The sequence below is a fragment of the Glycine max genome, chromosome 16, assembly GCF_000004515.6.
Source record: "Glycine max cultivar Williams 82 chromosome 16, Glycine_max_v4.0, whole genome shotgun sequence".
In the NCBI taxonomy this organism is placed as follows: Eukaryota; Viridiplantae; Streptophyta; class Magnoliopsida; order Fabales; family Fabaceae; genus Glycine; species Glycine max.
This window is the reverse complement of record NC_038252.2, coordinates 6,171,763-6,239,004: the sequence shown is the minus strand read 5'-3', so window position 1 is coordinate 6,239,004 and position 67,242 is coordinate 6,171,763. Positions and strand designations below refer to the sequence as shown.

Genomic DNA, 67,242 nt, shown 5'->3' with positions numbered 1-67,242 from the left:
AAACTAAAGTAATATTAAGATAAATTCACATAAGTTAATTTTGATATTCAACATAAGATAATGCCTTTGAAACTCTGTGACCTGAAAATTTTCATTTGATCACTTCATTTCAACATGTTGCATACCTATTTTAATTGCAATAGCAAAATGAGAGAGAAAAGATACAGAATTTATAAAGGAATGTACCTGACCCTAAACCTTATGGGAAAATATAAAATATATAAGAGAGGATAAAGATATATCTACTTCATATTTTTCATTAAGGTAATAATAATAATGAGATAAGTTTATGTTTTATGCGTTATTGGTTGATTTAAATTTTAGTATTTGATTTAGTGCTGATAAAATTATGCATTTGACATTTATCTCTTTTATATATATTTTTTTCTTTTTATGCATTAAATATATTGTTTTAATATACCACCGCTATACATTCAATCAGTGATATTTATTAAATTTGACTAAATTATTTTAAAATTAATAATCAATTTTTTAGTTAAGAAATGGTTGGGGTTTTTTGTTTTAGTTTTTTTCATTATTGATTGATTTTAGTATTTTTTATACGTTATTGATTGATTTATTTAAATATTAAATAAATTATTATTGACCTTCTAAGTTAACGAAAATTAATTAATTAGTGAAATGAATTGATAAAATTTTCGTAATAATTTTGCTGTAATTCTCCTCTCACCAACTCTTTCTATTACGTATAAAAAGGATTGACCATTTCAAAAGAAATTCATTTATCAGATAATTAATTATAATTAAGAGGATTAGCAACCTACCATTTAAACATTTAAAAATATTGAATTATAGTTAAACTCATTTATTAGATAATTACTTATAATCAAAATGTATTTGTAACATTCCATTTTATACATTCAAATAGATAATTAAAATGTTTTTGTAGCAGATGTATGTGCATGTTGGTTGCGGCAATTACTGATTCTAATCATAACTACATAATTACATACAAAATTCTAAAAATAATAGTTACAATCAAAATTATAGTTTCTAATTATTTATAACTAGTTTTTCCCCGTGCGATGTGAGGTTAAAGATTATTTGTGTATGTATTTGGTAAAATTTTTATGTAAATGTTTTGATGTAAGAAAGAATCATACAAAAGAAAAAAATTGAGTAAAATATGTAATAAAACATGTATTAATGTTTGAAATAAGCCTTTCATCATTACTTAAACTTTTTTTTAAAATGAATTATAAATTGTTGAAACGTATACATAGTTTCTTTATTCTTTGTCACATGTCCAAAATATCTGATAAAAAATTTAAATAAAATTAATTTAATATAGTGAAATTAATAATAAATTATTAAACAATTAAGTTAAATAAATTTATTTTTTATGAAAATTTTACATGATTAATATTGACGATAATACATGATGAATTGTATTTTAAAGTTTACCAAAATGAAAATCTTTGTTGCAATATATTTTTTATATGAAAGATGTGAAAATTTCAATCTTATATTACACTTCTGTATCAATTTAAAATAACACATCAATATAGAAGAGTATGCAAATAAAAAAATAATATACTTCTAAATATTGAAAAAATATATAAGAAATATGTGATAGAAAATAATAAATAATAATAATACTTGATTTAAATTTTGAAAGATTTCTTGATAAATAATATTTGAAGTCATATTTGAATTATCTCTATAATTAAAAAAAAATTGCTAAAGGTTTTCATCAGAAAAGATATGAAATATTTTAATTATTAACAAAAAAAAGTATTTAAATTCCATTGATATATATTTATTAGCAAAAGAATTGTTTTTGTCCATCATAATTTTTATTAATATAATAATTTTATTTTATCAATATAATATAAAGATACAATAGAATTTATTTATTTAAACTATATCATACATTAATATCATGTCATTTATAATTACACTTATATATTTTATTATTTTTGCTAAAGGTTTTAATCAGAAAAGATATGAAATATTTTTATTATTAACAAAAAAATAGTTAAATTCCAATGATATATATTTATTACCAAAAGAATTGTTTTGTCAATCATAATTTTTATTAATATAATAATTTTATTTTATCAATATAATATAAAGATACAATAGAATTATTTATTTAAACTATATCATACATTAATATCATGTCATTTATAATTACATTTATATATGTTAATTCAAATTCATTAATGTTTTTAATTATGAAGGATTGAGTCTTTGCCTATTCAAACTTTTGACAAACCTCCAATATGAGAAATATTAAAAAAAAATGTTACAAACCCTTTATTTTAACACATAAATAAGTTGGAATTGTAACAATCAGTAAAAATTGGTATTGACATGTTCTTTGTTAAATTTTCACATAAAAATCGAAGAAATATTAAAAAATATGTTACATTTATGTCCATTAGTTAACACCAAATAAGGCTAAAATTTAGCAATCAATAAAAATTTAGAAACACTTTTAAATATAATTTTTTTAATTTTATTTTATTTATCATACTAATGTTTTAAATTTATACAATTTTTTATAATAACTTTAATTTTTGAATTATCTTATTCAAAATAAAAATCATCACCTTATCATAAATTTACCATTCTAAACTCTAAAAAAATATTTATTTACATTGAATGTGCAATTTTTATTTTTTAATATAATTAAAATCATATTAAGGAAACATAAATTTTTCGCTCTAAAATGAAAAAAAAAATATAATTAGAATTTACACTTCTTATACTTATACTTACTATTATAAATATTACCTTTTTTTACTATATATGATTTCCTAATAAAAATATTCTAATATAATATAAAAAAACTAATAGAGTGATTTATAAATTTTTATTTTAATTCAGAATTCAATTCAACAGTATGAATTATCTTAATAAAAAAAATAATGTAACATTAATAAGCATTAAATATCAATTAAATGATACAACTTAAATTATGATACAAATAACCATCGAACATTTTGTCAAAATAAATCCTATTAAAAATAAGAATTAAACTACTAAATATCGTGTATCTAATTTGATTTAAATGATGTATATATAAGTGACAATATTCATGTAAAACAAAATGTGCATAAACATTCACACAACATAGAATAATACAAAGATAATAAAAAGTTATTTATCCTCTAAATACTAAAATTGCCAAGCATATATCCATTAATCAAATTGTCAAAACAACAAATCAAACAACCCCAGCAGACAAAATCGTATAACAATGGAAAATGAACCTAAAGAGGCAAACAAAAAAGAATTAAATAAAATGCAATAAAATTAGTTGAAGCGTTTTGCACTTGAAATCAACCGAAGTATTGAAGCGTTTTGCACTTGAAATCAACCGAATTGTTGAAAAGACAAGATGAACCATGAAGAACTAACCTAAAAAGAAAGGGGAAATGAAATGAGAATCACAAATTTCACAGCTAAGAAGAGAAAAAAATGAATATCCAAGTAAAAGATTCATATTAGACCAAATAAAAATAATTTAAATTTAAAGAAAATCAAAGAGAGTCTAAAATATATAAAAAGAAAAAAAGCAGAGAGATGAATTTTATTGTTAGAAAGAGGAACAAATTTGAAATGGTCGAGAATAGTAATTATGTGGAAGAAATATTCAATAAGAAGAGGGTTTGACAGTATAAGCAAGATGGAAACCATTGGGTGAGTAATGGAAATTCAATTGGACCTAATTAGATAAATAAAAAATTTCATAAAGTTATTTTTTATTTAAAAAGTCTTACTGAAGATTTTTTTAAAGTATAGATAAATTAAAAATATTAAATATTAAATTTAGCATAGTAATAAAATTTATTAAGTTTAGCATAGTAATCAAATTTCATTGGCATTTCATGATATAGCACCATATCTATTATTGAATGATGAAAGATATTTCATGATACATGAAACTCAAAGAGTCTAATCTTTACCTATGCAATCCAAAAGCCACAAGCCATATGAAGCAGCGTTTAAATCATTGTAAGGTTTAAACTAAAAAAAATATTTAGATATCAAACTCAAATTAGCTTTAGATACTTTTCATGACTCACTATTTCCACGAATAAAAGCAAAACAAAAGAAAAAGAAACAGATCCTTTTATTTTTCATTGTAATTTTTACTGACAACATAAGTTTCTCTAAGGCATCAATACCTTCATCGCCCTGTGAAGAATCGTTACAAAACAAAAAGGCCAATCGAGCTAGAAAGAAGAATCTTTAAAGGAAAAAGAAAAACCTCTGTCACTTCAGGCAGGAAAGGAATTTTATTGAAATCATGCTTCTTTCTTTTCTTTATTTTTGTTATTCTTGTTTAGTTTTGACTACAACCATAGGGAGAGAAAAAAATCATAAAGAGAATGATGAAATCATATAATAATTGTTGAGATTAACGGTTGTTATCAACTTAAAATTTTGATCCGATGGCTTTAAAGTGGGATCAAATTATACCGGTATAATTTTGATAATTATTGCATCATTTTATAACTTTCAACTGAATAATGTTTTTTTAAAACTCACCGTTGGATTGAAAGTTATTTTCACATAAATTATATATGCAAAATTTTATATTAATCCAAAACTATTTTTTACCTCGTTCATATAGATTAAAATTGATGTAATATAATAATTTCAAAATATACTTAAATATAAATCATTTGATTATTTTCTTGTTGGTGTACAATTTTAACAAAATTTCACACAAGTGATCTTGATAATAATAGATATAATTCAATGGTTGGATTAATAAAAATCACATTTTATACCAAATTATAAAATGATGTAATAATTGTAAAAGTTATAGCGGTATAATTTAATCTTCCTTCTCTATATATCTAAGTAGATAGATAATGCACACCAACAAATAAATAAAAAGAGACAACTTTAAAAGTCAAATAAAAATATTTTGTAAAAGAGAATTAGTGAATGGTAGATACTGAAATAATTATTAATTACTAGTCATACATTTGATTGATTAACTATATATTCATTTGCTAAAAATTCTATATATTCATTTATTTTCATCTAAATTCAGGTTTGACTTTCTGCCTTGTTATTATATTCAAAACAATGTTTACTAATATTCTTCTTTAATTCCAATCTAATTAGTAATTAATTTATACAAAAGCAAATATTAAAAAAAGAATGTTGACCGGTGTTTTTAGGATATTGATTAAAAAATTAAAAGAAAAAAAATAAGATTTTATTGAAATACACAAAATTGTATTATTTATAATCTTTTTAGACTCTCTTATGATCTTCACAACAAATATTTTTTCTTTTTAGTTTTGTGATCAATTTCTAATTAGCAAGATCCAATATTAAAAGTCTTAAAGTGAATGGTAAATTAATTCATCATTAATAGTTTTTAGTTTTGTGATCGATTTCTAATTAGCAAGTGATAACTGCTAAACAATTGTATTTTGATAATAGAAAATAAGGCAAAATTGTCTTTAAAAATAATTATTTAGCAGTTATTTGCGCTTAAATATTAAATAATTGATGTTTTGTTGAATTTTGGCTGCAAATATAAAAATGGGAGGTGTAACAAGCAAAAAGGCTAGAAAAATTGAAGAAAAGAAGAAAATCTAAAGCAGGCTCAGCCCAATACACGCGCTCAGCGCGCGTCATGCGCTAAGCCCATGATCCAACAAAAGCGCGTGCTAAGCCCGCGATCTAAACAGAAGCGCGCACTAAGCCTGCAACATGCGCGCTAAGCCCGCGATCTAACAGAAGCACGCGCTAAGCCTGCAACATGCGCGCTAAGCGCGCGATCTACACGCGCTGAGCGAGGGGGTGTCGCACTGAGCGCGCCTACGAAGGCCCAAAGCCCACTTTAGCAGCTATAAATAGAGAGTCAGACCAAGGGACAGAACACACCATGACAGAACCCCCTCTCCTAGGGGTTTCATTTACTCTCTTTCTTTCACCCCTTCTCATTGTAAAGCCCTCAATGACCATGAGTGGTTAAACCCTTAATTAGGGTCTGGCAGGCCTAGAAGCCAATGTGATGTATGATGTACTCTTCACTATTTATCAATGCAATACCTTGCATACTCATCATTATACTCCGTTAGGGTTAGATGCTCGGGAGAGGATAATAGAACAAGAAGAAAAGATATCATAATAAAATCACTGCTCGGCATAGATAGAGTGATTGCATTATGCCCATGCGTCAAATCAAACATCTAGAATTAAAACTTCATGCATTTTATCTATTGAGTCTTTGCAAAGGCATTTGGGGGATAGATAGGTAAAATAGACTTGTCATCGTGAGACATCATGGGTGGGATAAAATCACCTGAATTGGTAAAGAAAAAATCATAAACTCATACATCCTAGGCAGGCTAGGCAAGTCAGTTCCCAACGTTATCTTATCTTGAATTTATCTTTTTTTATCTAAATCTTTTATCTTTCTTATCTTTCACTTTTCTTATCTTCTTCCTTTTTCTTTATCTTTTAATTTTATCTTTAATTCTTTAATCTTTTTCTTTATCTTCTAATTTTATCTTTTCTTATCTTCTATCTTTTTCTATTTTTTTTAATTTTAAATTCATTATCTCTTGCTTATAAATTGGGTTTGCATTAGTCTAAGTACAAACAAAGTTCCTGTGTATTTGACACTCAGACTTCCGAGAACTTTACTACTTGTGACGATTTGGTACACTTGGCAAAGAGTTAACAGCAAGATCCAATATTAAAAGTCTTAAAGTGAATGGTAAATTAATTCATCATTAATAGTCAATATAATGACTAGAAGTATTGTTAATCTTATGACTTTAAAGGTGTGTTTAATTTAGAGGAAAAAATAAAGTAGATGAAAAAAGATAATTTTAAAAAAAGAATTAAAGTAAAAATAAAATGATATGTTATATTGTTTGATTTAAGAGAAACAGAGTGAAAATAATATTATAAAATTGTTTAATATAAATAAAATAAAGAAAAAGATAGTTAATTAACTGTGCAAAATAGTATTATGTCCCGTAAGAATTGTGTTGGTGACCTTGAAAAGAGTAAAAGCAAGGTTAAAAAAATCTTTTTACCAAAAATTTCACTATTCTTGCTCAGTCTGCCACCTACTTTGACATAGAAACTAAAGTTGTGAGCCTCGCACATATGTAACGTATTTCTCTTTGAAATTGTGCCTTCCAAACTTGAACACCTCATTTCCGTCCTCCGCATATTATTTTCATCGCTGGAACCAAACAATGCCTAAGTGACTTAAAAAGTGATGAGATTATGAGATATAATCAAGGTTGATTATGTTGGAAATGATCTCAAAGATCACAGACAACATCTTCTTGAAGTATGTATGAGCATTGTTCTAAAGGACTAATCTATGGTATCACTTGTAAGACTCTCATGATATAATATAAATTTTTCGATCATGCCAAGGTTATAAAATTAGTAAAGACGAAAATTTAAACCTATGAAAAAAAGATATTAAAATAAAAGAAGTTAAGAGAGGTGAGATAATTCTCCGTGTGTAAAACTCTCATGATATAATATGAATTTCTCGGTCATTCCAAGGTTATAAAATTAACAAGGACGAAAATTCAAACCCATAAACAAAGAAGAGTAAAACAAAAGAAGATAAAAGAGGTGAGATAATTCTCCGCGTGTAAAACATGGTTTGAACGAATCATATACATAATACTGGTTGGACGCTTTATGACCATTTAAAATTAAATGACAATTAATTAAACCGTGATTAAGGTAATTGGTACAATAATCTATAACTATTAATAAAGACAATTATTTCTATATATTTTTTATTCCTGAATTAACCTTCAATATAGATAATTGTTTTTTTTTTCATAAACCTAACTATATTGTCGTGTATCATTTCCTTAAAAAGACTATTATCACTGTTTTTTCTTAACTATTTTTTCTTTTTTAAACAAGATAGAGGCATGAAGTGTCTTTTTTTCAACTAAGGAGACATAATGAAAAAAAATAAAAGCTGATAGTCAAAAAATTTTACATTGTTAATCCTCAAACATTAAACTTTTCAAAATAATTTCTCAAAGAAATTTTAATAAATAAAACGTAAAAAAAAAAAAAAGAATTGCACTTGACAAGCGCATTTGGCTCAAGCTTATGCTTGGAAGACTTTCATCTGTTGTTAATTACTTTGAAAGTTCATATTACAAGCCAAAACTATCCCAATCAATGAGACTTTTTCTTTTATAATATTCAAAACCATCATACAAGTCTCCCAAGTCTTGTGTTGATTTACGAGAGTACTTATTGATCTTGAAAACAGTCGAAGAAAATTGTTGATATCTCGAAAAAAACTACCTACAAAAAATTATAATCGGTAGAGGATTCTAACCAACAAAAATATTGAGTGAAGTCTTACTATGTGATGTACTATAGAGTACGAGTTATTGAAAAATTGACAATCAACCATGTTACAAAAATCATCTCGATGCACTTCCACTAAGTTGAATTTTTTTTCCAAAGGAAATTTTTTATCTATGACAGTAGTTCCCACAATTAAAACAAATTAAGTGTAAACCTTCCTATTGTAACCCATTGCAATAATTTTGGGATGAAGGCTTATCTAGGTCCAATTCTACACATATTCTTGCAAAACGCCCTCTCACTTGGATAGTTGTAACTTTCTCAATCTTCAACATCTCACATAAGGTGAAAGCCAATTGCCAAAGAAATTGATCATTAAAAAGTTCAATGGGAAATTCAGGAAGACAAGAATATAAGTCCACACTGTAACTCTATGACCAACATTCGTATATGCCAAAAAGAATGGCCTCCACCTTTGGATAATAATATAATGTTACGTTCAACCACCATCCATGCATGGTCCCTCCATCAATGCGTGATTATAGTCCTTCATTGAAATGCACAAAACCTGAAAATAATCCCTTGGCACGTCTATGATCTTGATTGAACCCTTTCTAGCCCAAACTTTATTCAATTTGGCTTCCCTAATGCCGTAATCATTAGCGATCTTTTCCGAGGCTTGAATCAATCATTAAACTCCTCATTAGAGATAGGAATTTCTTGATATCTCTCAGCATCCTCCTTTGGTATGGGTGGAGGAGGAATCTCCTTATCTGGATTTCTAAATCATCCACCCTCAAAATGAAAAAAAAGGAATATCCCCTCCATGGTTGGGAAGTTTTTCCTACCTTTCCCTTCGTTCTCATTCTTGTCATTATCAATCTCCAAGGCAATATTCTTGTTTGTCTCATTAGATTTACACTTGAACTTACATTTGCTTCTAAGAAGCCTCTGGTGAAACCCTAAAATTTGTGTTTGGTAATGTTTTAAAGACTTTTTGCCTTTTGTGTCTTCGTATGCATAGCCAATAAAATTAAATAATCTGATTGCCATTTCAAATGAAAAATACATTCCGTGAACCGTGGTAGATCCAATTGCTTGTATTTATACTCCCTTCAAATTCTTGAAATGGCCACCGAAAATAAAAATAAATTCTTGAAATCACTCATAACCATACATAAAAAAATAAAAATTAAAGAGTAACGCAAAAAAAAATGATTGAAATGGCCACCAAAAAAATAATAAATGCTTGAAAATGATACTCAGTTATTATTTTATTTTTTTTTAGTGGATGCGACTCAATTATTATCTATCCCACATGTTGAAAATACATTTATTTATTTTCAGCTTTTTGTCGTAAAACTTTGGCATCGGAAATTTCTTATTAATTTAAATTAATTTAAACTGTTTGTCATATACTTTGTCACTCACATATTTCAAAATCTCATTCGCATCGCATCTGAAAAGATCTAAATTATTTATTACTTGGACCCGCAGCCGCATCGCTATCACTTATCTTCGCTGACGAGGCATTATCTTTCTGTTATTAAAGTAATGAAATTAAAATATAGCATGGGAAAACGGATCATAAAAAGACTAGCATGGGGACATATTATTTTGAGTTTAAACTCTCTTTTTTGGTGTTTGGATGTTTATCCTCCGTTTCCATTAAAGGAAAGAAAAAAAATTAAATTTAAATTGAAAAAAAATTAAATTTAAAATTTTTATTTCTATACGTCAATCTTTTTATCTTCTTTTTTTCATTTTCTGTAACTAAACAATAAAAATATATCATTTTTTGTGTTTTCTTTCTTTTCTAATTTTTTTTTCTTTCATCCAAGGATACCATTAGGGACGATTACTTTAAAAAGTATTTTATGTTTATCATTTTTTATACTTGTAATTATAAAACTGTTATTTTTTATTTATTTTAATCTATTTTTGCAAATATTTGTACTAAAAATAGTGAAAATAATTATTTTATGTTTTCTCTATTTTCTATTCAAAATTTAAAAATAAGAAAAAAAAATTAAAAAATGATATGATTTTATAATTAAAAGTAAAAAAAAAACATATTCTCAAATAAATGGGTCCTTAGTCTTTTTTTTAAGTATAAGTGGTAGCTTAAGTTCAACTATAATATGGTAGAGTTAGTAAAAGCTAATTAATATATATATATATATATATATATATATATATATATAATATTTAATATAAAAAACTTACTTTCTCTGTACCTAAATATAAGAAATAAAAAATAGACTTAAATATAAATAAATTGTAACTAATTTTATACTATTTAATGATACTATCTAAAAAATATTCTTCAATTAAGTGATATTTTATTTTCATTGTTTTTATAATTTTTAATATCAAGTTTTAATGAAAATTATTTAAAAAAATTTATTTTTAAATATAAATAATAAAACTAAATGATATTAATTAATGTTTTAATTAATTAATTAATTATACTTGTATTTAAATTTTGAAGAAGTGCGTTACTATAAAATAGGAAATCAGTGTTGACGACAAAAAGTACGTTAATCTATCCAAGCCACTCTTTCGCCGTCCTGGATGAAATTTCTGGTTTTCTCAAAGGTGATGGATCGCGTCATTTTAATTATTGATTTAGAAAACGTATACCAATACTAATGCTAATAGTTATTAATTACAAGGCACTTTAACTAATCAACCAATCTTCTACCAGAAACTAATCAACCAATCTTCTAAATAACTTATACCTTGGAATACAAACTAATTAATATATTAAAGTTAAAATTAAATTGTTTAAATATTATTTAAATTTAATCTTTGGAAGAAATAATTTTTTGTCTTTATTTATTTTTCGATCAAATTCAAAATTAATTAAAATCTTTTTTCTTGATAAATCAAGGCAAAAAAAAAATACTAATAAAATTAACGCGGTTAAGTCAGAGGAGAGAAAATTTTCTGCTACCGAAATTTTTTCATCTAAAGTCTAAACAGAGAGTTAAATATTACCTGCAAGCCACGGCTTGAATCTTGATAACTTGGTTAGGACTTAGGACCAGCATTAAATTGGAACACTTTCCGCAACCCGCAAAAGAAGCAGAAATGGACAAGGTACTGGTATTTCTTTTTCAACTTTCTTCAATAGTAGTAGTATTTCTTTTTCAATTTTCTTCAATCGTGTAACTCTTAAGGGAATTGAGTTGATGCACGTTCGACAATTGCAAGATCCAAAGTATAACGTTCAAAACAAACAAAAATGACATTTATCGAATTATGTAATCAGCCAATTACAGCAATCTGTGACAACTAACTAGCAAGGCTGATCTACAAGCTACAAAGCAGACCAAAAGCATAGTCTCAGACTAAAACCAGCTTAATTTAAGACTCTCTATACTTAATTTTGATTAATTTGGTTCTTAAACTAAAAAAAAAAAGTAGTAGTTTTGGTCCTTCACAGAGACCATTTTCACCTTAAGGAAGGACAAAAACTATTTTTTTTTTTAATTTAAGAATCAAATTAATCAAAATTAAAGTTTAAAGACTAAAATCAAGTTTCAGCAGAGATACAGGAATTAAAATGAAAAAAGATACTCACTATCATGTAGCAGAGGGTCAGGAACCAAACTACACGAAAAACACTTATGACTAAACTCATTTCCTCTATGAAGTGAAACAAGACTTTCTGTGTACCTAGCGGCCCTTATAGAATCAAACTTCCCATAAACCTGAAGATCCCTTGTTTTCTCCGAATCATAAAGCACCAATCTTTCGTTGCTGTCTTTCCAAAGAAACCGATTAGTCCCATAAAACCCCACGATCCTGTGATTCACTTGCACTGGTCCAACACTATATTGCTTCACCCAAGACCCTTCGTCCCAATAATCCTTCATCACCCACACATCAAAGCTTTTCTCTGCTCCCCTCACAGGGTAAACAAGGACCCCAATTGAAGCAGATTCTTCAAAGGGTACCAAAGTTGCAAACTTTTCATCAGAAGAATCACGAACTTTTGGTACCCTTATCTTCCTAAACGATTCTTTGACCATGTCAAATGCAAGAACAATATCTTGTGTTGCACCAGAATCTTCCACAAAGCCCCACCAGTGGCAGCAATTGTTGGCATAAGTGAAAACCCGAGAAGACCCCCAGATTTCAATTGGAAGAGGGAGAAGAGAGGGATCAAGTTTTCTCCAAGAGTTTGAATTGAGGCTATACAACTCAGCACTCCAATACCCAATTTCTCTTTCATCTGTTTCCTTCAACCAAAGGTCTTTGAGCACCACAACTTTGTAGTCATTGGTTTTGGGGTCAAAGCCAAAGCCAGCATAATCAGTGAAAGTGTAAGTCCCATGTGGGCTAGTGAAATGGGATTTAGGCAAAGCCTTGAACTCACCCAATGAAGGGTTCATCAAGACATTAGGATTGCCTTCTAAAAAGTATATGCCATTGCAAGGACCCAAGATTTCGGTCCAGTATTTGTGGTCAGAGTTGTATTCATAGGGAGGGTTTAGAACATCAGAAGAAACATGCTTTTTGGGGTCATTGGTGTTCCAAGAAAGAACAGAAATGTAAGTTTTGAGGCCAGAAAAAAAGGGTCTTCGAATTACCAAGAGATGCTCCTCTTGGCTTTGAAGACTGTTGTAGACAACATAGTAATTGGAAACAAAATGAGGATCGGTTATGAGATCGAACCAGGACTTGCACACGCACTTGCATAGAAGCAACACCTTCGATGGTAACCTTGAGAGCACGTTGGACACCAATTCTCCTGGCAAATGCTCCATGCTCATCACTCACCTTCTTTGAAAAACTTGGAAATTGGAATGGGAAGTCTGAAGTCTGAACTATGTCAGTTTTGCTACTCCTCAGTTCGGATTCAGAAAATGTTAAATATACTAAGACAATGACTAAAACAAAATGATACACACTCATTGGTTTTTCTTGTCTTCATCTCTAAACAATTTGCGGGTCAAATTTGACTATCAATTATCAATTAAAACAAGACATCTAGCATTGGGGATCATTGGAAGATAACTAAACGGATTTCAATAGATATTTTTATGGCTTTCATCGGAAATTATTCGTATTGTTTTACTTGATTATTTTAGCGTGTGATTTTTGTTGCAATCAAAAGTCAAGAGTTTTAATTATTATTACTGTTAGTTTTGCATTTTGAAATTAAAGATAATAAAAAATTGGTTTTTATATAGGAGTAAAAAAGGAAAAATATTTTTTGGATTCGACTTTTTTTAAGTAAAAAATTTCAATTTTTAAGTGAAAGATTTGAAAATTGAAAAGACACACATTTTCTTTTTTTATTTATTTATTTAAATTTTTTTCCAAGGAAAAAAACTTGAAATTCGAAAATATTTTTTTAGTATTTATTAAAAGGGAAAATTTTATAATTTGAAATCATATTTTACTGTTATGAGAAAAGGAATTTTTTATTTCAAAAATAGAAAATAAGCTTTTTAGGAACAAGGAACATTTAAAATTTGAAAAGACTTATTAATTCATTTCTTTTATTTTTTATCAGCAAAATGCTATTTATTAATTATTAATTTTTTATATATTTCAGAAGAAGAAAAAATCAAATTTGAAAATATTACTTTCTATTTTTATAAAAATAATCATAATTTGAAAGGATTTTTATGAAAATTATTATTTTTAAAATTGAAAATAATTTTGGATATTTTTTAATAATTAAATCAAGTTCATCCTTGGTAGGATTCAAGCTAGCAAATTACTGATTATTAAAGTCTCTCTTACATATTTTTTTAATGTAATGAAAAACTCTAAATTAGCGTGGTTCAACTAAAAAATTAATTGTGGATTAATTAATTTAGACTAAATTACATTCCCCTCCTATGAGGGATATGACTATTAAACTACTCTTCCTTCTTAAGTTAAAAACTACACTTCCATCTCCTGATAAATTAAAATATATGACATTTTACATCCTTTTTAAATTTTCCGTTAGTTTCTTTAACATCCTCTGTTAGAAAAAAAAAACTATTTCGAAAATATCCTTTCAGTTGAAGTGTTTTGGGAATTTGACTATCACAGAGAATAGAACAGAAGACTATTTCCCAAGCTAGCTTAATACCATGATAAATACCAAAAAGTTTTTTTTTTTCTGAATGTATAAATGCCAAAAAGTTAGCATTGACATTAGTAGTGAACTTCCTCCCTCACTTTAATTTTATGTTTTATTTAATTCACAGTGGCGCAAAATGTTTCTCTGTTTCTTCTAATATATACTGAACATAATAACTTTGACAATCAATTAGTTAATTTTAATTAATTAATAATTTTATTTGATTGATTACTTAATTTATTTAAATAATAACATATACCCTTAATTTTAAATTTTGTACTTGAAAAAAACATTTAATAAATTAATAGTAGGAAATAAAAAAATTAAAATATATAATATATAATAAATGATGTGACATAAAATAAAAATTATAAAATTTTGTTAATATAATATTTTATAATTTTTTTGTTATAAATAAATATTACTCTATCAAAGAAATATTTAAGTACTTGCCAAAAGAAGAGGATTGGGCTTTTCACAACTTTCGTATAAAACTAGATAACGATCGAATGACCGAACGTGCTGATATTTTGCAGTCTGAAAACGTGGGTAGTTTTTGTTCCTTATAAATATCTTCAATTTTGATTTTGATTTATTTTTTATTTGAATTTAGCTTGTGTTTTTTTAACATTTAAAACTGACTAATTTCAGGTATGGTCATTATATTATCACAATTTTTTTAGTACTAATATAGTTAATAGATTGTTCAAGCCTCTAGTTTAATAAAAAAAAACTGAGTTCCATTGGCTAAAACAAAATTGTCTTCAATAAAAATATATATGTAGTCTATATAAAAAATAAATTATTACAAAAGGATTAGGAAGATTTCAGTAAAGAAAATAATTTATTTTACTAAAAAAATTGTTACTAGTTTATCATTATTACTACATCCGGTTCTATTTATAAGATAAACTTTGAAATTGTATTTATTCCTTGTTAAAAGAGATGTTAAATTAAGAAACATTTAGAAGAGACAAAAATATTAATAACAAAGATATTTTTGAAAAAATATATTAATTTAAAACAAAATTATTGTTATGTTAAATTAATACTTTTTGAATTTTAATAAATTAGATAATTAAGTCTTATAAATAAGAATAAGATAGAATCACATGGTTTTTTTTTATTCGTATTATCAATTTATCATATGGCTTATTTCCTCTGATTTTGTATATAAATAACAATTTTTTTAATCTAAAATATAAATAAATCTTAATTATTTATGCGTTATTTAATAAATCTCTCTTAAAAATACTCTTTATTTAATAATGGTAAAAAGTATATTAGAGCAATAGTTTGAGCAGTAAAATATCAATCGATCAATCTTAAGCTTAAATTATATATCTAACAATACCACATCTATTCTATATAAAAGTTTATTATTAAAATGTTACATGATACACATTTATGTATATTATAGAAAATATATCTATTCTGATTGGATATATAATTTAATATTAAAATTGACACAACTTACAGGTTTTTATTATTGGTAGTATTTAAAATGGACCAACTTTCCTGTCAAAAACAAAATGGGGCAACTTTAATTTTGCCATAGCGATGATTTCATTAAAGTGGTGATCTAGAAGAGTTGTAAAAATAAAAGTGATGATATAGAATAAAAACATCACTATTACCAAGTCTTGTATTCATTAAATTATTGGTGACCTTATTCAGCGTGTCTCATTCGCCGTCCCTATTTTCGTTTCTCTGATCCCGTCACTAATACGGTCCCAACACGCATCACCATATCTGCAAATCAGATCCACCGTTTCTCTGCCCCCGGGACCAACACAATTATTGTCAATGCCACCAAGTCTTCCATCTTCACATCTTCCCTTCGGTCCTCCTTTCTTTTTTTTCTTTTGCTGAATCCTCCTTTTCTATATTCTGTCCTAGGAATGAGGAATAAATTCTTATATATTTTTTCTTAATCCTCCTATTTATAAAAAAAATTCACTGTTTCAGATTTCGATAAAAAATAAAAAAAATTTGATAAAAAAATTATTTTCGTTAAAAATTAAAGTAATATGATATCTAAATGATTCAATTTTAACTTCAACATATTAAATACTTATATTCAATCACTTGGTTACAAATAAATATTCATTAGTAAAACTTATTATTATTATCACAGATAAAAAAAAATAGTTTAGATGAATTTTTTAATTTTCTAATTTGTTTTGTAGATTTAATTTTTTTTAGTTTAATTTAATCATCTGATTTTTTAAATTATTTATTTTGATTTTTCAGTCTAAATTGTAAAAAATCAAATTCTGATTAAGACCGTTACTGAGTGATTTTAAATAACCGCCAAATGCACATTTAAAAAAATGAATAGATTATAAAAATTAGATGATCAAATTGAACAAGAAAAATTAGATAACCAAATTGAATCGGTTTTAAAAATTAAAAGATCAAATTAAATCTTTAAATATATTTTTTATTCTTTTACCAAAGGAGTTTATTTTTGCTCCTCTAAATTTAAAATTTATAATTTTAAACTCAATTTTCCACAAAGTGGTGACGAAGGATATAACTTGTACAAATCTTTCCATTTTCCAATTCGATACGATCTATTCATGCATGAAGCTATTTACTCGATCGCAAACATTTCTTTAAAAGAAATCTTTTAGTCTCTTAGCCCAAACACTATTAAACACTATTGACCCAAAATTTGTTTATGACATTTGGATAGATAGACTAAAATATATTTTTTTTATAGGAACTAAAAGAATTAATTTAAACTAGGATATAATGATAATAATAAAAACACCGGTGGTGGTGGTGCTAATACTTGGGGTGGACATATAGATCTAGATTCACGAATCAACCCATTAAACTCCTGAACCTTGCGAATAATATACCTCTTTTTAAAAAAAATCACATAACTATATTAAGTTTTTGAGTCTAGTCTGTTAAGTCCATAGACCTAATGAGCTTTATCTGCAAACTCACAGATTACCCGTTTAACCCATCTAAGTTCAATGTGTAAGTATTGTTATGTTATAATTTTGATAATTAATTTAGGTTGTTATTGTTAATTTGTTGTGTATAAAATGTTAATATATTGACATAATTGCATTTTTTACCCCTAACTTTTCAAGTTTTGGGAAATTTTACCCCAACAAATTAATGTGGCACATTTTACTCCCAACTTTTAAGAAACATGTGGATTTTATCCTTCATTAATTTACTCCTAACATAATTGTACTGTTTACCCCTCAATTTTTTTTTTTTAATTTCTTAGCAAATTGTGCATGCATCTTATTTTTTTGGCAAATTTTATCTCTAACTTTTTTTTTCCATTTTTTACTCCAAACTTTTGTGCTTATTAATGGGTAAATGAAAGAGGGTAAAATTTGCAAGTTTCTTTAAAATTGGGAATAAAATGCACTGAGTTAATTTATTGGGAGTAAAATTCATCAAAATTTTAAAAATTGGGGGTAAAAAGTATAATTAAGCTTAATATATTTTAGTGTGATAGATTTTATCTTAAAAAATGAATTCAATTTTTATTTTCTAATTTTATACAATTTTTAATTTTTAAATTTTATTTTTCAAATTATTATTTGGGCCTGTGGATTGATTCGTTTACATGCGAGCTTTTGCAGGGCCGGATACAAACCTTGAAAAAAAGTCCATTTATTTTAGAAACCAAACTTATCTTCATTTAAAATGTGGGTTTTAAAAACTGAGCCTAAAGCCGACTAAACCGATCTATATATTTACCCCTAGCTAATATACTCTTTTGAACATGCTATTTCTTAAAGGTTAAAATTTATTAAAAATAACAATTTTGTGCGTCTCACATTACATTTTATAATTCTCTCTTGAATAATAACAATAATAATAATAGATAAGGTATCTCTAATAAAACTATTTAATATAATAGACTAACATGGTTCTTATAAGAGACTCTCATTGTTTATTTATAATAGAAATAAGCAATTAATTTTAACTATTATAACTTAAGAAAACGAATAATAAGAATGAAAAATAATTTTTTTAGAATTACTATTTAAAGTAATTTGATTCCTCCACTTTATAAATACTTAATAAAAAAATATTTGCTTGAATTACTGGCCGATGAATGTGATGATTGAAGTCTTGAATTTGACGGGTAGCAATGTTCCGTAAGGCTCTAGCAAGGTCATACTCCCTTGCTAGATATATCAACTACAATTTTATCAAGAGCTTCCTTCTATCAGAATTTTCAGATTAAAAGGTTTGAGGAAAAATGTAAGTGACACCAACAAATTGTGGTCATTCGATAGAGCTCAAAATAGAGAAGAGGACTACCATAGAAATACATTGTCTACATGATTAATTAAAAAATATAACACTAATATTTAAGTGCCCTGTTTATAGATTAGAGCTTATCTCTAAGTTCTAACTAACTTTTACTCTTAACACCCCTTCACAAGGGGATAAGTGGTATCGCCCCAATCACCTTGGATTACAAACAATTAAGAGAAGTTTTTTTTTTTTTTTACCATACTGATATAAGACCCCAACAGAAAAAAAAAACAAAGAAATATGGTCCAAAGAATTTAAGACCAAACAAAAAAAACGGGGTATTGGTATTAGCACGGTCACTTTTGTTGATAGTACTATCCACCTGACTACCTTTTAAGGCTTATTCCAAAACCGATATTCCATTGTGCAATCGGGGGGAGGGGAGAAATAACAACAAAAATTGACTCAATCACAATAAAATCGTGTTTTCATTATTTTTTTTTCATCCCCCAATTAGACAATGAAATCAGATGCAATTGGACTTTTTTTTTCACCCCCAAATAACACAATTGAATCATGATTTCATTGTGTATTTATTTTCACCCTCAACTGTAAAAAAATCATAATTTCATTGTGTTATTTTATTTTCACTCCCATTGTAAAAAGTGTTTTAACTTTTAAAAAGGGAAATTTAATGTTTTATATTATGATTTAACAACCATATTTAATCCAACAATGCCCTTAAAGAGCTCGATATAATTTGAATGGTCTATTTTGTCAGTGCAATCATGATCATTGTTGATAATTGACTACAAGAGAATAATACAAGATGCTAATAAATACAAGTGATCTTTAGTTGTTTTTGTTGTTTGTTTCAGAATTTAATCAATTTTTTTCTTTATTGCATTACTATGCATGTATTGTTTAAACATAAAAACAGGACAAACATAAATTATTATATAAGTTCATAAAACATAAAAACAAAATTGTACAAACAATATCGTAAGTTGAATAAATAATAATAATAATACAAAACGATAAATATCTTGAACAATGCTTAGCTGCCTCTATGGCCACCTCTACTAGGTTTCTTCCTCAGCGACCTTTCCTCGGCTAAGCTACATTCAAATGCAAGACCCTTATGTGTCATCAACAAAAGTTGTTGTATTACCTGATGATTATTTGTTCCTTCAAGTACAACTCTCATGTCCAACAATCTTTGCTTGGGCCGTTGACATCATTTAGAATCAATCGTACATAAATATTTAACAATTCAATTAGTAATTTTTTTCATTAAAAATTAAAATAATATTGTTTGCATTACCTAACAAGAGTAAACAACACCTGATACATAATCTGGTATCTGACTAGCACTAGGTTGTGGCTGAGGTTGTGGTAGAATACATACAAGACTATGTGGTGGCTCTCCTTCCTGTAATAGAATTAGGTATGGATGTGAATGCTTATAATATCAAGGCATGTAATTTGTAGTGCTCGTAATATCAAATATGGTATTATTGAGAAAATGCAGCAAATACACCTCAACAACCCAAATGAACGATTCACTAGCAACATAGGGGTGATACAACCCTATAACCCACTCAGAGCCACCCGATTGTCATTTTTCGTCGCAACATCTGCCTTCTAGTCTGTCCTAATACCAAGCTCTGACCTCAACAAACCTCTAATCTCTTTCTTGTTGTAGCTTGTGTCTATGTGATCAAGGAAACAACTTGAGATAGGCGGATTAAAAGACATGCCACATCATTAAGGGTGATGACCATCTCTTCAATTGGAAGGTGGAATAAGGAGATCTCATTGTGCCATCTCCTGATAAAGGCGTTGATTACACCATTAATCACAGACATGTTCCATGCATCATACATGATCTTAAGCCCTATCCTATCCATGCAACCCTTCACTATCAGCTAAGTAGGGTAAGGCATAACATTGCCTCCATGGCTGGCTAACTTCAGCTCTACATTGGGCCGACCAATTCGTACATGCCCAGCTATGTGGTCCTTATTGGACCAAAGCAATGTCAAATCTATAGGACCTCCTCCAAACGGGGGTATGATGATATGACCAATAGACGATATCTATGGTCGTGGTTGTGTCTCTGCTTCAAGCTATCCCTTAAGCTCTACTACCTATTGCTGCTATTGTCAAGCCAACTCAACATCACGACATGGTGATGCAGTCACAAGTCATTGCCTCTTTGCCTGCGCTTTTAAGACATAGGCAATATGCTTCATGTGAGCCATCTAAAAAAAAGAATTAAAATTAAAATTAGAAGCATAAAATATTAATTAAAAAATTAAATAAAAAAAATTCACAACGAAAATACTATTACATTATGTTTCTCAACCCAGAACACAATGAAATTGTATTTTCATTGTGGACTAAGAATTGAGAAGTGCTTGCTATTCTCCGATAGTCCTAGTCGGTGGCATTGACAATGAACAAGGAGACGCCATTGTGCATCGATGCGACCACCATGAGCGGGTGCTATAGAAGTTAAGGACGGTGCCATTTTGAAAAGAAAAATATTTCAAGGACACCCATTAATTATGCTATAAGACACCTAGAGAGAGAGAGAGAGAAGGGGGGGGGGTATTATAGTGTTTAAGATGTGATAGAAAAAAAATGAGAAGTGTTGATGGGATATTTAAAAAAAGTGAGTATTTGTGTATCATGCTCTTTCTAAAAAGAAAGGAGAAATTGATCTCCAATGAAGATTGATTCAGTACAAATGATAGTGGAGAAGAGGCCAAAGGTGAAGTCACCGGAATATTGTTCCACATTTGATTTGCCACCTTTTGAAGATTATGATGCTACTGTTAGGATCAAAGTTCAACGGTTGCTATACATAAAGATGGTGATGTTCTCAACGTTTAACAATGGAATTGTTGATGAGGAAATTGTTGAATCAAGCTTCTCAAACACATATGTAGAATACTGATTGATTCTTGTGCATGAAAGATGAGGAATTGCTCCATTCAATGAAGAGATCCTTTTCCTTGCTTCGGTCTTACCGCAACAGTTGCTTCTTGTTTGGAAAGATCTTCACCAACCTCATTTTCAATTTAATTTTCATCTCTTTCTCCTCTTTCCTTTTCTTAATCTTATCTAATTAATGCTTCCGAAAAATGAATGTTTCAAAAACCCTATCCGTTGCCATTTCTTTTGCTTTGGAAAAATAAGATTTATTTGGACGATCAAACTTATATGCGATGACCTTTAATAATTTCAACTTTGATCTCTTTAGTATCCTTTACCGCAGCAGAATCATCACTCTCTCCATGGCCATACTACAACAGAAGAGGACTACCATAAAAAATGCATTGCGTAAAATGATTGGTTAAAAGATACAACAACACCGAGCTATGAAGTTTATTTCTAAGTAACTATTTACTCTTAACATCCCCTTGTAAGGTAATAAGTGGTATCATCACATTCATCACTTGAATTACAAACAATCTAGAGAAGATAATTTTTTTTGTTAAGAGTAAATAGCTAAAAATAAGAGTATTGTATCTTTTAATCAATCATTTTACACACATAACACTAGTGTGTAATTAAGTGCTCTATTTATAGAGCTTATTCAATTCTTAACTAATTATTTATTGTTAACAGCTTCAACTTTAATTCAGTTTCTTCTGTTCGAAATGTTCTCTCAATGCCATGATCGTACATGAAATAAAAAAACACCGATCGAAAGTTCTGCTAATATACCCAAACGAAATACCTAAAAAATAACAAAGTATACGACATATGATTCTAATTAAAAAAAAATCTTCTTCCTCTTACAAGAGAGCAACAAACACTTATTTCGGCCAATTACAACAATGTCATCTTCCATGGCAAACTGACTAATAACCCAATAATATCTACAAGCTACAAATCAGCGAATTGAAAAATCAATAGGAAAGAATCACGAACCATCGAATTTTTTATTTTTCAATTTTAATTTTTTTTTTTTAAAAAGGCAAATCAGGTCATTCCCTTGAAACAAATTGGCAACTGAACTCATTTCCCCTTTTAAGTGAAACAAGGCTTTCCATGTATCTAGCAGCTCTTAAAGATCCATTCTTTCCACAAACCTGAAGATCCTTTATTTTTTCCGACTCAGGTTCATAATCACACCCCACTAATCCATCATTACCGCTACTGCTCCAAGGAAATTGATTGCTTCCATAAAACCCCACAAACTTGTAAATTGTTTCTATGGGTTCAACAGTGTATTGCTTAACCCAAGACCCTTCGTTCCAATAGTCTTTCATTACCCACACGTCAAAGGACTTCTCTTGTCCCCTTAAAGGGTAAACAACCACAGCAATTGTAGAAGATTCCTTCAAGGGTGCGAGAGTTGCAAATTCTTCTTTTGAAGAACCACGTATTCTTGGCACCTTGATCTTCCTGAAGGATTCATTAACCATGTCAAACGCTAGAACAGCATCTTCTTTCGCACCAGATTCATCAACATCATAGCCCCACCAGTGACAACAATTGTTGACATAAGTATAAACCTTAGAAGAACCCCAAATTTCAATTGGAAGTGGGAGAGAAGCATCATCAAGTTTTCTCCAAGAATTTGAGTTAAGGCTATACAACTCAGCTGTCCAATGCCCGAGTTTTCTCTCATCTGTCTCCTTCAACCAAATGTCCCTAATGACAACAACTTTGTAATCATTGGTTTTGGGGTCAAAGCCAAAACCAGAATATTCAGTGAGAGAATAAGTGCCTTGTGAAGCACTCAAATGGGGTTTAGGCAAAGCCTTGAACTGTCCCAATGAAGGGTTCATCAAGACATTAGGGTTTCCCTCTAGGAAGTATATGCCATTGCAAGGACCCGAGATTTCAGACCAGTACTTGTGCTCAGAGTTGTTATATTCACAAGGAAGGTTCAAAAGAGAAGAAGAAGAAATATGGTTTTTTTGGGGATCATTGGTGTTGCAAGAAAGAAGAGAAATGTGAGTTTTTAGTGCAGAAACAAAGGGTCTTCCAATGACCAAGAGTTGCTCCTCTTGGCTTTGGTAATGCATGAGATTGTTGTAAGCAACATAGTGATTGGTGACAAAGTGATAATCAGTTATGAGATCGAACCATGACTTGCAAACGCGTTTGCATTTAACCAAGTCTTTTGCTGGCAACCTTGAGAGGATGTTTGATACCAATTCTTGTGGCAAATGTTGCTCCATGCTCAGCACCTCTCGTTTTGTTCCATGAACTCCTAACATTGTTAGCATGGAACTGCGAATTTTCTTGCTTTTTTTGGTTAGGATGACAAAAGATAAAAGAAATAGCAAAAGAAAACAAATGGAAAGCATGGTTGTGATTGGTGTTTGTTGTGTTCTAGTATGATATAATGGCAGAATATTAATATTGGACCTTGAATGAATCCCCACCATTTATATATAGGAAGGTGACAGAGGAACTTTGGGAATATGAAAGTGTCAATATGACATTTTTATTGAACAAAGATTAATGAGAGTATTAGTCAAAGAAATATTAAATAATGTTGCTTAAGACAAAATGCTTCCATTTTGAAATGTTCATTAGCACCAATTTGTACTTGCACGATATGTTTTACAACCGCTCACCGTCTTTGACTTCTGTGAAGGGCTTTTGTTTATAAATTTCTTAATATTTAAATTCAACCAACCAATAAGATTCAGCATATATTTGTTTTTGTATAGTATTCCTGCAATTATTTTTTTGCATTATATATATAGCATTACTAAAATTAGAATTGTACTTTTTATAATTTATAATACCGATTTATATTCAGAGAATAATACCAAAAACAAGGGAAGAGTATATCTAAGTTTTATCTTGATTTTATTTTATACTGCTAAGAACAAAAAAAAATATAAAACAGAGTTCAAGTTATCCAAATTCCAAACCTTGGTGCATTGAGTACTCGGCGAAAATACGAAGACGCTAATTAGAGCTGAATGAAAAAGACTGCGTCAGCCATAGGCTTATGACTGGACGAGAAACTAAGAAGACGATAGAGCTGAAAGAACACGACTGCCTGGACGATAAACTGCACGTTTTTTTATTTTATCAAAATGGGTAAAAAAAATTGCCAAATTAGAGTAATTTTTAAATAATAAATTATTAACTTAATTATTAGTATAACTCAGTTGACAATACCATTAAATATTCATCAGTTTCGTTGAGTAATTAATGCTAAAGGAGGCTTTTGGGGTTTAATCTTTGTATATAATTTGAAAAAGGTAATTAAAAAGAGAGATCTTAAGTGGTTAATTAAGTTTTTCTAAGAAAATTAGTTGAGCAAAAGTTCTCTTCCTTTCAATGATTATTGTTTACCCTTTTATCTAGTTATGTTTTTATTTTCTTAGAGAGGGTAAAAAACAATTATTATTTAGATTTAATTGTATGTTTTATCACTTAATTATTTCTATTTTGCAAATTTTATTATTTAACATTTATTTGTACACTTGATCATCATGTTTTTAATTTTTGTGCAATTTAACGATTCCTTAAATGTATCCCTAAAAACTACTTCATTTTGTCACCATTTTTTTATTTTTGCAAAATGACCGTTTTGTTACAATTACAAACATGATGCTAAAATGCAAAAATTAGATGGAAAAATTTGTAACAACATCTCCAATTATGCTCATATAAATAACCCTTATGCCACCTCAAATTTAAGTAATTTAATTAATTTTCTTTCCAATGGATATTTCTATTAACAAGTTGCTTATCACAAATATTCCATTTCTCTTTCTTATATTTAATATAAAGTTAAGCAACTCATGAAAAATAGTTGCTTAGAACATCTCTAATGAGAATTTCTTAAGTGAAAAAATGGTTTCTCCCTCATTAGAGCAAATCTAATGCAAAAAATTATTTCTTAACAATAAAAAATAATATTTATCTCACACATAATAATTTCATAATTAAACAATAATTAAGTGAAAATAAAAAATATAAAAGTAAATTTTTTGAAGTTTCTTACCATTTGAGTAAAATTATATATGAATTTCTTATAATAATATGACATCGTGGGAATTACAAAAAGTATTATAAGAACCACAAAAAATAATTTAAAAAACTCACTTAAGAAATTTTCATTAAATTCTTTATATAAACAACTCAAAACACATGTAGCACACCAAAATAATATTTTTTTTTTGTTAAACAACTCATTTAGCAACACTCATTGTAGATGTCTTTAGTTGTTAATTTTTGTTAGTGAAAAAAATTTAAATCAACAATCTCTTTCTCTCATTTGTTTTTCTTCTATATTAGTGAATCAATCTCATAACTCTATTAATAATAGTAACTCATTGGTGTGATAAACTTTGCCGCAATACCTTTTTTGAATGATATTGAGTATGGTTGGTTTTGGTTGAAATTCATTCTCTATTGTTTAATTTCAAACTTATTTGTTAAAAAAAACTTTAAATTGTTTTTTTATAGACAAATATTATTTGTTAATTAGTTTTTTTTTACAAACATTAATAGAAAGAAATTCAAAATCACTATTTCTCTTTCTCTCTCTTCCTTCAACCACCTTAACACGCCATCTCCTCCTCCAACTATAAAACCATTTTAACTACCAAACCAATCTTATAACTCTTAAAAAGACTTTAATGTAACACTTAAGTTTGACTTTAAATTGTAATTATGTATATGCTAACACCTAACACTAATTATACGAGTGTCTCAAACTTTTAATAATAGTTATTGATAAATATACAAACAAAATGTTTCAAAAAAATTACAAACAAAATTGTTTAATTTTAAAATAAAATGGACTCAAACATTGTGGACATAAATTTTTAAAAGATTGACAAAATTGTCTAACTTAACTCAAATTATTTTTTTTTCTAAATATGTTTGATCGATTTCTGAGCAACCACTATTAGAAAAATGATTAACAAAAATACCATTTCAACACTTTTTTAATAAGAAAAATATTACTAATAAGACACCTTTTTAGGTGAAAAATCTGTATATATGCAGTGAAATCTTCCAAATTAAGAATACACTTTTGAGACTGTTATGCAGTGAAATCTTCCAAATTAAGAAATTTGGATAGATTGGAATTGATCACTCAAATAATAATAGGTATCATTGTTTGAGATTAATAACATGGCATTCGACGAATGGCATGTGCCCGTCAATAAATAAATTTGGCACACATAACATCAATTTGATTAATGACGTGTCTGCTCAACGATAAAAGATTCCTTTTTTCATAAATAATGAAAGAAAGAAGATAATTTTATTCACCAGAAAAAAAAATGAAAAAATATTGTTACTTTCCATAAAAAAACGGCATTACATAACACATACACACGTGCATGCGTCTGCGCTCGTCCATGCATGTGTGTTCATCTTTTCCTAGTTTCCTAGAAGCAATCATGCCCTTCAATTCAACAGTGATGACTTTGATATAATCTTCTTCTTTGAATTCAAAACCTTGAACGGAATCAATAGAAAACTAACAAAAGTCCGAGAATCAATTTACGTTGCCAGTAATGTTATGCAGTACGAACATGCATTTTCTATAAGAAAGAATACGAATCCACATGGTTTATCGATTATTGGATAATTGTTACTAATTTTAAAGGGGCAGCTACATTTGGTATGTGCGTGGAATCAAACTGATGATAACTGGAAATAACAAAAAAAACTAGTAAATTGCGGAAAGAAAATAATTGGAAATAAGATAAATTGATTTGAATTTGAGTTAAAGGTTATTTTTCAATTACAATTCTGAATATTTATAAATCACTAAACCGATCCACATAAATAAAAAAACTCACCACCAAAACGAACTTTTACCCGCTAGCAAAGTCTTGCTCCTTAAGGGGGTATTTGGTTATTTGGTTTGTCCATTTTCTGTTTTTATTTTATTTTCAGTAAAAACAGAAAATACATTTTTGTTTTAAATTTTGAAAACATTTTTAATAAAAACATTCTCAAGAAAAGGTTGAAAACTGAACACAAGAATTTGTCGTTTTCAATATTTTCTCTGAAAAGAAAACGTGGTGACATAAGTCGTAATTATTATCAACTTCGTTAGCAATTTCGTCTTCGATACTTTGGACCCACCCTTCCCCTACCTTCTTCTCCTTCAACATTTATCTCCCGAAACCATCACCAATCCACAATGCACCACCACCTACTTCCAAACTCCATCATCAATGCCTCAAACGGCCACCACCCACACCTCCAAACACCAAACCGATTGCACCGCCTTATCCTCCATAATCATTAGCCCAAATGTTGGTGACCTAACCTCCATTATCAAAATGTCGTGCACCGCCACCTATCACACCAAAACCCTATTACAACCTAAATTAGTCTAGTTAGTGGTTATGTTGGGGCTTCAACGATTTTGTTCCCTTTTGGGAAGGTTTCATGGCATCCTCAACTACTTGTTGGTGGTGAGGTGCAACGCCAGTGAATAGAGGTGATTCAATGGCACAATGGAGGGTGGTGACGACACAGTCTTGTGTGCTAGGGTTAAACATGTTTTTAGAATTCTAATCTTTTGAAAATGAAAATAGTTTTCAGAAAATGAAAACAAAAAATAAAAATAGAAAATAAAAATGCAAACCAAACACACCCTAAGGAATCTTATATTCTAACCTCTTCACTCAATTTTTTACACCGTTAAGCCTTATCCTTCCACGAGTCAACAACTAAATGGACTCCTTAATCAATTGGGCTTCAACAAATCTTCAGCTCAATGTTTAATTGACATCTCAAGATGGACACCTCCTATGCTTAGAGCAACTAATCATTCTCTCAAAAGAGCTCTTTATCAATTAATTGTACTTTAACTTTAGCTAAGTTGCCAAATTTCTAAATTCAATTACCAATAAATAAATGCCCCCAACATTTATCAACTAGTTTCATGAAGTTGAAAATTGTTACCATTACAAACCACTTTATCTTTCATTATCATTAATGAGAATTAATTTCAAAATTTAAAATGGTAGCAAAATCTTTATTTGTCCTCTTTTAATTTCAATTTTTTTCCTTAAAACTTGGTCACTTTTACCCTTTTGGTTGTTATTCTCCTTCTTTAAATCGCTCTTCATTCATCTTAATGCAGAATCCATCCTATACACTATCCTTCTCTTTTCAACCCTAGCGTTCATTCACATCAATTTCAAAGTTACCAACTTCAACATCCCCATGGATCACGAAGATGATGTGATGCCCTCAACCTAAAAACCCTTGATGATATCAACCAACTCTATGATGATCTGACGTTGGGTCTCATTCTCAAGTCGGATGGATTATTCACTCTTTAACCATTTACCTTCTATTTGTCCAACTGTGATGATTTCGTCAACAAAATCCTATATTCAATTGAAACCCCTTTGGCCATCAATGCTGAAAATTACCATTTGGCCAAACTTCCACCCTATGTCCAAACATGGCCGCACACGACTCCTATTATACTTAATGGTATGATAGGGTTTCGATAGGAAAAGAAGGCGATGAGAAGTAAATGAGGTATTTATGAAATGATTTTTTTTTCTCAAAAAGAAATTACCCCTAATTTGCCATTACTGTTCACATTCAGTAGCTTTTGGTTGATTGTTGTGAATGAATTCATTTTATGTACGCTTGTCAACAGAAATATTGGTTAACCATTAGATAGATAAATATTCTTATTAAATAATTAAGATCAATATATCTAATAATTATCTGTGCAATACTTTTACACTCACATGAATACCTATTAAATTCATTTGGAAAGAAAAATTAATAACTATAAATTTAATTTAAAATATTTTTTGATATAAAATTATTTCAATATAAAAAAAGGATTATGTAAACTAAAATAATATAAAATTATTTCAATATATATTAATATTTATAATTATATATACAAATATAAATATATATTGGTGTATATATATAAACTGTTAATTTCCCTATTAAATACCGAAATTCATAATTTAATTTTCTACAGTAAATTTCTCATTTTCAAAAAGACAAATTCAATATGTTCATTTATTTAAAGAAATGAACTAATATATAATTATTCTCTTACTGTGAATTAAACTTTTCTTAAATTATATTATAATATTCGTTCTAAATCTTCTACAGCAATATAAGCTAATAAAAGTAGAAAAAAGGATTGATGCCGTGACCATATTATTGCCTTAAACAGCCATAGCCGTTACAGTCACGCGGCAGCACCCCCCGAAGCCATTCAAAATAATTCGACCGTTGGGAAAATATTCAAAATAATCATTGCCACTGAGTGAGTTCTCTCTCTCTCTCCCCCTTACCCGTTCGTTAGCCCTTGCAAAGTTCAAAGCAATGGAGAACAAAAGAATGGTGGCGAATGAAGAACAGAGGCGCAGCCCCAGAAACCAGAAGGTCCCATTAACTGATTCCAATGGCCAAAACATGGCAACCCTTTTTAGCCCAAGGTTCAAATCCGCGGCTGCTATGGCTGGTTGGGATGAAGAGGCACTGTTATTGGCTAGCCTCATCGTTGAAGACACGCCAGATAGAGATCCCAAGCACAAGAAGCGCTATGTTTTGCACTCCAAAACCCCACCAAACTCATCAAGGTAGTGTCCCCTTCATTTTCTTTTTCTTCTTTTTTTCTAGACAATTTTAGAATGGTTCCTTAAGTACTTTTGTTTTTGTTTTTTTTTTTATTTCTGTAATCAGAGTTCGGGTTTCTTCTCAGTAATCTACGTTTATATTTAATGCAAGTTGTTGTTAGACGGAAACGGAGAGGAAACTCTAACTCTCTTATTACTGAAAAATATAAAAAAAAACTTAGAAAGAACCGAATCTAAGTTTTCTCGATTTTTTTCCCTTGTAAAGATTGGTTCTTTCTTTTTTTTGTTTTCTCAATAGTGACTTGATTGGTTATCATGTTATAATATTGTTAATAATGCTGTTTGTGTTTAGGAAACGTAGAGCTCAGAGGAGTCCACAAGCTCCAATCCCTGTAGTACTTGATCTTGATGCAGAAGAAACTCCCAAAATAGGTCATTTCATTATCTTGGATGTCTCAATTTTATGTTTATTTGCTTTTATGCGTTTTCTTTTCACTCTTTTTTTTTTTTATCGGCAAATGTTAATTATTAATATGTCAGTTTTTTGTTAGCGAGTTTACCACTAATCCAACCTTATATCTCCTCTTTTCACTCATGTTAATTGTTATGTTGTTTTGATGAATAGATAGTGGGAGAAAGAAGAAAGAAAAGAAAGCTTGTGTTGAGAATGAGGGAAAGAAAGCGTGTGTTGAGAATGAGGGAAGCAAAGTAGGAGAGGGTGGTAATGAATCGAAAGAGAAGAACCCAGGTGACGCTTCATCTAGTTCTTCTCTTCCCTGCATTGATAAACTAAGGGATGAGCTTTCCTGTGCTGTAAGAACCTTGTGATGTTTCATGCTGATTTTGATTTAGTTTCATATTTTGTTTGTAATGTTTTGTTTTATTTGCTTGCTGCAGATTTGTTTGGAAATATGCTTTGAGCCAAGTACCACTCCTTGTGGTCACAGGTAAATATCAAATCAAAAGTCAAACACCCCACCAGACTGAAATTCTGATTTTGAACCATTGAAATTGTGCAAGAAATTTTCCTTTAGTGTACCCAATTTTAATTTTAATACATCAACTCTAGATTTCTGATCCGGAATCTACAATTTTTCAGCTTTTTCAGAAAATTATACTAGAAAATTTCCTTTATTGTAGCCAAATTAATTTTTAATATATATAAACTCCTAAATTCTGATCTAGAATCTACAAATTTTCAGCTTGTGTAAAAAATTAACCTAGAAAATTTCCTTTAGGGTGGGTACTCAAATCAATTTTTAACATATAAACTCCCAGATTTTTTATCTTCAATTTTCAGCATTTGTATAAAATTATGCTTAATTTTTTTGTTGGGGGTACCCAATTTATGTTTTAATATACAAGAATTCCTAGATTTCTGATTCTGATTCTTCAAATTTGCAGCTTCTGTAGAAAATGTCTACGATCTGCTGCAGACAAGTGTGGCAAAAAGTGCCCAAAATGCAGGCAATTAATCAGGTGATAGTCTATAATTTTTTGTTAACTTTACAAAAAATCACATGTTCTTAACTAATTATGGTTTCTGTTCCACAAACATTTATTTTGCTAGCTGATCTATAAAATCCTTTATTGATATATTGCAGCAATGGAAGATCATGCACTGTGAACACAGTTCTCTGGAACACAATCCAGCTCCTGTTTCCACAAGAAGTTGAAGCAAGAAAAGAAGCTAGTGCCTTGAATAGTCGCCAACAAGCTCAAAACCTGAGTCCAGAGTCAGCATTTTTTGCTTACCTAAGGAACGACACACAACCTTTAAGGGTGGCATCAAGCAGAAGCACGAATTCAATGAGGAGTGGGACAACAGCAACAACAACAACAACAACAACATCAACACAGGAAAATGAGGATGCTGCATTGGCTAGAATGTTGCAGAGAGAAATTGATGAGCAAAGAAGCCTAGGAACGACTCGAACTCGGTTGGCGAGATTGAGGGCAAGAAGAGGAGGAAGAGGGGTTTCTACTAGCCAACATGAGGATGCAGCTTTAGCTCTAAGGATGCAGAGAGAAGAGTTCATGCAAACTTATAGAGGGAGCAGCCAGGAACAGTCTAGCAGGCTAACCTCAACATCATTAGCTAGAGAAAATTTGAGGGCTATGGCATCTAGAGCCATGAACAGAAGAAGGTGAATGAATGTGTGAAAAAGATTGCAGTTTTAGCCTTGCCATAAATTTGAGGGCATCTAGAGCCCTGAAAATGTTGTTAACCATGAAGCATGTTAACAACTATACTTTCTTTTTTTTTTTCTTAATGTCATTTTATGGTGATCTTTGTGTCTCATAATTTGTGAAGTGCATTGCTTTGATTTCAAGGTACAAAATGAATCATGCAGAACTGAACAGACATTCTGAATTATGATCTTTCCGAACTATTCTTTAATCTAAGTTTACAAAACTAGAGAATGTTAAACTGTAAATCAATTAACACAGTGTTAATGTAAGACTTGATTGCTGAATTTAAATACCATCTCTAAAGAAGTGGTTATGAGCAAACCCAATGGCACATCCAGCCAAAAAACAAAAGCAACCGAATGACAGTGATTGATAGTTGTGTACCTTATCTCTATAAATACTTGAAAAAAAACTTCAAATAATTTTTTGAGTTACCATCTACTAATAAATAAGAGAACTCAGTACTTGTTAGTACTTACAAGTTACCATCATTTTTTTCTCTCTAGTAGAGTATTTTAATTTACTTTTTTAATCGATCAACCTTTTTGAACTTTATTACACCATTAGAGTGATGGGAGCTAACATAACATAAAAAATATGGCCCATCACATGATAAAAATGCTTCCTTTTTCATGTTGTAAAAAATGTCCACTATCCACACTCTCCTTTTTACTTTTGCACCTCTGCTAATTTTTTGTATATTTTGTCAAATTTACCCTTTAGGAAAACTAATTTTTATAACATAAAACCACACGGAAATTAGTTTACGTATTGTTGTTAACTTATTCATTTTTCATGTTTAATTATTATTTTTAGATTAAATCATTTAATAAGAGTTGAATAACTTGATAAATGATCGAGGTGAAAATATTAAATAAATCAAAATAATTCAATGTAGTAATATTTATAGAATACATTTATCAGATACAAAATAATACAACTAAAATGAGATAATCAATAGGCTTCAATGTCTGCCTGCTTGACTTTCAATGAATCCTGTGTGAAGATTCAAGCATCAATCCCCTCAGTAACAATACTCCATCAAGCATGGCCTAAAGTAACTAAAAAAAAAATTCCTTAGATCGTTTCTACAAAAGTGAATTTAACATAATTAAGTACTATGAAATTAATGTGATTGCCATTTAACACGCACAAAATGTTGTGAAACCAAGGAATGTATCCATCAATGCACTCCACTGAATCAATCGTGTGTTTCTCTAGTGGCATTGTGGCATCATCAAGAATGTGATCAAGCTATTGAATAAAACCCCTAATCACATTCCTCTATGCCAAGCACATCAATAATAATGATGTGTATAGTGAGCGAGGAATCCCTTATATAACTTGCCCAAACTGTTGTAGCACCTCTAGTAGGTAGGAACACAATAATGGGTCTAATATGATACGGGATGCCCTAGAAAGGTTGCTCGTGTGCGGGCTTCATGAGGCATCGATCCATATGACAGTCTTTGTCTACAGCACATCTAGTGCACTCCTAGATGTAAACACTAACTTCCGTAGAACCTCTCACAATATCAAACATCGACAATCATAAGGACACTACTCAATATACTAGGGACAAATTGACGAGAGTCAATGATCGAAAAGTGCTCAAAGATCCAACTGTGTGAAACCATTATATATATATATATATATATATATATATATATATATATATATATATATATATATATAAAGTTTGGAGTTGAATTACCCATGTAATCAACGCAAATTCAACTTGAATTCGTTGTCAAGAATTTTATCAAATTTTTAACTCAAATAGTTGAATTACTATTTAATACCTTTGCTATGAAGGCCTTCTTTTTATCAATGCATTTCAAAAATCTTTCTCATGTAAGGATTAAGAACACAAAAGAAGTTATTTCCAACCGTATGAAAAAGTTTACTTTCCTCACATTCAGGCAAAATTGCAAAAATATTACGGAATATCCTCGTAAAACAATTATACAACAGCAGCAAAAAACGCTTCAGCACATGAAAAAGACACTAATCCTAACTATCTAAATGTTACAACAGTTTTCACAGGAATACCAGCATAAACACATCAAACCGGTAAAGCCTGCTCGTTCTATATGAAATTAAATATCTAACATCAATGACCTAGGTGTCTAAATGGGGCACATGCTTACACACACACACACGTGGCATTCTACTATGAGTAAGAAAGTGGTTTTCGAAATTTTCAGTGCCTGTGAGAATGCTTTCGGCTGCTATAAGTAACCTCTTTCTTTTCCCCGTTCCGTCTACACAACATCCTTAAAGCGAAGGAAATGCCCCCCACAGCACCCATAACATAAAACGCTCTGTAGGGAGCCAAAGTGAGACCAGAAAAATAGGACCAGTATCCAGCTATGAGATAGATAAAATATAGCCTAACATTGCGGATGGGGATCCCAGTATAGGACAAGAAGAAGGAATTGAATTCGGGCTTCGAGTTGCAGATGCCATGAAGAATGACGCCGATGCAAAGCACTGAATCCAGGAGCCACGGGAGGCTCTCACCCAACGCCAACCTCTAAAAAAAGTAAAAATAAAAAGATAAGGTAATGCAATCATAAAAAGTAATCGTATGTTTTCTTTCCAGCAGTAATCCAATAAATTTCAAAAAAAAAAAATGGAGCTTGGAGTTTTCACATTCAACTTAAGTACAACTTCAACATCAACTGCACTGATTTATTTCTTATCCATACCCAAAATGATGTAAACGAACAAGGTGCACATTTAACAGAACACAGTTCATTTTTTGTTGTTTGAAAGTGAAAAGGCCTAAAGAAGAAAGAAAAGGAAATAGGAAAGAAAGATTCCACTGAAAGGGAACCAGAATAGAAGCAAATTAAAACGTATTTCTTAAAGTGTTGGTATCGTAGTATCTAACTATGAATGGAGAAACAAAATCATATGTAAGAATATGGGTCAGATTTTGTAAGCACGCATCTCTCCTAGTCTTCACCAGGAGGCTATGGTTATTTTGTGAGAATTCAATCAACCACATTCCTCTTTCCCATTCCCCCTCCCAGTAGAACCTCCCTAGAACACTCCCCCCAAGAAAAGTGGTTGCATAGCAGAATATGTTTAGAATGCTACATGAAAATTAATTGATATATTGTACCTGGATCCAAGCTACAACGGATGGGGCAAACATCATCGTTGCAACAAGATGCAATATCAACAAGCCATGGCGATGGTGAAATAAATCTAATTGTGTCTCACCAAAACTTTTTGATGAATCTGGACTGCTGGAGGAATTGTCTTCTGAAGGGAAAGTCCGCTTGAAACTACCATCAAATTTGAACTTCAGCCTTTCAGACCCCACATAGTCTTCACAGTTACAATCAAAATTTTCATTATTCTGTTCGTGGTTGCAACAAGATGCTGTCAGGAAACTGCTACAAAAACAAAAAGAAAATTCAGTCTCACAAAAAGTCAAACAAGTTAACACAATGAATTGTAAAAGATATCTTCCCTATCATTTCGCCCAAAACTTCCACTTATCCTAATGACACAAATTATTTCACTTTCCCAGTTATTGTTGCAATCAAATAGCATCTTCTCTCACACCCAATATTTTCCAACATGTAAGCAACATATAGAAAAGAGATATTAACACACTGACACAGGATTTGTTAAGACTCATACTGAATGAATGTTAAATTAGCTTACATATGTCAGTTGCAGGTAAGATTGATTGATAGCCATTTGAAAGTATAGGGGAAGATATCATTTGATAAGATGTTATTAATCCTTTGCAGTAACCAACTAAAAAGAAATGAATAAATGTAGAATAGATATACCTGCATAATGCGTTGTGACAACAGAGAAAATGAGAGAAGAGAAGTATAAGGAGACCAAAGGATGGATGAACCAAGCTTCCCAAGACCATTGCAGTAACTGCCGTAACAATTACTGGATTTGCTCTTAGAACCCTAACCACCTGTTAAATGTAAGTACCAAGATTCAAAGGTGAATGTGCCGAACATGAAGTACAAAGGAAAACAGAAGGTCACAAAAGCTACCACTAGCATAAGCACCCTCCCTTGTCTACTTTCCACCACTATTCTACTAACCCTTCACCCACAGAAATAAGCAAATCAAAAATGAAATTTAGAAATGTGGATAAGAAACCCAGCTACAACATACTTGATTTGACAACCACCTCACATATAAGGTTGTACTTTACCTTTAGAGAAAAGAAGCTAGACGAACGATTAACAAACCAACGAAGAAAAAAAAAGCTAACATTCCGTTCCCACATTTGCCACCTGCAATATATTTACCCATGTTATTTATCATTAAATGTAGCAACATGGTTAGCATTTCTTTTATTGATTAGCAAGCCTAAAAAAATTGGTAGAGATAAGAGAATAAATATAGATATTCACAGGAAATAAGATTTACTAAGCCAAATTTCTATTAATATATCAAGGCTACCCTACTTGACATTAGAAAACATATCCGGGGCAAAATTTAGGGTGATAAGTGGTATCAATCAGTCTACTAACCTTGTCTTGATGAAAATATGTGTAACAGCAGCCACAAAGAATACCAAGTGAGAAATCAAAATTAGAATAGCTATGAATCCGTTTGCAAAGATATAACAAATTAGAGAGATGCTGATGAAGCTGGCGAATGGAGGAAGTGGCTGAGACATCAACAATGAAAGGAATAAGGAAAAGAAAATGGGTAGAATGGCTAGGGGAAAGAAATGTGATATTAGTGTCAAATTGGATTCGACAGCAGTCAGCATTGATGGTATCCGCAGATCAAGATCCCATGAACATGCTTGCCGCATTAGAGCAAAGAAAACAACAGCAATAGAGAAACCAACTATCTGCATGAACAACAGCCAATAAATAAAATCATTTGATATGAATTAGAATCCATATACTAAGAGGATGGATATGAAGAGAGAACAAAGCAAGCAAATATTAAGTATGTCTGGACCATAACCATGAGCAAACAATTCAACTTTGTAAATCAATCAAAAACACCAAATTGTACAAAAGAGGATAAATAATAAAAAATTGCCAACGGAATATAAGTATATTGGAAATCCAAATAAATAATAAAATAATGTTTTACAAAGGCATGAGATTATTGGAAATCCAAATAAATAAATAAAATGAATGATAAGCAATTACAAAATTCAGGCATAAAGAAATTTCATTACCTTTGGACTATACAACAGTAGAAGCCTACTTGCAGCAGCACTAACAGAAATTGAAATGCTACTCTTATAAGAACAATGTGGGTCAACCTGTAGAATAGTGGAGAAATTAAAAAAATTGTCATAACACCTCCCATTGCCAGTAAGAGAATGCTAGATAGACAGAAATTTGGTAGTTTGGAATCCCTTTACAAATTATTTTACAAGAAAGTAACTCTTTGCTCTATTTGTTGAAGAATTTAAGGGGAAAAGCAGCTCAATTTTAGGTGATTAGGTGATTCATACCACTTACCAGCAAAAGAACAACGGTTTTTTCAGATTGCTGGGTTGAACTCCAATGAGCTGGGGAGGAATCAACAACAATTGTCTCACTGTTCAAATTTGGATATACATGAAGACCAGATGTATCATCCCAAGCAAGTGCAACAGGTGGGAAACAGCGCAATTTGCAAAGCCCTGAAACACCGAGCAATAGTTATCTCAGCTGAAAAGAAAGCATTAAACACAGCAGAAAAATATTCACCACAAATTTATAATGCATTCAACTATATGCAGAAATGAAATATGAGTAACAGCAAAATATCTAAATTGATGGCACATTCACCTTTTTAAACCAATGTTCTATGTTATTTCTATGATAACAAGCCTCAAAAAAGGCGAGTAGAGGCATTATTTTTGTTAATAATTTATATTATATTTTAAGCTGACTTTTCTAAAAGTTAAAAGTTAAATAGTTTTTTTAATAATATTAATGTGTATCCATCCATACAGAGGTGTTGGTTCAAGTGTCCGAGTTGTGTAAAAAGGTGTAGTGTCCGACATGTGCCAAACAAGTCAGTTTCAGAAACTTTCAGAAACGTGTTTGGCACGGCAACACTTCAAACAAGAGAAGTTTTGTGCTTCATAAGCCCAAACCTACTAATAACACTAAATAAAATCCCTAATATTCTTATAGCAGAGAAGTAAGAGGCATATGGTGCTGATTGATGAGAGCATTCTGGTTGATCTGAAGGGAATAATGGCATCATTCAGTCAAACTAGTTTATACATAGTACGTCTACTTGTATCATCAAAATTCATCTATGCTAACAAGTGAAAAAAAAAATCTATTGGAAAGCTCCCTTAATTGCAATCCCCATTAGCCCACCTTGTTAGCAGCCTCTTTAGGGGTCTCACTCATCCAACAAGCCAGTTTGTGGGGTTGAGTTACGACAAAACCCACATACTCCCTTTAGGGCCATGTAATAAACTGTTCATCTACTTTTCAGATGTCTTTTTGAATTACTTGCTAAAATTTTCACAATACATTTCAATGACCCACAAAATTGTGTTTATGAAAGTTTATGTTGATTTTTAGTACAGGTTGCAGCATTTTCTATAGTGAATATACCTTGATGCCATGAAACCTAAGAAAATAAGCACACCACAGAAAATAAAATTCTAAACCTATAGTCCAGTTGGTAGTGGATTAGAATTCTTACTACTACTTTCAAGGTCTCCGGCTTCCTCTTCGGGAAGTCCAGAGTTTCTAATTCCACAGCTGACAGTTTTCAAAGACAAAGTAACAGGTAGAAGACCCAAACTGATGGCAAATGATAGTTTGACAGCTAGAGGATGAGCTTCCTCCAAAACCAAATCCTGCATAACATAACACATCAAATTTAAGCTTTCGCCTGTGGAAGAAGAAAAAATTGTTCCATTCACTTGCAAGCAACATGCTGAACATTTAGGAACTTATTTTAACATCGTAACAGGATAATTTCAATTGATTTCTAATTAAATTGTTCATATATATATATATACACACACACACCTTTTTTTTGTTATATGCAAGCTAATAGGACAAAAAGCAGAAGAATATTTGGGTATCCCTGATACTAGTTCCAACATTGAAAATTAGAATTGCTGATGAAACAACATTGAGTCTTGCAATGAAGAGAAACTCAAGAAATAAATTCATACAAGTGACTAAAACTACAATATAGCCAGCATGGTCAACATTCCATGAAAAGAACAACCTTCTGAGAATAGGTAGATTGCAGCATAAACCATGGAGATAGCTCTTGATTTCCTTCCTCTGGGTTAAAGAACTGTCCAACTGCCATGGATGCTGCTGGCGGGGGTCTTCCTGAAATAGTCTGAGAACCACTTTGTCATTACACACACAAATATGGAACACACATTTTCAACTACAAAGATCATACAGAAAATACATCATATTTATAGGCAGGATGATTCAATTATTCCATCATCAGTCATCATAATTAGTAAATGCCCACATGAAATTACCCTTAAACAAGAATTTTAAGATTAGAAAAAGATAAACCATATTTAGTGATGAACACACAATCCACCCATCCAGATGAAAATCGCCTTTCCAATTTTATGGAAGGTACTTGTAAGATCAAAAGTAAAGTACCATACAGGCTTCCACATGGAAATTTTAAAATGAAGAAAGCTTCAAATCTCAAAATCTCCTTATCAAGCAAACCAAAAAGGCCTAAAGGGAAGAAAAGAATGATAAAAAAAATATTTCTGAATACCTCTTGGAGGATATGCATTTCTTAACATCTAAAAGGAAATCGATCAAAATTCAAAATTGTACCGGACGAGGTGCAACTGAGACAGTAAGAAATCTGAAGCCATGCATATCTTCAGGACCCAACCAAAATACAGCAGATGGTGGAGCTTGCTCAGTCTGACTGCCAGGTTCAAGCTGTTATAATGTTGCAGATTAAATATTATGAGTACCCATATAAAACTAATTGAACATCTTCCTCAGACTATCTTACAGAACTCAACAATAGTAATGTAGTATTAAAGATAATCAAAACAAGAAAGAAGAATTGTCTGGAAAGAGGCATAATATACCTGCCGTGGTGCTGGACCTGAGGGAATGTGCATCATCTTTGATGTTACTTCAACAACCCTATCATTGAGAGGTATACTTGTAGTAGATTTCCCCTTTTCAGGCCACAAATGAAGTCTAATTCCAGAACATGGCTCAAGATTGGTCACAAGCACAAAATGACTTTTTCCATTTGAACCCTACACATCCAGATTAAATGGTTGAGCAATTGCACTGTGGCATTGAAAAATTAGGAATCCTTGAAACTAGGAAATTTATTAGAAAAAGACTTTAATCTGACTCCTGAAATAGTCATGCTGACCATGAACAACATCCATATCTACCATACACAAAATTCAGCAGATATCTTCTTCAAATTTAGAAAAGATAAAATGGTCTAACACCTTCAAAATTAAAAAAATTGTTCTATTCAAACAAATAATTGAGAGATATACTACTTGGGAAGCTGAGTGCCTGATTAGAGGTTATTTTGATAATCTCCAATAGCAAATGGAAACAAATTATTTATGGTTGTTGGAGATCCCACATCGTCTAGAGATATGGCCTTAAAAGTGTATATAAGTGGAGGACAACCCTCACCTTACAAGCCATTTTGTAGAGTTGAGTTAGACCCATAACCACTTTCTAAGATGGTATCAGAGCTTATCCTAGTGAGTTGAGCTGTTATTGGACCACCCGCAAATGTCCAATCCTGCAAACTTCACGCTCAAGATGTCTAGTCCTCAACGTGAGCCTTGAATAAGGCACATAACCCTCTTTCTAAGAATGGTAATATTATTTCTATTATTACTGAGAAAAAAAAAGGTATTTTATGATATTTCTATAATTATTACTGAGAACAAAAGTTTTCAACATTATAATGGAAATTTATGCAGTCTTCTCTGTTTCTAACCTGTCATGTCCTATCTTTGTGCTCCCTAATTCCTATTTATATCCCATATTTTTTATCATCTTGATGCTATGACTGTTGTAACCTAATAAAACCAACTAATCCTCATAATTATTAAAATAATTGTCCCTAAAATGCCCCCAGCTATATTAACTAGCGGAGCTACTTCCCACTACTCTTTTCTTTTCATACAAACCTTCAAGACCTCCTCATGTGACTGCTGCCCGTTGCTAACATAAGTCTCACATCAGCTGGTGAGGTAACCAATGATGATAGGAACCCAAACCCCAAGCCCTTCAGGATTCCTAAACCTTTACAGGTTTACACCCAAATGCCCAAGAATAACCAGGGCCCACAATCTACTACAGTCAGTCAGCAGTGAAAGGGGGAATTAGTTACAGAGAGAGAATAAAAGTAGTCTGTTATATAGGAAAGAGTTGAGTAGGAGGTATTGTGATGTTTAACCTAGTTGTTAAGGGCTATAGACTCGTCTCTATGCTTAGGAGCTTCTGCTCATCTTGTTATCTTCTTTCTGCTGATATATACTACAGAAAAATACATTTTCTGATAGCACTTGCTATCAAATGATGAGGATATAAAACTATAAGGGGGCAAGTTCAAATTGTCTTGGGCATTTTGGACAAAGTAGCAACTCTCCAGTACAAGCCCACACAGCAAATCTACTAGCTGACTAGCTCATTCTCCAACATTTCAAGATTTTTTTTTATAAATTAAGGTTGAGATTGGAGAGAGGGAGGGAGAACCCCAACTAGGTTGGCGCCCTCCCAGAAACCCACCCCCAAAAACACCTCAAATATCACTAAAAGTATAAAAAAGAAAGGACAAAAGGTTGGGGGGACTACTAGGCTAAGACCCTAGAGAATTTCTCCAACATTTCAAGATTTGGAAAGTGGCCATTCACAATTTCAACAATTTCCATATTTCATTATATTCCAATCCAAGATATGTTTCCTAATTCAATTAGGATTAGGAGACTAGTATTTGTATAAATAGGGGTCAGTGCTTTGCACTTTCTAACAAATCAATGCACAGCATATATCAATACAATTTTCTATTATTCAATGTTTTTTCTCTCTTTTCCTCCTTCTCAGCCTAAATCCTTACAATTTCAACAGAACTTTTCTTCTATGTATGTCACGCATTTTGGATTATTGGATATCATATCAAAGAAACAATAAACAAATACCAATTTTTGTATGTCCAACCACCGCCGTCGACCATCCATTGCTAATACAGTCAACTCATTTATCTGAATGTATAGGTCTCTATCAAGGCCCCCATCATTCCAATGAATATTAGCAGGACAAGCAACCGGTCTATGCACTAGAGATCCTGTAGCCACAACATAATTTGAATATAAAATTTTGCACAAATGTGGTGGGTTATAATCCAAATTAACAGATTGACATTGATGAAATTTATTGAAATTAAACAGAAACCACCAAGTGACAAAAGAAATGATTTATTATGCAATGCAACATCATTTTGCAAAAATGTTTGTACATTGCATCCAGTTTTGGAAAAATCATAAGGGCATGCATTCATATGAGTTTTTACCAATATAAATTAAGATGACTTGTTACAGAAGAAAACACATGGAAATAATGGAAAAGCTATCTTCTGTGCCCATAAAGCATAATTTAACATTATATTATTAGCAAATGCTTCAACAGCTATATGCACATAAAATAGTGCTAGAATGATTATTAGATGATTCCAGAAAGCTTGTCAATGGACTTTTCAGATAAACTAAATACAAGAATTATGAGATAATAAATTATAAAATTAGAAACAGCAGCATATAATACCAGTGACATCTTTTGTATTCTGGACAGGAATGTTTAGTAACCGTTTACAAGAGGGTAACTGCATCATCCAGTCGAAATTATGTGATATTCCACTACGCAACATTCTTGCAAAAACTGCAAGTCTCTTTTGAGTATCTGGCAATGGTTGGCCAGTTCTGGAATCTATCAAACTAAGAAGTGTGTGTGATACCTAGATAAGAATATAAATGATAAGGACCACATAAAGAAGAACCAAGTATATGCTCTTGACAAGAATAAACCTACTTACTTGGACAACCAATTGATTACACCATAAAATAGCCTGATGTTCCATAGACAACCACACATTTTTCATGGCTGTACTACTGATCATGAAGCCATGGGTTGGGGGCACAATATTATCAAGTGATGTTAATTTTGACCGTACCTGAAGAAAAAAAAAGACCAAAAACTAAACCATTATGCCAAGGTGAAAACAAATTAACAACACCTGATAATCATTGAATAAAGCTAGAATTTCATAGTAAGAAATGTGATTCTGTGACTGTGTACAACTAGAACTTCCATAGTGTGATGACAAAAGATCAATTTCCATAACAACCAACATTTACTCAAAATTTAACAACGTTCATTTCTAGATGTTGCATAAGATGGCAATTTATAAAATACTTTTGCAGTAACTCAAAAAGGAGATACAGGTTAAGAATGTCCCTAAATGGATACAATAAGAGGGCTGCTATGCAAAATCAAGAAAAATGTTCAAATTTAACAAAGCATAAGGCAAAATAATCTTCTGAAGCACAGACAAACAAAGCATCTTTTTCTATCAAATATCATTGCTGATAAATCTACTGCATATAGGGGGAAGGTGAAAAAACGTTAATAATACCTGATAATCATTATATGCACCAGAAATAGATACAACTACAACATGAGAGAGTACTGGATCAGACACATAACGCCCTGTGTTAGTGGTTTGAACCTTATATCCTTCTATCCATTCTGAATTTACACGTGCAAAGTAATGGCCCAATGAAGGCTGCAATGCCACGGGAGGTGATCTGGATAAAATACATGTATCCCATCAAACATTTAAGCAGCACATAGAAATACAACAAGAATAACAACAATTGGAAATAACATACTGATGTGGGGTTGAAAGTGTAGAACAGTTCAACTGCTGATTTCCTAAGACGAGGGTGGATAACAGCAGCCCTAGCAACAAAACCTCCCATTGAATGACCAACTAATATCACACTTTTTGGCAAACTCCCAGAAACTGCAGCACCTTCTCTTGTTCGAGCGTCATAAGACACTTTATATTGGTCCAAAATCTGCAAGGCCACATCATAAGCATTGAACAGAGGGAGAAATTTCAAGAATTACCAAACTCGAGCAAGGTAAAGCCAGATAGATAAGAGCAAACGTCAGAGATAGCACCAACTGAAGAAAAGATTGCATAACCCAGAACTATAAAGTCTAAGGTGAACAACTTGAAAACAGAGAGGAGTGTTATACAAAGCATCAATAAAGCCAAGGGGTTTATTTCCTACCATAGGATGGTCTAAAATTAGAATCAATAAAAAAAAATTACTGACACTAAGACATAGAAAGACAAAAGGAACATTTGCAGAGCTGAGGGTTTGACTATGTCTTTCTAACAAGTCACATAATTCTTTGGATTTTAATGATGTTGATAATCAATAATAAGAAACAACATTCTCGGTTCATTGAGATTATTTATACCATTAGTGTGAACAGGCTGACTGCACGACAATGATAACAAGTTCAATTCAAAATAAATCTGCCATCTACAAACTACAAATAAACTATCTCAAGAATTAAGATTACAAACTGGTTATATTTATCCAATATTCACTTTCTTCTCTTGGATATAAACTATAAATATTAGAGTATGTTTGTATAACTGTGAAAACAATTTTGTAATATGTTTGTACAACTGTGAAAACAGTTTGTAAGGGCTGTTAGCTTTTGCTAACAGCACCCCACTGGTGTTAGGCAGTTAGTTTCTATTAACAGATATTTCTGTGTGCTTAGTTCAGAGGTTCAGAGGTCTATATATACCTCCTTTGTAACTAACTCTGTAACTAACTTCTCAGAATGAAATAATATCAGCTTTCTCTCTAAAGTTTCTCTCTCACTCTCACTTTATCAAAGAATAAATGATAAAAATGATACCTTGTGTATAGCATATACAACATATTCAGTGTGCTCTTCAAGAATCGCACCATCCATGGCAGAATGTTCACCTTCAAGATCAACAGCAAACCAGTCCAACCTGCTGGTGTACTGGCTGGGTAATTGGAAACCAGATAAATTTATATCTACACCTCCTTCTTCAGGTCTTAGGGAAGCTTCTTGGTAAAATGTAGGCTCAAGGGGGCCATTCTGATATGCCCGATCAGATTCTGCTGCCAATGATCGCACCTATTAGTGGATAAAAGTAACAGAAAATGTTAATAGAAATATAAATTTTGGGCGACAATAGTATAAAAAGTGATCAAATTAATAAAATTGCAATGACAGAAACAACTGAACTGAAAATCATTATCAATATTAAAGTTAATTTCCTAAATCATATAGGATCTATGCCATATTTCTCCATTTTTTCGTTCTTTTCCCAGTTTTCAATTCCACAAATGAAAAGGAAGCCACATTCCCTAACCCAAAGGAATTTCACAAACTCCAGCTATAAAACCTTTCGAGAATGAACTGAGAGTCAAGTATCCCTAGAATCTAAGATTCAAATCAAAAACCTTGGCCAGCAAGTGAGCATACCTCAAACTTTGAAAAAAGCAAGCTAGATATGCAGATTTATGTTTACATGTCATCATACTATATAATATAACTACACTAACCACTCAAAAATCAATCTATAACAACTAACCAACATACTCCCAATGAAATTAATACCTCAAATGTTCAAGAACATCTTCAGAACATTAAAACAACTCAAACCACGCAATAACATTTTTCCAGTTTTCAGCTTTAGACCACAATAATCCAATATTTCTTTAACATGCTGAAATAGTTTAACCCAGAACTAAAAAACTAACCATAAAAGCAAACCAACTTCGACTAAATCTGAACAAGAAGAAAGAGGACCTTGCCTGTTTGAAGCTGCCACCATTGCCTGGGATGAAAAGCACGGGCACACCACTAAGCTTCTTAAGATGCTCCTTATAATCTATCTTTTTCCACCCCTCATGGTACAAGTACAAGCCATACTTCACCGGCGAAATGCTCTCCGATGACGAAATAGGAATGTAAGTCGGATACATGTAGGTCATAATACATCCATTCGAAATAGGCTTCAACAAGCCATACAAAGCAGCGAGACAAATCCCTACGACAACAATAATCAAAATTCCAATCCTAATTTTCGCCCTAAAACCCGGCATTCTCAACCGAAGCTTCTACTCCAAAGTCTTCAAATAACTGCAAATTTCACCTCAACCAATGTACTAAATCAAACAAAATTGAAACAGAGCTTCAAGTAGTTGAACTACACCACGCACCTAAAAAAAATATATTCAATCGCCGGAACCAGATCGCATTCGATTAAACAAACCACCGCTCCAATTTCAGATTCACACTGGCATCGATCGAACAGCTTCAGTAGCCAAACCAGATCAAATTTCCCCACGAAACAATGAAAAAAGGATAACAGCAAGATATCAAAGCATTATAAAATAGCAGAGAAAAGTTCAATATCGGTGTATAGATCTGAAAACAGTGAAAAAGGAGGAGAGAGAGAGAGCGAAGGGTTACCGAATGGTGAAAAGGAGAGCGCGGAAGATGAAGATGAGGAAAATGGCGTGTGAGTTGCGGAGACGGAGGGTGCAACGACAGAGTTTGATTTTAAAAATTCCGTTAGTGGAAGTTGCGACGAGAAAATAGTGTGACAGTGATAGAGTCGATAACGGAGTTGACGCTTTTGTTGTCCAAACTCCAAAACCAAAAAAGTGTTGCCTGCGATGATCTATCTGGATTTGTTTATTAAATGCGGGATCTTTCATCTATCTCTCGCTCCCAAGGATTTTGGACTTTCATGCATATATATATCAACAGCTGTGTATTGTGTCTATTCTTGCACATAATCATTTTAGGTTAAATATAAATCTAAACTACTCACTCCTTGAAACGGTTATTTTGCTGAGAAATAAAGCAATCCAATGTTTTTGAAAATTCTTGTTTCTTTGTTGAAAAAAATATTGTCCCTAATGGACCATTTATTTATTTTAAGATTCCAATTCAACAACGATTTCTCTACTTGAGAAATCTTAATAAGAGGACCGATTAACTTTTCTTTAGCCACTTTCAGTCGTAAAATCTAGTGTTATCGTCACTCAAAACCTCCCTTTGGATCGAACATGTTGATTCATAATGTATTTTCCTTATAATTTTATGATTTAGAATATTGTTTCTTATTCTGTATATCTTTGAATTTCATAGTTGAAACTGGAATTAAATGTTTCTTTTTAATGAATTGATTCCATACATTTCTTATGTATTATGGTGTTATGTTGGATTTCAATCTTATTTTTTACTGCCTATATTATGTTATTGCTTGCGAATTAATTCCTAAATTATTTGAATTTTTTTAATTAAGTCTTCAAATTAAATAAAAAAAACTTTTATTTAGGTCTTTGATCACATGTTAAATAATTTAACTGAGTCCTTAAAATTTTCAAAATCTTCATTGATTATATTTTTTGACGGTCTTAACTTCTACAAAAAATAATATATACAAATCAAAAATAATATCAAGAGTTTATAATAATTTACATATTTTATTTAATCAATTAAGTTAAATCTTTTTTATTGCGTCCCATAAACTAATTCTATGACGTACCTTTTCAAATTAATTAGGAGCCCCAATTAAAATTGTTTCTAGGAACCAACTATGTAACTTTACCTTCATTTCAATTATTGTAAAAAGACTAAATAAAATTTCTAATTAAGTTTTTATAAACATACATCTCATTTTTTATATGTATAAGTGGAAGGAAAAGAGAAAAAGAAAAAATAAATCAAAAGTAGAAAAACCAATAAGTATAACAAATGAGTATTTATCTGGCATTTTTCCCATTTTTATACATTTTTCTGTTTTACAATGTGTTAGTTATTTATATATATATATTGTAGTAATATTTTAAAATAAGTTGACCGGTAAGTAAAGTTTGACACATTGATTTGTATCTTTATTTCTTATTTAGGTTCTTTTCGTTTGGTCATGGAATGCCCATTTGCATTTGCTTATTGTCACGTATTTTAGTAAATGCACTTATTTGGCATGCAATAGGAACAGTTTGTACAGTACACTTATTTTGTTTTGGTAAGTTTACTTATTTGACATGAAATGTGACCTAGCTTAATTAATAACCGAAGGTTTGGATTGTTAATTAGTCTTTCTCAAGTGCTGGTGAATGGTGATCTTACCCAATATTTTCCTGATCTTTCTCTTTTCTAAATAACAAAAGTATCCACATGAAAGCACATTTTCAATAATATTTTGTGCCGCAAAAAAAAAAAACAAAGAAACTCCACATAAAAAAGACAAAAACCTCTGTCTCAATTATCTTCCCCATCTATATATATATATATATATATATATATATATATGTATGTAAACAATATTATGATAAAAAAAAATATCTATATAATATTGAGATTGTACTCATCTCCCTTCCTGAGAGATGTTAATGTCATATTATGCCCATATAATTTTTAGACTCATAGGGAATCAATCAATCAAATTATGCAAGAACTAGATGTTGGAAAAAGGTAAAATTGGCAAATTTTCTGCATAATGTGTTCTGGTGCTGGTCTGGGGCATTTTAAGACAGTAGAACCATTTTTTGTTCTTTATTATTTTCGTGCTATATTTTTTACATGACGTGGTTAATAGATAATATTGTTCTTTATATATAGTTAAAGGTTTTATTATCAAATTTGTGCATATGGACTAATATGTTGAGTGAAGTCGTAGACGAAGTTTGGATACCTTGCAATTTTTTAGAGTTGGATTCCTTAGTCGAGGAATGTAGAAGTATCGTTTTCCATAATTAAACCTTTCCCATAGTTTTTGTCAAGAGTAGCTAATGAGATTGCTCGTGAGTTAGCAAGAGTGACTCCATTTTTTCCTAATCTGTATACTTTCAATTATGTAATTCCTTGTGTTAGCACTTGATTTATAATGAAATGATGGGTATGATTTAGTCAAACAAAAAATGTTGACTGAGGTCAATTTCTTAAATAGACCTTAATACTTAAAGGAATTAATTACAATTATGTCTCTCAAGTTTTTTCCTCAATTAACAGGTCCCAATAAATCAAGATGATTTTTTTTGCTGTGAAAAATGTATGCATGTCTCTTGGTATCTGATTTTCTGAAATAATTATGTAAAATGGAACTGAAGAATGAAAGTACAATTTGTTTTAGTTTGATCTAGTTTCTATTTTGTACAACTAAATGAAATTCTCACTTGTTCTAATAATTACATACAAAATATTTTTTTTAGTTATTCTTTAAGAAAATATTTTATTTGACTAAGGAAATTAAGGAAGGACGGAAGAGAAGAATTTATTTAAAAAAATTCTTATTCAATTCAAATTTTAGAATGAAGAGGAGGGAGTTAATCCATCTTCACTCAATTTGGTTCCTGTAATTAAAATGTTTTGATTTTACCATTTTAAATTTATAATGATCTGCTTGTTTCTCATCCCCTGGCAATCCTTCTCCATCAAAATCTCTCTCCTTTCATCTTAATAGTTTGTTAAAATCACTTCACCTACATGTTTGGATCCTCTCATGTGACATTATTTTCATGTGAAATGTTAACCTTTAATTTAAAAATAAGAGAGAGAAAGAGAGAATTTAAATAATTCACTATAGCTTACTCTCGTATAAGAAAAATAGGTTTTGAGCAAATAAGGGGAAAAAAAGGGAAATGGATATGTTTCTTATGTAACTAGAGCCATTTGTTCAGGGCTTGGCCTCGTGGATAATAAGGAAAAATAGATTTGAGCTACATCTATGAAGCCATCGACGGAGCTAATATACAAGACAATCCATGCATGGAGTTTGATAAAGAATTACAATATATAAGACTCGTTAACTAAAGAGCAAGATTACAATATATAATATTCATTAACTTCCTCTTTTTCTGAAAACAAGATATCCCTATAATTAGAAGTTATGAGATTAACCCTTGAGGGATAGAGATCACCAAAATAAATTTTGTCAATTCGAATAAAGTTTTTTCCATATATGACTCATTAACTATAGAACAATGATATTTGAACATATTGTTATTTTAAATACCCATCAACAATGATTATTTTTCTCTATTTTTTCTCTTTTTTCTCTCACTAGATGTAGAATAACATTTGGAATGTCCATCTATAATTATCCTTAACTGCATTAGTAGGTTGCTAAAATGATGTGCAAGAATAGTAATGATACATGAATCACCCTTTATTTTAAATATCCCACCAACACCTCATAAACTTTATCATACCTATATTTTTGTCTGTTTTTTCAATTTTCTCTTTTAAGTGTTAGATAGCACATCAGATTTCTATCAAACATTTTCTGTGCAAGAAAAGGTCATGCACGAGTTTTCCCTTGTAAAAAAAAAAGTTGACTGTTTGGTGTTCCATTAGGAATTAGAACAAGAGTTCTAAGTACATAATCTATCTTTATTTCTAATATGATATTTTAATGAATTATATGATTATTGGTGACTTTCATTTGATGATAATATTGAAAACTAACTATGCAGCTGAATGGTGGGGCGTCTTATGAGAATTGTACTCCAAGAGCGCTTAGGATATGAACTTAGTTGGAGTGTTTTATCAAAATGTATTTTATGCGTTAGTAATTAAGAAGACAATTACGTTTAGTGGACAATTCTTTTGCATGGTAATTAAACTAGAATAATATTGGTCCAATTTCTCATGACACATCAGAGTCAAATTAACAAATGATGCAAAACAGATACTAGTAAATGGACTTCATTTTCCATTTATTTTGCATTTAAAGGCAAATCAGTTACACAAACCGTGCCAAACACTCTTAGTCTCTTATATTGTTCCAAATGCTTGATACACATCCGTGGGAGTGCTTCAAAGGGAAGAAGCCTCACAAGCTTATTGTGTATTCATTAGCAGCTAAAAATTCCTCATCTTATTACATTAGATCACTCTACAAGGTAGGAGGGATCCATATGTAGCCGTGTGTTTGAACATAGCCAGCTTTTTCAAGTAACTGATCTGCTTCTGCAGGACCTCTGCTTCCTGGTTTGTAGGGGAGTGGCTTGAATTCCCCTTCATCAATTCTGTGCAGAAGTGGGGTGAAGATCTGCCAGGATGCCTGATAAGAAAAAAAAAGGGAGTCAATAAGTTTGTGAAGCAAGACCCTCTTGCAATACTCTACCAAGCATGTAATGATCTTACCTTCAACTCATCTCTGCGAACAAAATGTTGCTGATCACCTCTAATTCTGCAAAACATATTCCAATATCCATTGTTATTTAACGCAAATCTATTTGTCTTGACAATAGAACTGATTGCTAAGTAAAGCATGCAGTTCCAATTCTTGTTACTAGCATATCAACTTATGTTTCTATGGACTCGAGTTTATGATTGACCCTATACATGACGTGTAGTAATTCAAAACTATGAATACGTAAGTATTATATAATTTAGTCTAGAGCATACCACTTATAGAGTCAATCATGAATACAAGTCATTTGTAAACAATTCATATACATCTGTATTAACCCTTGCTAACATTGACAGCCCATAACTATGAACTACGAAAAAGGAACATACGTGTCAAGAATTAGGCGTTCATAAGCCTCAGGAATGGTTACTCCTTGATACCGTTGTCCATATGACAAGTCAAGCTCACTTTGAACCGTAGACATCTCCAGTCCAGGTTGCTTGACCTGAATGATAAGACATTGAACTTGTCAGCCCACCCTTAGAAATATCATTGAATTAATTTTAGCATTCTATGCAGATAGCTTTGACCAGCCATAGTTAACATTACACAAACCTGTAGCACATATAATTTGCAGAAATTCAAGTCTTAAGTACCATTTGTATAATCTAATATATAACCACTTTCAAACTCATTTAAAAACAAATTATTAATTAATAGAACAAACAGTTCATATTTATAATATTAGATCATGATCAAGCATTTCTTTCACATATTATTTGGCAGAAGATTAGTATATGGGTGAACTTCCTCAATAGTTTTGCAAATAGATTTTATTTAATCATCACAACAAGCAAGCTAAAGATAGAGGTGCAATGTTTTCAGATGTTAACCCCAAATGAACTCGCAAAATTTCCATTTACATTTCAACAAAAAAGAAACTGTGTTGGCAAATATAAATTCAGTACGTGAACAGCAATGTCCCTGCATTGCTACTTCAGATACTCAATAAATGAAAATAAGAGATAAAAGAGAACTTTAGGATGTAATCAGGTCAAACAAGTGGCATGATCAATCTCATGATGGAACATTAGAATGATTGCCTCACCGTAAGCTTCATGTAAATAGCTTCTGAAGGCTGTAGGCGGATAACACACTCATTTCTCCCCTGCTTTTTACCTAAAATTGTTAGAATTAAGAGTTATCTTTATGCTAAACTGATATTTTGATGACAACGAAGAAAATAGGCTATAGCTAATATTGATGTTAATTGTTAGTATTCATACAGCACCAATAAATAAAAAGAATAGATGTCACGTTTGTAATTGTGGAATACATAGAGATGAAATGACTCATATCTCAGCTTTTCTCAGTTTCCACTGGAATATGATAATTTTAGAGTATGAAATATGTTTATGACTCTTGCAATACTCATCAACAGCAAATGTTTGCTAAGTTCTTCTAACAGCAAACATGAAATAATCTTTTTTAATCAACACAATAGACAAGACACCAAAAATGAAAAACATATCCTCCTAGGTTGTCATATCACAGAACAATATTCGGATAGGAGCCAACAAACGCAGACAGTATTTTATCGGAAAACTCTAGAGACTATTCTCTTATTGATAAAATGGTATCAGTTCTAGAAGACTCTTGTGTATACGACTGCATTCTTGCCTCTTCCTTCCTCAAAGTAGAATTAAAACAAGTGAAAAATAGAGCAGATTTTGAGGGTGTGCAAGACTCTCACCCCAAAGGCCCCAAAATCTTACTCAATTCTTAGTTCATGCTTATCCCTCTCTCCACTCTCTCCTCACATTTATCCCATTGGAATAAGGAATCAATAAATAGAAAATTTTCATTGAAGATTACATTGAAGTTGCATTGAAAATCACAGGAGAGTGCACTCAAACAAAAAACTTTCCACTTTTGATTCCTTAACAAATATCCTAAGTGCATTAGTTAGCATTTTCTAATCCCTTTTTTACTCTAACAAAATGTCACCCTCACTTCCTCTACCCTGCTAATCTTTGTCCAGGGAGTGACAAAAAAATCTCCCATGCATACTTTCTTTTACCTTACCCCTTTGCTCACATATCTACAACCTTTCCCTTTATTTCTCCTCACATAGACTCTAGTTATAGTAGATTATCTATCATTTTATCTTTCAAAGTAATGTCATTCTTTACTATATCTGACTCCACTTTCACTTTCAAGATTGATATTAATAGACATCACAACGATAGATGCATGACAAACAAAAGCATGTTAAAGAAAGAACAACACAAAGATGTCAAAAGTTATAATGGCATACACTTGAAAATATCACCAGGGACATCCTTGAATTGAACCCTTATCTCTGCCTTTCTAGAATTTAGTGCCTTCCCTGCTTTTAGTATGAAAGGAACACCTGATACAAAAAATATATATATACTTCTTTTAGGCACCAGAATGAATATGAACTACTGTATTTTCCTAATTTTTGCACCAAAGAAATTAAAGGAAGCTTCAGTATTTATTTCTTTTAGGAAGGAAATGTTCAACATTTCATCTGACCTTCCCATCTTTCATTGTGTATTCGCAGAACAACAGTTGCAAATGTTGGGGTGTTAGACTCATCAGGTACGGTTGGGTCATCTTTATAGCCTTCATATTGTCCAAGAACAACCTCATCATCATTAATAGGGAGCACTGATTCAAGAACCTGCACTTTCCGTAGCAACCATAAAGTGTTATCATATGATCTATAGAGGCATGGTGTGACTCATCTCAAAAACTAGGTAACCATAAATGTGCAACATTGAAACTGGAAAGTTTCAGGGTATGAATCATTAAAATATCCCTCTGATGCAGTGCTAATTTGCATAATTAAGTTCGAAAGGGGAGCAAGGAAATGGTACTGATATTGATTAGTTTGTGTCAGAATTACTGGGCAGAAAAAAATGACAGAAGAGAGTAATAATTCCCATGAAAATTGAATGGAAAGAGGCACACCTTCACTTTCTCATCCCGAATGTGCTCAGGCCTGAGAGAAACTGGTTTTTCCATAGCAACCAAGCAAAGAACCTGAGTTGGTAAAAAAATAATGAACAAATTTGGCATACATCAGGCTGATAATGTCTAATGAATTATTTAATGGATAACATTATGCATTTGGTGTTTGCTTAATACATAATAAAAATAAATTTTAAGTGATAAATTTCTAAAATATTCATTATTCAGCACATCGAATGCATTCAGTGTTAGATTTCAGCTTAATATCTTCTGATTGACATTCAGCAAAAAAGCTTTCTGTACTTAATATTTGAATTACTAGTTTGAACAGTTTCCTTTAGTTTGTCCTTATTTATCTTTTCAAATGCTAATAGTTTCCTCTAATGTCCCTTCAACAGTTAATGTTTTTATTTAAAGATATTGGTATTACAATCCTTAATTTCAACATTTTAGCACAGAAGTTGTTATGCTAAATTTTTTAGTTCTATTAAGCACACCCTTAATAAGATTTCAAATATTGAGAGACGTGAAATCAAGCATTGTTGTATCCCATTGTTTAACAGATGTTCCTACTTCACAATACAAAATAATAATTACAATGTCAGTATAAGAAACTATTTCATTATAAAATCAGGGCCTCACCTGCAGCAGATGGTTTTGAATAATATCTCGAATAATTCTGCAAAATAAAGAAAAACAGTAAATAATGATTTGGGCTACTTTGTTGTAATACCTTCCCTATTAAAGAGAAGCATGCCTTGACTCAGATGAGAACTTCGCTAAAACAAAATTCTACACATACCCATACTGGTCAAAATATCCACCACGGCCATCAGTTCCAAAATCCTCTCTGAAAACTATCTGTCATAGAATTAACAGCCAAACTCTAGTTTAAAATTGTGCCATATCAACTCTGGCAATGCAGTAGTTGAATTAGATAAGGCAACAAAAGATTGTTAATAAAAAATTTGAGATGCTTGTAAAAATAAAGAATGAAAAAAAAGTTGATAGATATGATAGAACAAACTATGAATTGCCAAAGCTTAACCAACAATACCTTCCCTAATTTCAATTGAATAAATGAAGTTTAAGTAACTTTTAACCCAAAGTTGTAACTTTGACAATTAAAAATCCTCACCTGTACGTTGTCAATGTTGTCGCGGTTCCAAAGTGGCAAGAAAAACCGATTTGCAAAGCGAAGTACCAACTGCCAATATAAGTTAAATGTAAAGGGATTAATCATTAGGCAAAACTCATGAAACAAACAAAGAAGCCATTGTATAATCATTTATTACCAAGTTCTGCACTAGTTCCTTTCCCAAGTAGTGATCAATACGATAAATCTGTGGTTCCTCAAACAACTTTCCAATCTCAGTACTGAGTTCCTCTGCAGATTCTAGATCCTTACCAAAAGGTTTCTCAACAACAACACGTGTCCATCCACCAAGATCAGCTAAGAAAAGGAAGCAGATGCAGCCATATCAGTACAATCAGTATTAGATTTCTGGATAATAAAAAGGAACCACAAAATGTAAAAGAAAAAGTAAAGACAACTGTTCTTCTCACAAAAGAAATGAGATGGTGGAGAGACTTAAAGCCAGAGATCTGTTTTGCAAATGCTAGCTGAACACAAAGTTCAAGTTTATTTCATAATTATTTAACTTTTTATTTTAAACACCATAGATATAACACAGACACCTGTAAATATCTTGTGAAGCCAAAATCCCAACAACTGGAAGCAGCAGCTATATGTCTAGCACCAGTATTATCAGGAAAAAGATCTTGCAAAAAGTAAACAAGTAACCAACATTTAAATAAAAGTTAAAAAGAAGAGCTTAAAGTGGACTCTGTCATGATGTGTAGACTAATGTCTGACAAAGCATCATTCTCAACAATTGTTGAGCTATGGTTCACTGTGTCGCTGTTCATATCTCCCACCCTCCCTCAACAAAAAGCTATTTGTCCTTTTGAAACATTTGCAATCAAAACCATATATTATAGCATCTTACATTTATTCATGCAACAAGTCTTGATCATCTTGCAAACTGATGGATATACTGAAGGTGGAAGAGCAAGATAGAAAAGCCTCCGAGATAAACCCTCAACACTGTTTTTCAAATATTCATGCTCTGAAATCTCTTTATCCAACAGGCGGAAGCCATCCTCAGAATCATAAGAGCCGCTTACATATTTGATCTAAAAGGAAGAAAAAGGGAGACAGAGAATGGTCATTTTAAATCAACCAAAAGACTATAATGTAGTGAGACCAATACAGAATATTGACAAAATGGTGCAAGAAACCCAGTGCTAACCAGCTGTAAAAACTTCTCTACATCCTCCAACTGTTGGGGGGAAGCACCTTTCTTTGGAACAAGATAGCTGCACATCAAGTCATATATGTTAGGCTTACAAACAGTTCAAACATATATCAATAGAATACATGAACTAATATGATAGGATGAAGTATACAATAAAACAGTTTTGTGAAAGAAGCAGATGACAAAAATTCATGACATACTGTTCACAGAAAAAACTTCACAATAAAATTCTTTGGCTGAAAGAAAACAATGATTCATCCAATATGCCACAATAATTATTTACATAATTTAAAGGACACAGTCCAGTCACATCAAGCCATCTTCAACAATTTTGAAGTAGCTAGCAGGTTGTAAGTGATAGATTTTTGTTTATGACAAAAAGTCTCACCCGCGCAACCGGTTTCTCAATTCATCATCAGAGATTTTTGTCCTTGCATAGCCAAAAATATGAACTTCATCTGGTGGTAAGAATCCCTGCAAACAAAGAAGGCAAATGTTGGAAACAGTTGCTTTAAGAAAAATAATAAAAAAAAAAGGGAAACAAACAACTATAAAAAAATAATCCAAGAAATTTTCCACAAAAGTACAAACTAGAAATAGACATTTGATGTCAAATTAGCATGTAGATTAAATGAATATAATTTTATCAAGAAAAAGAAAAATCGAACAAGTGCTTGATCAGAGGCAAAGTATTCTGAAACACATTCTGTTAAGGGCCCCTTAGTCCATCATTAGTTGCATGATCATCTGCATTAATATTTCTCATTTTTACAACTGTTCTACATCACACACTAATCAACATGATCCACCAAGATTCTGCTTTACCTGCAGGTATAGGTGGAAAAGTGCAGGAAATGTCTTCTTCTTAGCAAGATCACCAGAAGCACCAAGCACCACAATAGAGAGTGACCCAGTTTCAGGCACATTTCCTGCCTCTCTTGCTAAGGGGGATTCAGAGCCGAAGCTAGATCTTCGCTCGATATGCCATTCACTAGTTTCCATCTTCTAGCAGCACTGAATTACTAGAACCACTCTGCAATATATATTGGTAATTGGTGTGATCTACTTACTATTTAGTATCAAATTATAAGCTAATATCCAAAAAAATGGTTCTACTGATACAAATATATAGAGCGATGACAAGTGCCAAGAATTCAGAAAGCAACAGGGATGACACTGTTTACCACAACATAGAAACACCCAATTGAGCAATCAGACAAACTATCATCAATCCATACAGTAACACATCAAAACATCCAAATACGTACCCTTTTGGAATTGTGTGCACAGTCCAAATCTCTATTAGACAATTACAAACCAAAACAAAAGAAACATCCCCATCAAACTATCTTGTTCTGAAATTCAACCAGAAGGGGAAAAAACAACAACTAGTTGCCAGAAAGAAAAAAAGGCTTTCTCAAGTTTGCCAAAGTGAAAGTGGAATTTAGAATCAACCTTGAAACCAAATAAAGAGGAAGGGTGAAGAAGAGAATTTGCATGCACATGGATCAAAAAACCAATCATGAAACAAAAAGAGGAAGAGTACCAACTACCAAGTGATGCAGAGTTAGCTGAAACTGTACCTGGTAATGTTGTTTTGCTTCAGAGTTCAGAGAGAGAAAAGAGAGTCTTTTAAGGTTGGAAACTCAAAACAGTTGGTGTTTTCTTCACCAACTACCTCCTTAGTCCTTAGTCATTGGTGTCATGTCAGCGCATAGGTCAGACTTCAGAGCCCTCATTGCTGACGCATATTCAGTCTTTTGCTTATTTCTGTTTTCCCCCCTCTATTTTTCTCTTATTTCTGTTCAGGCCCCTCTAATTTGGATCGTCCGGATAAAGACATAAAAGTGTCTTACGAATGGATTGCAGAAGCCAGAAAGAAGTGCTAAACTTCTGCTTTTTTACTTTTGCAGTGTTTTCTTTTTTTCTCACTGAAATAAATGCATCTTTTTTACTGTTAAGACAACGGTAAACTAAAGTCGAGTGTATTTTTCAGCAGATTAAACGGTCGCGGGAACCTTCCAAAAACACTTCTTTTATATTGGGAAAAGTAATACTCTCACCTTCCCATTAGGATCTTGTGAGAGAAAAAAAAAATTATTCAAAATTAATTGTTATTTTAGTTTTTTATTATAACATTAATTATTTCATCTATTTTTAATTATAAGATATTTTTAAAAATTTGTTTGTCTTTTTTATAAGACTATTTCTTAATTTTTAAATGTATTAATTATTTTTTTTTATATTTCCTTACTTAATTATTTTCTTTTTAAAGATGAATAAAAAACAAGTAAGTAGATTCAGAGAAAAAAAAAGTAATTTTGAAATCATAATATAAATAATTAATAAATTTAATACCATAATTTTTTTTTAAGGAGAGTCAATTGAAAAATGTCTTATAATTAAGAAAGAAGGGAGTTCTTTTTTTTTTTTTTCAATTATATCCATACTCAATGCTCGAATTGATCTTTTTTTTTTTAATTTGATAAACTAATGGTCCAAGTCATTAATTCAGATTTTCTTCCTTTTTTTTGTTGATTAAGCTTGAACGGGTCTCAATCATATTTAGAGATGGAACTTATAACTTTTTTTAACCACTTAATCAATTTTATATGTGATTGTATTATTTATCAATTTTATATATGATTGTATGATCTTTCATGTTCATTCAGTTATCTTTTGATAAAATAAAATAATTATATTTTTTTAAAAAAAAGTAAACCCTAACCCGTGACTATCTCTAATTCGTGGTTATTGGTTTAAGATGATTACCCTAAAAACTATTTAAAAATAACTGAATTAATAAGTACCCTCATTAATTATAATTCAATTTAAAATTTAAATTTAAATGTACCAATATAACGTTTTCATATAAAGACGAAGAAGAAGAAAGTCTTCACCTTATAAAAACAACTTTTCAAATCGATCAAAATAAACAATAGGGTTCAAACATGAAAGGAGGAATATAAGTGGATACTTACAACATTAATTCGGCTAGGTAGGAAGTTGTCGTGGCAAAATTAATTAACACTGGATTTTGTACACACTTGAAGGGATTATTAAAATAAATCTTATTTGAGCGAAGGAAAATAAAAGGAAAAATGTTTATAATTTTTAATAATCATATAATCACTAAATAAATTTTAATTTTGACTATCTATATATACTTATATAATCCATATTTAATAATAATCATAATAATAAAATAAATAATAAAAGAACATAATATAATAATAATAATAATAATAATAATAATAATAATAATAATATGAACTTTTGTAATTCCTTTAAATAAATAATGTGCAAATATTTAGTTTTCCTTGAAAAAAAAAAACAAATAATAATAATAATAAAGACGAATTTGTACTCTTGTAGGACCTTTGTGTGAAAACTGAAAAGAATAGAATTCACCAACTCTGAAAGCCACCGGTGGTAGCAGTCATGAGACCAGTTGGTATCGTAGCGTGCCACCTAACCCAGGGCTTCCAATTAATTAACTCATTTTTGCGGTACTATTCTATAAATTTCGTCATTTTGCACCCATGCTCTTCACATGTTCTCGTTGGATCTCACAAAACTATACTAATTAATAACAGTTACTATCTTATATTATTTGATATATACATACAATATCTCTTCCAAAAGCTTTGGTTGATATATTGGCAGTATTAAACATACCCTCATTGAAAAAGATTGGTTGTGGACTGTTGTTTCATGTGTGTTGATGTTTTAATTTTGTTTTAAAATTATTGATATTTTAGAAATTTAAAGGTTATTTAATATTTTTCCTGCAATGTCCTTTTTTTTACCATGTACACGAAATATTTACGACTGTATCGATGGGAAAAAATAAGTTATAAACTTCACTGTTATTGAATTATAGACCATCGTGTATATATACAATAACAAGTTGATTTTTATAATAATCATTTCAAAGGACATATTAATAGTGATTTTTAATTGATTGATAGTCACGTATAGTAGTCTTTTTTTTTTTAAGGAAGATATGATTATTTCAATTCATTCAAAATATTTGTAACAATACAATATAAGATATAATGGAAATTAAACATGAGAACTAGTATAACATTTTGAGGCCCTAGTAAAGTTATGAGTCACTTGACTTATCTCTTTACGAAACTCACCCTGTAGTTTTGAATGCAAGAAAGATCTAACGAGGAATGGATCAGGAAATCATGGAAGTAGGCTGTATTTTCTTGTTTGTACTTTAGGGTAATAACAAGAAAGTTTGAAACTTAGGGAGTCATGGGTGAGAACAAGAAAGGCAAAACCGCCCCTACGTACCTTGTTGCCAAACCTAAAGTTCAATAGCTACCCGCAACAATCATAAATGAAAATTTAAAGGTAATGTGAATGTTGCTTTGGGCAATGCATGTGTCACAATGTGTTTATAGGGGTAGGATAATGATCATATTTGTATAAATATCAATATATCCTCATTAGTATTATAAGAGAATGTAAAATAAATTGAATTTCTCTCATAACTAAGTTAAAAATAGTTTATGCATTTAGCTTTTGTATAAGTTCTTTTTATTTAATTAACTACTCCAAAAGTTTTTTTTGCACAAACTACTCCAAAAATTAAGACAAATAAATTGATTTTAACTTACATGAGAAACTTAATGAGAAACTTAATGTATTTATTATTCTTATTTTCTTCAATAATAAAAAATTAAGATAAATAATTATTTTAGTCCCTCGATGTGTAAATTAATGAAAATTTTAATCCCTGAAAAAAAAAATTTGATGCGGTCTTTGAATGTAAAAAATGTGACAATTACGTCTACATAAACTTTACTACTCAATATCAAATTGGTTATTGAACATTATAACTTAATAATAAAATATTCCTACAAACTTAGTGAAAGGACAAAATTGACATATTTTTTGGCATTCAAATTCTAAATCATAATTTTTATTCTTTTTAGGACTAAATTGTTATTGGCTTACACATTCAAGGATCAAATAATCATTTACTCAAAACTTAATTTAAATAGATCATCAATACAATAGGCTTAAATATATATTTTTTCCTCAAATTTGAGTCACTTTTGATTTTGGTCCTTCAAATTTAAATGTTTTTTAATCCTTCAATTTTGAAAAATGTTGTTTAGTCTATCTTGATTGATTTTTGGCAACTTAAATGTCATAATTTGTGGTAGTTTTTTTTTACTATATGAGAATTAAAAAGAGTATTTTCAAAATTGAGAGACTAAAAAAACTAAAGTTAAATTTGAAGGACCAAAATCAAAAGTGATCCAAATTTTAAAGTGGATGTTTTAAAAATGAGTTTTTTTTCCGTAAAACTAATTACTAAAGAGTATTTTGTTTTGACTTTTTTATACCAAAATGGGTTATTTTATAAAACTAATTACCAAAGTAGGTGCTTTAGAAAACTATTTACTTGTTATGGTTATTTTTGTCACGTAAGATGTAATAGGTGTTACCCTGAATGACATCTTGTGTTTTTTGTTTGTCATGTAGCAAGAGGCGTCACCCTTGTACACTCCATCCATGTCAAGTATTTAGCATCAATCAAGCTGATGCTAAATATCTATTTAACGACTAGATCTCACGTTACATTTTCACTCAATTTAGCATCGACTACCTATTAGGAATGAAGCGTACAGGGAGGAGCCTCCTACTACAAGACAAACAAAAAAACATAAGGTGTCACCCAGGGTAGCGCCTCCTGTATCCTACATGGCAAAAATCACCCATAACAAATAAATAGTTTTGTAAAATACCCACTTTGATAATTAGTTTTGCGAAATAATTAGTTTTGCGAAATAATCTATTTTGGTAAAAGAAAGTCATTTTTTTATAGGTAAGAATCAAAGAGAAGTACTAAAAGTTTATGATAATTTCACATAATTTATTTAACCAATTGGGTTAGACTCCTTGATTAAGTTATGTAAGTAGTTTTAGACTTAGAAATGCGTTGCTTATATGGATTATAAAACATTTTTAATCACAAACAAAAGTTGATACAAGTGATAACAACTTGAATTTCTTAACTAGTGATTCTGGATTTGAACCATAGTTAATTTTTAGATATGAAATAAATTATATTGAGAGAAAAATTAGCATGATAAAAAAAACGTCTTTAAAAATAATAATAATAGTAATTAATAAGGGTAAGGACACTTTTTTTGTGTGTGCACCGAAAAAAAAAGATATAATTCCATAGAGCAGATATAAAGGTTTATTTTGTTTTAAATTATAGCATTGTTTTAAAAAATAAAAACAAAATAAATTGATTTTTGGATGCTTTTAAACATAAATAAAAAATTATTAAGTAAAAAACGAATATTTAATATTTTATTTAAAATTTTAAAAATTATTTAGGATTTTATTTTTATAATAATTAGGATTTTCAATATTAATATAAGAATTCTACTTTTAAATAGTATGTAGCAGTGTGATTATAACTGTGTTAGAAACATTTTCACTTTAAATTTCTTTAGATGGGAGAAATCTAACAGAAAGGTAATTGAGGAGTCGAATGAACCTTAATATATATAATTATATTTTTCTAATATCTGTAAAAAGTATTTCTAACTAATTCTTATTTTAATAAAAGAGTATAATTTCATAGAATAGATATTGAAAAAACTTATCTATAATATTTTACTTCAAATAATTGTTGCTTCGAGTGGTGGTGTTCGATTCAGTTTTGTTTTAAGTAAAATATTAAATTTGAGTCTTTAGAAAAATCTCATTAAATATATCCAGCTAAATTTTTTAACAAAAATTAATAATTAACAAAATAAATAGATATTTTATATAATGGCATGATTAAAAAAATTATATATTCAATCATCTTATACCACATCCTACATCTCTTCGGCATGCCAAGTTTGACTATATGGAGAAAAGATATTCTCCGATCGACAATGATTACTCCTATATATTAATTTAATGCTTAACTACATAATTAAATACTGTACTAAAAATGCAAAGGGCACAAACTTGTATTTATTGTAAAGAAGAAACTTATTTGAGATTTGAAAAAATGAATTGTGCAAGGACTATTAAACAATTGTCAGATAATTACACACTCGGTTGGCTCCATTCAATTTTCAGGTTATGACTTATTATGCTTCACCATAGCAAGCAATTATAGAGGTAGATGGGGTCCACAAGTTAATGAAAAGAAAAAAAAAATAAAAGACTCATTAATCGTTCTAGCTTTGTTTCCAATGAACGTTAGTAATATTTATATAATTTCAGTCAAATTCCAAAATAAACTCGTTTTAATTTTTTGAGACAACAACAGTATTGTTTAACTTGAACAGAAAACTATCAAATGCCTATGGATGGCTTAAAATTTTAACAACGGCAAAAGATGTATTTCTTCTCATTTTAAGTTATCCAATAAAATTTGCAGTTTTAGAGATATTTCCAAAAAAGAAGAAAAAGTTGCAGATGGCATTCCACAGCAACCATGACCACACCACACCATGACCTGACCCTTAATCAGTAGATACCGAAGGTAAAACTGGGGCAAAAATTATAATTTATTAAAGAAATTTTTTACAACAATAATAAATCAAATTGGGTTAATAGAAAATGTAAGATTTCGTTGATTCTTAGTTATACTTTCCATCCTCAAGACTTAAATACCTCATAGAAGGAGGGAAATAAATTTATATTTTGAAAGAAGGTAAATATTTCCTATTTCTGTTCCCAAATGAATCAACAATAGTCTATAGAATGGCTTAGGAGCTAGCACAACCCAGCATATGCAAAAAAGAATCAGAGAGGTTAGAAAATATTAATAAACCTCCTCTATTATTCTATTTCTGTTTCCTTCCTATTAAGTTCATTCAAAGTACTTGTAAAACAAATGCTAGAAAAATTAAGTGTTTCATGTTAAAAATAACAGCATCATGAACCTTTAGCACAGTATATATATACAGCTGCACAAATTAAAGAGTAGCTCTCATTGGAAAATTTGTTTCTTTTTCCTTCCTACATTCAAGGGAAACTTGTATCAGAGTATATGAATTATTAGATTATTAGGAAAAAAATGATTAATTGGCAGTGGAAGAAAATGGTACCGATATTTTTTGTCTTGATTCTCGATAGGGAATGAAGAATAATTGAAATGTGCGCGCATATATATATATATATATATATATATATATATATATATATATATATATATATATATATATATATATATATATATATATATATAGCTCTCTCTGGAGAATTTGTGTCTCTTTCTCTCTCTACACACACGCGAGATATGTGTGAGAGTGTATGTGTATATATATATAGATATAAACGCGCGCGTGTGTGTGGGGGGGTGTGGGGGGGAGACACACACACACACACACACACACATATGTGTGTGTGTGTGCCCCCCACACAAACACATATATATATATATATATATATATATATATATATATATATATATATATATATATATATATATATATATATATATATATATATATATATGTGTGTGTGTGTGTGTTTGTTTGTCTTTAAAGTATCAACACAGGTGAACTAAGCTGGTTAAGTGTGTATTTAGATTGATAGTAACAAAATTGATTTTGAACTAAATTAATTTTACATAATTGATTTTGATAAAAGCAAAAATTACACCTATTTTCTTTAATTCTAACATGATTTTTTACATCATAATTAATTTTATTATAATTTTGAAAACAATTCAAACATGTAAAATTTGATCAAAATCAATATTAACCCATCTCATCATGGTTTATCATGATTTTAGAGGTTATCCAAGCACATATTATTTTATTATTTTGTTGAAATATACATTAATAAAAAAAATTATATATATATATATATATATATATCCAAAAATATATATTAAACATTTAAAATAATCAATAATACTGGTAGAATATTAAATAATAATAAGTTTTTAAAAATAGTCAAAGCTAAAAGTACTCAAATTTAAAACTAGAGGAACCAAATTCATATAATAGTTTTATCCTCTGTCTCATAATAATTATCGTATAAGAAAAAAAATTTATCTTAAAATAATCATTATTTTAGTTTATTAATGTAACATAATTATTATTTTTTTACTTATATTTCTCATAATATTAATAATATAACATAAAAATAAAAAGTAAATTAATAATAAAAGATTAATTTTATAAAATTGTTATTGTCTGATAATTATATTAAGACAGTATTAGTGAACAAACACAAATCGTCTGTCCAACTTTGAGAGAGGGGGGAAATTTCCCTTTCATCTACTATGCATAGGGTGTGTGCTCGAATAAATTACAATCACCTACAGGAATATTTAAGGAAATATGTGGCACAGGACACAGCCACCAAACTAATAAACGAATGAATAAAGATATGTTTATAATTGCTTATAAAAGAAGATATGTTTATAAAAATATGAATAAGGATATAATAAATTTATGAGAAAAATATGCTTTAGGCGCTTCAAGTTTTGATTAAAATTGCAGTAAAAAATTGATTTAAAATTGTTTTTAGTTATTTTAAAAGTGATGATCTTGGTTTTTATATTTTTTGAATGTGGTAGATTTTATTTTTTGTTAGGTCCTATAAACAGAGTCAAGGATGAAATCTACCATATTTTAGCAATATAAGGCCTAATTTTTTAAAAAAGTTATATAGAAACAAAAATCAATTTTGACTAAATTTTAAGGGGCCTAAAACCCATTACTCTAAATTTAAGTGTTGTACATTAAAAAAAATGTTGCGTGGATAAGCACCACTCACGTGGACCTACATGTGACTAGCAAAATTGTTAAAAAAAAAACTAAAGAAAAATGTTGCATCTGACATTTAAAATTTGCTAATAAGATATATTTAAATCAAGAAAATTATATTATTTTGACTTGGGCCACAAGTATCATCTACCAGTCCACGAGACAATATTTCTGAATAGAATCACTACATATTACAAAATTCTCGTTTAGTATTTTTTTAGGGTTCAGTGATTAAATTAAGAAAACTATGTATTATTTATAAACTATATAGATTAGAATATGAAATTTATCTTAATCCATTATTTTGTTCATTTTATTTTAAAAATTATCGAATTAAAACATAAAATTGCCTCAAAGACAGCTTCCTTCCTATTATGGTATATGTATGAAGGAATAAGAAAATATGAGAAAATGAGCCTTAGGGGAATTGGACTTGGGTCTGGGCCTAGGCCTGATATTGTAACCAATAACTAACATTGGTTGGTTAGTTAGTTGGGGGCAAAGGGAGTAAAAAAGGAAATTGTACAGGGAATGGGGTAATC

At 30.5% G+C, this 67,242-nt stretch overlaps 4 protein-coding genes and 1 pseudogene across 8 annotated transcripts; 1 reads left to right on the top strand and 4 right to left on the bottom strand.

Moving 5' to 3' along the window:
- Nucleotides 1-11,531: 11,531 nt before the first annotated feature.
- Nucleotides 11,532-13,286, bottom strand: LOC100793988 (F-box associated protein). The gene has a single exon (NM_001317565.2). The coding sequence runs from the start codon at nucleotides 13,086-13,088 to the stop codon at nucleotides 11,871-11,873; it is 1,218 nt and encodes a 405-aa protein (NP_001304494.2). The 5' UTR covers nucleotides 13,089-13,286; the 3' UTR covers nucleotides 11,532-11,870.
- A 9,062-nt stretch (nucleotides 13,287-22,348) lies between these two features.
- Nucleotides 22,349-24,001, bottom strand: LOC100782693 (F-box/kelch-repeat protein At3g23880). Its single transcript, XM_003548494.4, has one exon. It carries the CDS (start codon nucleotides 23,962-23,964, stop codon nucleotides 22,633-22,635), a length of 1,332 nt encoding a protein of 443 aa, XP_003548542.3. The 5' UTR covers nucleotides 23,965-24,001; the 3' UTR covers nucleotides 22,349-22,632.
- A 5,827-nt stretch (nucleotides 24,002-29,828) lies between these two features.
- On the top strand, nucleotides 29,829-32,620 carry LOC102666585 (LON peptidase N-terminal domain and RING finger protein 3). 2 transcript variants are annotated; one of them, XM_006598998.4, is made up of 6 exons: nucleotides 29,829-30,219; nucleotides 30,569-30,648; nucleotides 30,842-31,029; nucleotides 31,114-31,163; nucleotides 31,621-31,695; nucleotides 31,821-32,618. In XM_006598998.4, exons 1-6 carry the CDS (start codon nucleotides 29,963-29,965, stop codon nucleotides 32,365-32,367), a joined length of 1,197 nt encoding a protein of 398 aa, XP_006599061.1. In that variant the 5' UTR covers nucleotides 29,829-29,962; the 3' UTR covers nucleotides 32,368-32,618. The 2 variants fall into 2 exon arrangements, with proteins under 2 accessions (XP_006599061.1, XP_006599062.1); XM_006598999.4 differs by having other exon boundaries at nucleotides 29,832-30,219; nucleotides 30,578-30,648; nucleotides 31,821-32,620.
- Nucleotides 32,621-34,291: 1,671 nt separating this feature from the next.
- Nucleotides 34,292-47,263, bottom strand: LOC100782158 (uncharacterized; annotated as a pseudogene). Its single transcript, XR_418702.3, has 19 exons — nucleotides 46,953-47,263; nucleotides 46,292-46,794; nucleotides 45,360-45,608; nucleotides 44,306-44,494; nucleotides 44,050-44,221; nucleotides 43,450-43,587; nucleotides 43,182-43,371; nucleotides 42,560-42,705; nucleotides 40,466-40,642; nucleotides 40,200-40,310; nucleotides 39,613-39,732; nucleotides 39,076-39,232; nucleotides 37,887-38,050; nucleotides 37,598-37,684; nucleotides 36,930-37,258; nucleotides 36,608-36,689; nucleotides 36,222-36,361; nucleotides 35,540-35,816; nucleotides 34,292-34,945 (listed from the first exon to the last, which is right to left on the bottom strand). The product of XR_418702.3 is annotated as an uncharacterized protein (transcript).
- Nucleotides 47,264-51,184: 3,921 nt separating this feature from the next.
- Nucleotides 51,185-58,675, bottom strand: LOC100793462 (glucose-6-phosphate 1-dehydrogenase, cytoplasmic isoform). Of its 3 annotated transcripts, none has more exons than XM_003547631.3 (16): nucleotides 58,529-58,675; nucleotides 57,771-57,978; nucleotides 57,334-57,419; nucleotides 56,940-57,006; nucleotides 56,637-56,823; nucleotides 55,923-56,080; nucleotides 55,766-55,834; nucleotides 55,430-55,488; nucleotides 55,270-55,306; nucleotides 54,628-54,699; nucleotides 54,190-54,337; nucleotides 53,948-54,043; nucleotides 52,739-52,809; nucleotides 52,020-52,135; nucleotides 51,642-51,687; nucleotides 51,185-51,558 (listed from the first exon to the last, which is right to left on the bottom strand). In XM_003547631.3, exons 2-16 carry the CDS (start codon nucleotides 57,945-57,947, stop codon nucleotides 51,391-51,393), a joined length of 1,557 nt encoding a protein of 518 aa, XP_003547679.1. In that variant the 5' UTR covers nucleotides 57,948-57,978; nucleotides 58,529-58,675; the 3' UTR covers nucleotides 51,185-51,390. The 3 variants fall into 3 exon arrangements, with proteins under 3 accessions (XP_003547679.1, XP_006599060.1, XP_006599059.1); XM_006598997.3 differs by having other exon boundaries at nucleotides 58,492-58,604; XM_006598996.3 differs by lacking the exon at nucleotides 58,529-58,675 and adding an exon at nucleotides 58,214-58,464.
- Between the last annotated feature and the right edge of the window lie 8,567 nt (nucleotides 58,676-67,242).

Coding starts and splice junctions, on each gene's coding strand:
- LOC100793988 (NM_001317565.2), bottom strand. CDS start 13,088: ATGAGCATGGAGCATTTGCCAGGAGAATTGGTGTCCAACGTGCTCTCA.
- LOC100782693 (XM_003548494.4), bottom strand. CDS start 23,964: ATGCTTTCCATTTGTTTTCTTTTGCTATTTCTTTTATCTTTTGTCATC.
- LOC102666585 (XM_006598998.4), top strand. CDS start 29,963: ATGGAGAACAAAAGAATGGTGGCGAATGAAGAACAGAGGCGCAGCCCC. Junction 30,220..30,568: donor ACCCCACCAAACTCATCAAG/GTAGTGTCCCCT, acceptor GTTTGTGTTTAG/GAAACGTAGAGCTCAGAGGA. Junction 31,696..31,820: donor AAATGCAGGCAATTAATCAG/GTGATAGTCTAT, acceptor GATATATTGCAG/CAATGGAAGATCATGCACTG.
- LOC100793462 (XM_003547631.3), bottom strand. CDS start 57,947: ATGGAAACTAGTGAATGGCATATCGAGCGAAGATCTAGCTTCGGCTCT. Junction 52,810..53,947: donor CCCTGGTGATATTTTCAAGT/GTATGCCATTAT, acceptor TAACAATTTTAG/GTAAAAAGCAGGGGAGAAAT. Junction 51,559..51,641: donor TTCGCAGAGATGAGTTGAAG/GTAAGATCATTA, acceptor TTTTCTTATCAG/GCATCCTGGCAGATCTTCAC.